Below are 72,089 nucleotides of genomic sequence, written 5' to 3' on the forward strand. Positions count from 1 at the left end.
AACAGAAACACTTCCAGACCCTTCCTGCACACACTGGCACCACCTTCGTTTTCCCCCGAGGAGCCGGGCGGGCGCAGCGGCGGCGAGCGCGCAGCACCGGCCACCTCTTACCTGGTTGTAGGAGGTCTCCCAGGAGGAGGTGTAGTTGTAAAAGAAGGAGGAGAAGCAAGCGTCTTCCGACAGCCCGCAGCCAGCCATCCTCTGGGCGCAAAACCTCTTCGGGAAGGCAGGAGCAGCCCTCGCAAACTCTTGCCTCTTGCGCGGTCGCTGCCGCCGCCGGCGCTGCCCCCGCGGAGTGGTGCCGACAGCTTCGCGCTGGCGGCGGCCGGCGGTGCGTGCGGGGGAGCGGGGCTGGCTGGCTGGCTGGATAGATGGACGGGTGGCTGGGTGGGGGTATGGAGGCGCGGGTACCGCGTGTGTCTGAGTGTGTGAGCGCGGCCGTTCGCGGCGGCACCGAGGGGCCGGGGCCGGTCACGTGCGCGCGCTCGCTCCGCCGCCGCCGCCGCCGCCGGGGACGGGCCGCGCTACAGACCCCGGCACCGGATCACCAGCGCCGGGCGCCCTCGCCATCCCCACCCGCCCGCCCGGCCCCGCTCGGCGTGCCGTGCCGCGCCGCGCAGCCCCGCGCCGCCAAAGTTGTCGCTCCGCTCGCAGCCGTGTGGGCACGGGCTCGACACCGGCGCCGCAGCCCGGCCGCTGGCGCCCGAGGAGAACGGGGCGGGAAAACCGCCAGGAAACTTCTCAAGAGCCGTCCTGACAGGTGCGATTTCCGCTGGTTGCTCCTTTTGGGGGTGTTTGCCTCAGCACCCGCCGCAGCCCCGCACAGGCGCCCGGGGCACAGGGAACCCTCCCGCCCTGAGGAAGGGTAACACTGACGGCCCGTAAGCCGTCGCTAAATCGCTCATCGGACACGGCGAGTTCGTGCAAAATATCACGATCTTAAAGTGTTTGCCAGGAAATTAGCGGAAATAGATTGGATTACGTTGACTCCGCTCCTTTAGTATGCCTTATCCTGCTTGCAGACCCAGTACTTCGAGCAAGTACCTGTGACAAGGGGACCATTGTCCTCATCAACTGATATCACAAAACTCAGCTAATTGTGAATGTAAAGCAAAAAATATAGGTGGTATTTTTTTTCAGAATAACTGTTTTGTTTCATGTAAAAATATATGGTTTTAACTTCTAAAAAATACTGTGTTTGCTTCCAAAGCTTAGCTGGGAAAGAGGGTAGTTTGTTAAGCACCACCCAGTAGTCATAACAGCACACAGACATCAGTAGAAAGACATATTTTTGTGGCACAACTGATCAAAAGTCCACTGAAAGTCCTCACTTCCCCTCACCTGACACTCCTAGGAAGAAAACACCATTTAGTAAAACCCATGGAATCTTCTGGTCATTCTATTTGTTGAGAAAACAACTATGGCATGAGTATGGAAAGTATGGAATCCTGTGAAACACACTCAAGCATAGCAGAAACTCACCTTTTTCACATGAGTTGACTTTGTCCAAAAGAAGGCTAGCCAAGAATTCATAATCCAGAGGAACATTTGTGGCAGACAGCTCTGTCCCAAATGAGGTCAAAGAGCCTTTCATCCTGCCCTAAACCAGTTAAAAATACAGCACGAAGAGTCCCAATAATAAAATGTAGAAAGCAGATCAGAAACAAGGTGTTCACTATGTTCACAATTGTATGTTTCTCAGATTGCTCCAGTATTTGCTTTCAGAGGCTTCATCCTGTTTAGGCTGCTCAGCAGTCACCCACAAAACTCACATGGCTTAAGAATTTATTTCAGCTTTTCCGAAGCAACAATTAAGGCATAAAATTCCTTGTCACTTCACCATCATTCTTGAATTTCCCTTTGTCTGAGGGGTCAGTGTTCAAAGCATCTCACTTCTAAAATTTTAAGCAATTTCACTTTGCATATTTCATCTTCATACTATTCTGACTCTATACTCTAGCATAGACTGACCTCTGAGCTATTTTTTCTATTTAGGCAAATTTTGCACTTCTTCCCCAATATCGGATGTATTTATACACCTCAGTAAGTAGCATTTTACCTTACTTCCCTCTGCTCTAGTGACAGACATACTGCTTCTGTCATGCCAAGTTCTTTAAAACTCTTAAAACAGATTATGGGTTGTTAACTGTTTGGGATTTTTTCTTATCTTTTTCCTTCAAATATTGTTCCTCACCCTGCTGTTAGCCGTTTGGTCTGGCTCAAATCTCTTCATTTGAATTTCAGAGTTCCTCTGGGGGACCATCAGTGGTACGACGTTAAGCTTAATTGCACAGTGATCAGTCACCAGTGGAGATCTGGTTGCAGTCTTTGCTGGTAGCAGTGAACTACTCCCGAGCTTTTCAAGGCCTCGAAGAGTACACTTCTGCTGTCAGCAAAACAGGACCTGAAAACTGACAGCCTTATGTGTTGCTCCTGCAGACCATCTGCAGTGTTTTCAGTCAACCAGCCATTACTGAAATGGCCAATAATCTCTTTGTCTGTTGTGTGAGTTAGCTCATTGGCATCATTGTCACCATGATGGTGGTGGTGAAGTAAAAAAACTGACTGTATGCTACTTCTATTACTAGATGTGTGTAACCAAACATGATAAAATCTACAAATAGCTCTTGTCTATCATCCCAGTGCACTAACAGCTCTATAGAAAAGATGCTAAAAGTGTATTCAGTTTTGTAGAGAAGAAGAAGTAACGTGGAGATAAATAAACTCTTGTAAAGAATTTGGGAAAATGGATTGGTGAGAGGTGGAGGCAATAGCAAAAGCCATTAAATATTTGAATAACAAAAGTAATCTCAGGATAACCATTAATACTCCATTGGTGCTGGGCAACAAAAAAAAAAAAGGCCTGGTGCAGACTGAACTGAGAAAAATCACTCAAATATCTTCAGAGATGCAAAATACTGTGCAGTTACAATGTACCAGGGTACTAGATAAAAACTGTCAAAGCACTAGAAAAGCATCTTATTAATTACAATCTAGAATTTAATTTGCTTTGCTCTTTGCTTCCATGTTTTCACCTTAAAGATTTTCAAAGTCTAATAAGATAGAAACTTTTCTTGGAGGAGTAGGAGAGGGGTGGAATTTATTCCCAAAACAGATTTTGCAGGTAAAAAAAGAGAATCAGAATGAAACTTTTGAATTAGACTGGTCTTGCCTTCTCACAGACAGCAAGAGGCTGATGCACTGTGTTGGGTTTGGCTGGGATACAGTTAATTTTCTTTGCAGTAGCTGGTGTGGGGCTGTATTTTGGATTTGTGCTGAAAACTGTTGATAAGACAGGGATGTTTTTGTTATTGCTGAGCAGGGCTGACATGGCATCAAGGTTTCTCTTCTGCTCCTCATCCCACCCCACCAGTGAGGAGGCTGAGGGTGCACAGTGAGCTGGGAGGGGACACAGCCAGCACAGCTGACCCCAATTAACCCAAGGGATATTCCATACCCTGTGGCATCATGCTCAGCACACACATCTGGGGGGAGAAAAAAGAGACGTTTTCAGTGATGGTGTTTGTCTTCCCAAGTCACCCTTCTGTGTGAGAGCCCTGCTCTCCAGGGATGGCTGGACACCTGCCTGCCCATGGAAAGGGCTGAATTAATTCCTTCTTTTGCTTTGTCTGTACACATGGCTTTTGCTTTATCTGTTAAACTGTCTTTATCTTAGCACAGGAGTTTTCTCACTTTTACAATTCTCTCCTTCATCCCATTGGAGGTGGGGAAGGAGCAAATGGCTTTGTGGGCCTTTGCTGCTGGCTGGGGTTAGACCATGAAACGCACCAAGACAAGACTGGGCCAAGGACTGTTGTTTGAGACAATAAATAGATTTTATCTAGGTATCACCAAGTGCCAGGTATTGTCAGAGACCTCACAAAGAGGAAACTAGTATCTCATTGTTACAGGCAAAAGCCAGAGCATCTTCCTTTTCTTTATGTGGAGTGATCTCTTTAGAAATTTCTTGAAGAGCAAGGAAGGCTTCTAGAGGTCTTTGGTTTGAGAAGCATATGGAGAATTTGAGATAAAAAAGCCATCCCTGTGCAACTTATGTGTTCCATGTAAGAAGACAGATTATCAGAACAATCCCAAGGAATTGAGGTTGAACTCAGCTGTAGCCACTAAATTAAGATTTTGTAACTCCATGGCTGTACATTTTGTTTAGGTAGCTTAGTGTCCAGTAGCCAGTGTGGTATCTAAGCTGAGTGCTGTGTTCCCCATATTTTTAAAGCTTGTGAACATAAACACCTCAAAATGTTTTTGAATGCTATTATTTTATTCACTGTTGTCACTTGTGTTAGCAGATGAGCAACTTTACCTGACTTCATTAGTTGAAAATCACTTCTCAGAGGGGAAGTCTATAATACCAGATATTCTGAAATAAAGTTAGAAGCTGTCCATCTATCTTATTTGCAGGTAAATGAAAAAGGGATAGAAGAAACTGCTTTCTTTGTAGCCTATTCATAAGTGCATAAAAAGTCAATTAAGACAGTCCATAAAAATTGAAGAGGAAAGGCTTTAGAAGTCCACTGGTAGGTTTTCTATTAGGCTAATACCTTAAAGCTTCCTTAGCACTTTCCAACAAATCATTTTATTTGGCTTTATGAACACCTCTGGAGCTAGGTGTTACATCTTTTTAATATTTGAGGAGAACAGCAGTGTAAGTACCAGGACCCTTGGAAAAGTCAAGCAACACTGTTAGACAATGTTTATAAAAGTGATTAGCCCCAGAGGAGTAAAAGCCTACTTAAAGCAGAAATAAGTGAAGATTTCAGAGTGTTTAGGTGTCTATTTAACTTTAAAGATAACTTGTGTCTGTAGTACAAAAATGTAATATTAGACATAACTGAGAATCAAACTACAAGTGGATGAGAACACAGCAACTGTGGTCACCTCTAAAACATCTTTTCAGTGTTCCTTTTTTCCACTGGCTTTTCACTGTATTCTAAGTAAAATCCAAATAGCTTTTTTTTTCACCTTAACATGGCTACACAGCACAGTTCCAAGATACCTGAGAGACCTGGAGTTCCCAGAACAGCTTCTGCACATTCGATTCAGCAGCCTCAGCCACAAGAGCTATAGGCGCAGTTTCCAATATTAGGATAACAGCTCAAGATTGTTCAAAATACAGCTTTTCTAAAGTATCCTAGCACACCACTCCCAAATTTCAGCTACACAATACCATTTAAAAAATACTTGTGGTTACTGCACAAAACAAGTGATACCCTTATTTCAGAAAGTTCAGTTATACCAAAGAGGTCACTGGCACTGGCTTTGGTACTCCTGGTCTCCAAGCCCAGAGCTGGGTTCAGGGCTTAACTTTTGAAGAAGAACATCAAGGCCTGGAATGCAACTCATTTTTTAAAGTTTCCTAGATGGTGAAGATTGCATAAGCTGTTGTGCTTCATCCAAAAGCTAAAAAAATAATTGAAGCTAGATGACTGCTAAGATAGGATAGCAGCTCCAAGGGAAAAAAAGGACAGTAAAAAACTACTTTTTTTTCAGTGCTGCTACATAAGACCATCAGAAATGAGTAACAAGGTTCTCTAAAGCCATCTAAATGCAAAGACCAGTTGAAAATACTCAACCGCCAAGAAAATGGTACATTTCTCAAAATGTTTTGATCTCACCATCACTCTATTATTTGCTTTGCCTGAGTTCAGATTCAGTTGCTTGCTCTTCATCCATGAGCTAATTCCATCTAAGCACTGGGTCATCATGATAATTGAAGTTACATGAAAAAGGCAACTGAATGAAGTAAAGCTGATTATTCAAAAAGAAAGGGAAAAAAAAGTGACAGGAGTTTTAAAGCTAGATTACATGAATTTTGCTCATCTCAAAAATGCAGGAAATTATTTTCCCTGAATTTTGCAAGATCAAGTGTGCCACTGATTAAAACTTTGTCTACTGAAGTGGAAGAGCAGAACACTGATGAGTTTGATTGTCCTGCAAGCAAGATATTTTCAATGAGACTGTTAACAAAATGAAGCCACTATGATAATTTAATTCCTAGTTCAGGCCTTCCAGCAGCTTTTCAACATGAGTAATCTCCATCAGTTCAATACCCCCAAAATTATAAATAACAACCAGTGAATACATGCCATTCAAATGTCAGCAGGCATGAACTTATGAGGTAGTTCATAACTTTTATAGCCTCATCACCAATTAACAATGTAAATAAATTGCTAAAGCCCTATCAGATTATAATTTCCCCAAAATAACATTCCTGTGATTATGTTTGCTTGATTATAGTTATGAAGTAACTAATCAGAGCTGGGGGGAGAACCCTAGAATAACCCAAATTAGCAGGAATCAAGATGGTTAGCTTGTCATGAGTCCCTGCCTCTAGTGTAAGTATCTTTACATCTGAGAACCACCCCCCAGCTATTCTGCCAGCTCCTGGGTACATTTGGCTCATTAGCAAAGTACTGAGTGATGAAAAAGGAGTGGACTCAGCATTATTTTATTGGTCATGGTAAAGATGTTGTCTAAGGATGGATGTACTGAAAGGTGTGAGGAGATCTCAATGCTCAGATAATGAAAAAGGCAGGAGGCTTCACCTAATTCAGCACATTGTTCAAAGTTCATTGATAGAGCAGTAGCACCTTCCCATCACAAACTGTATCACAGACTCAAGCAATATTTAGCTACTCCTTTGGCACTACATGCTGTATCACGTGGCAAGGAACATGGAGGAGGGAGGAAAACGGACTCCCAGCCACACGTAGTAGAACTTGGGGAAATTGCATTTAACTGTCTTTTGCACAAACCCAAGAAAAGCTTTGATCAATAAAGAATTCCATTTTTACACAAGAAATACCACAAAGAGGCAGCAAAGCCTCAGAAATAATTGATAAATGTTTCGAAGGGTTTTGACAGAACACTAAGTTTTGATTTCTTTAGTGATATCATATTGGAGCCAATTAAGAAAAAAAAAAAAAAAACTTGTTAGGAGAAAACCTAGGCACACATTTGTACCAGAAATGATTTGCAGCTTGTAAGCCCAAGTCCTTTTCTTTACATATTGGCCAAAATCAAGGGAAAGAATAAACTGTTCTTAAAGCAGGTTTTTTAATGTTGAAGTTTTTTAAGCAGTAAGAACAAAGATTTGCTGTTGACTTTGTTCCTCATTTAGGAAGTTCCACTCCGAGTCTAGAAAACCCAGCATTTATAGAGTTGTTTTTATGATCAAATTAGTTTGCTAAAAATAAAAGCAAATTAATTTCTGAGACTTCACTGTACCTAATGAGAGATCTAAACTTTAGTCTCATATCAAGCCATTAGACTACAAACATTTGGATGCTTAAAACTTTACTTGCAAAAATAATATCCATTAGAGACAATTATTTTGTGAAAAACAAATGTGATTGTGAATGAGATCTCAAAGTGAGATTTTCCTATTCATTTTTCCTTCCATAATCTCCTCCAGAAACAAGCAGGATTTCTGTAGGCTGCAGAAGAGTCAGAACCACCACATTACTGTTCAACCTTGTATTTGACAATGCTTGAGAATGTAGAGAACAGACATTTGAATAGTGTTTGTTTTTACATAGCAGCAAGTCCAGCAAGGAGCTTGAGAGCAAAACCACTTTAACAGTGGCTTGCTTACAAGGAGAAACTGTTCATTGTCCATAAATTTACAGAGTATTAAATGTCAGTTTTCAACAAACAGGGTACATATTGTGAACATCAAGTCTGGAATTTTAAATTCTTGCCAATTCTTGTATTTGATTTCTGCTCTAAATCAAAGTATGTGCTTAAAGTATGTAGAAATAGCTGTAATTTGAGTTTACTTCCATTATATTGTATAACCAGTAACACATTGGAAAAAAGCTATCAATGCCCTCTTGGACAGCTGCTTAGAGAAACATGTCGTTGACTCACACTGCTTCAAACTTGCTGCTGCTGCTGCACAAATTGTAAGCCTTTCTGTACAAATTGTAAGCCTTTCAGAAAGGGTTCAAAGGGCATTTATTTCTTTAAAAGAACGATACTATCCCTGTCACAGTAAAGGCTTATCAGTTACTTGTTATTCAACATGCAAAATGAAATAATCTCAGAGATATCATCCTAAGGTTTGAAAGGTCAAATTAAGTCTGTGAGTCTTTAAAGCAGTACATGAATTTTGATAACAAACACTAGCATCTTCACAAAGCTGAAAAGGTTGATATTTTTGAGGTTAAAACTGGTTACTAATATAAGAAGTGGTTTGACTGCACAGCTGAATATTTACATAGACAAAGCATTCAGGAAATACATCCACCAGTACCCTCCACTCAGTGGAGCCTGGTAAGAGCTGATGCACTAAGTGTTTATTGTTTATGCTGCTGGAAGCAATGAGGCTGGGAACATTAATGGAATAGGCTCACAAAATAAACACTGAATTCAAATGGAAGGCAAAAGGCCTACTTTAGCTAAAGGAATAACACCAACCCAAAATAACACATGTTTAAAGCCACAAGAAATATTTATTATCAGCATTAATTTGTGCTATGTTTTATTTTTCTATACAACAAAACTACTGCATAGCTTTCACAGCTGGAAGAACCACTCAGAGCTGAGATGTACACAAATGAAAATTATTTTATCATCTGTCCAACATACATTCAGTGTTCCTGAGAAACCACTATATTCGAGTTGAAACTGCAAGATCAAACACCTACAATCAGCAGAACTAGTCTTGTTATCTACAGGAATGTTATTTTACTGCCGCTACCATATTTAGTTTAATCCCTTGATAGTGGAAGCTTGGATCTCCTTGATGCCAACCACTTATCTCAAACACATCAGTTCCAATTAAGAGGCAGCCCAAGCTTGTCATTTGTGAAAGGAATAGAGAAGAGAGGGGCAAATGCTCTCATAATGGTTTCATTCTGGTTTTAAAGCTGCCTGTTTGAAGCTTAAAAATATGAGACATTTGTATTACTGGGAACCAATGCCCAATTCTAGAAACAGTTCCAGGAAGCATACATACCCCAAAACAAAGCTACCAGTGTCAGAGGTACTAGTAGAAAAACGAACTAGGCTGACCAAGTAGATCATTTTTCCCTCTGCTTCACATAAATCTAATGCCACATACATAGACATAAGGTTAAATAAATTTAGGTCAATAAACTACCAGAGTAAGTTAAATAATTTTGAAAGGTCAACAAACTACCAGAGTAAGATTATACTTCTAAGAGTAAAGTATGTTTATTATTAAAACTCTCAGCTGTTCTAAAACCAAGATAAATGTCTAATCTTCATGAAATACAGTAAGTGAATAAATTTGTGTACTTTACAGTATAACTCTGCTTTCTACTGTCATGGTGCGCTATGGCTTTTTATTGCTATACATTATCAGCAATGAACTAGAGCAATCTGATTACAAATTAATAATTGTGGCTGGACTGGATGGTAGGAAAACTCTTTGCCTTTTGACTTCTGCTACGGTACCTTTTCAAATGAAACCACGACAATAGTGAAAGCTAATGTCAGCATTTTTGCTTTAAACTGCATTTCTTATGGCAAATAATGAGCAGTTTTCAGAATGCACCATGTAGCAGTGCAGGATGCAAGTTACATGTCACAAACCAATGCTGTGTCACAAGCCCTGATCCAAAAAGGGAGGTGGTGATCAGACAAAACTGACCAAAGTGATACAGAACATACCAACCCAGGCTGGCCCACGCCAGCTGCTCTCCACCTTCCATGAATGGGTAGAGGTACAAAGAATGAAGGCATTCCCATAAACCCCAAAGGAATGTCAGCATCTGTCTTCAATACTGCAGTACATACAGATCTCCCAAAAGCAAGAGTTCAGGGGCTTTTATGACATCAGAACACGGCAAAGCATGGACTCAACATTTACTCTATTCCCTGACAAAAATTCTAAGTGCTAATCTAAACACAGTATTAACTGGTCACTTCTTTGTATCTCCATAATGAAGATATGTACCTAACCACATGTACTTAGCCATTAGTAACTACCTCTGTGTCTAACAAACCTAAATACAGTCATTATCTCACACTGATACTAGCCCTTTACTGCTCTGAGGTATTACACAGCAGCACAATTAAGACTGAAGACTTCCTCTTTTCAAAAAATATACTCCTTTCACTTAGTACTGTTTTCCTGTCATCTAATCCATATTCTGTATTTCCAAAAGTCCCCCACTATAAACAGTTTATTATATACAAACCAAATATTTTCAAAAAACACCAGAATGTCTCTGATAAAAAGATCACTCTAAGTAAACAACACATCACTTTTTCTTTTAGATTGTTTCAAAGCAGATAACCAGTTAATCCTAAAGAGCAGTTCAACTCTACTCCAAAACACATGTACACCCTTGACTAGCAGTCTGAACACTCTAAAGTGGTGTCAGTAAGGTAGGGAACACAGCAGAACAGCAAATGTTGCAGCTGCTGGGGGCAGCTCTGTAGTTTATTTGGGAACCCTCACTCCACAGACCAGCAGAAAGAGCCCCAGTGTCATGTAGTCAGTTGTGGCTTTTCACAGAATAAAACAGAAGCTGAATTTCTATTTGACACCAGCAAACTCTTGATTTCCAACTTTTCCCTTTATTTACTGACTGCATGCTGTGTAAGTATTTAAGTATAAGCAGACAGAGCTCTGACAATGGGCAGAGCTCTGAGGATTTTTAACATGTTTAAGAGGGAGGCAATAACCTCCCTACACTCATAGATAAAGCAGTCTAATTTCTATGCCTCCTTTTTGGTCTCCTTTTGTTTCTGTGGGCAACCTTTTTTGACATTTTTCCCATCAGAAAAAAGGGAACAAGGTTTTATCTTTCAACACTGAACTTTAAAAAAACCCAGAGCTACTCTCAAACCCAAGTTCCTCTGCATGCATCTGCTGTACCCCTGAGACAGCAGTAGCTAAGGAGGTGGCTCCTGATAGTTTCCCTGTAGGAGTCAGGAAACATCTTACTTCAAGAAGCCCTGCTGTCCCTGTCATTACTCCTTCAGAGATAGATAGTGACTCCTTAGACACCTGGCTCCCCTCCCACTGCTATATGGCTCTAAAATTACATCAAAAGTGAGATTTGCAGTAACTCTAAGATATCCACAGTGATTTAAGTGAGTCTGTGTTTCTGCCCTGAACTCCTGAACAGCCTCAGTTGAGATCAGTACCAGGCAGAGAACAGACTGCACAAAGCCACTCCAACCCTGGGGCCATTACTCAATTCTTAGCAAAAGGCTCCATACAAGGTGCACACAGTTCCCTGTAAGAAAATGCTTTAGTCCTAAACTCAAGTATTGCAAGTGCTTTGTGAGTTCTTTAATAAAGGGGTGTGTTTTTCAGGAACACACAAGTATCAAATGCAATAGGTTCCCCAGGTGTCAAGGCTTCCATGTCTTCCTGAAGCACTATCCCACAGATTCCATCAGCATTCCAGCAGGAAAGCTGGTTCCCGTTGCTTGCAGGAGGGGTGGGGGCACCCAGCCTGCTCTGTCCCCAGTGACAGCTGGGACACCACCAGCCTTCCAATTAAGCCCAGGTGTCACCAGCTTAATTGGGAGGTGGCAGGGTTGCACAGCTGTCAGAGGATGTGAGTTTGGCCAGTAGTATTTGCATTCCTCGTAGCAAAGGCAGAGCACAGTGAAAAGAGCCCAGGTCAGCTGTCAGAGCCCAAGCTGAGCTTGTGGGTATGACAATTTAAGGAAAAAGAAAATCACCAAAAAACAAGCCAAAGTCTTTCCTGTGTCAAGTTCCACTCACAGCCAAAGCCATCTGCTCCCTCATCCCCAAGGACCTAAGCTACAGCAGCTGATGCCAGCTGGTTCTGGGGTCCCTGAGGCATTTCAAGTGAAGAACTGTCTGTGGCCCTTGCCAGACCTAGGCAAAGTCATGCAGAAGGTGGTTCTACACCGTTCAGCTGAAGGCTGCATACAAATACTAGAGGAATTCTTACCTGGGGAGCAGCCAGTTTTCAGCATCGCACAAAGCAGCCCCCTCTGCTCACCACACAGAGGATAAGCAAATCATCAGGAAACGCCACATATCCAGCCCAAGTCATCCTACAGCAGCAACTTCCACGTTCAGAAATACTAGTTTGAAATCCAGCTGCTTAAGGAGTTCAGAATCCCTGTTTTAAATACAACCTCTTCTAACTGCACTCAGAAAACACAGTCCAGTTTGACATTTTATGCAGAGTACAGCTCTTTCCTTCCTTCTGAAAAATGGTTTGGTAGGGTAACAAAGTCCAGACTCATCTAACACTCCCTCTCACTTAGCAAACCCAAGACAGACTCCCAAGTCCCACTGCATATTATAAATCCACTCAAATCTTAATCTTCTGACATTTTGATCTTCACTATTACCATTTCAGGTCCTAACAAAGTTTTCAAAACTTCTCTACTCTCCATCATATAAATGGCAATTTTAAAAAAAATTTGAAACTAGAAGAAAATTCTCCAAGTATTCAAAGTAATTTTATAGACCACTGCTGATTTAAATAGGACAGGATACCCCAAACATCAGTGCTTAAAATTAGTCTGAGGTTAGTTATCAGCTCTGCAATGCAACCTATTTTTGCTTCAGCCTTACAGTGGCACAGCTCTCTTCCTAAGGGAACCAGTTTCAGCAAGAGCTGACCCAGCTCCTCTTTGCCAGAAGGACCAAAGCTCAGTGCATTCCAGGGGGAGGGAAAAACAGAAATCTGATCAAATACATTAAACCACAGAATGGCTTGGGTTCAACCAGACCCTAAAGATCATCTAGTTCCAACCCTCCTGCCACAGGCAAGGACACCTTCCACTAGACCAGGCTGCTCAAAGCCCCATTCCACTTGACCTGGAACACTCTAGGGACTGGGCACCCACAACTTCCCTGGACAATCTGTTGCAGTGCCTCACCACCTTCACAGTGACAAATTTCTTCCTTATGTTCAATTTCAATCTACCCTCTACCAGAGTAAAACCCTTGCCCTTGTCCTGTCACTGGCTGAAGTTTTTACCACAGGCCCTGGTAAAAATCCTCACTCTTTCTTCTAAAACCGCTGGAGGTATTTTAAGGCCAAAATAAGGTCCCCCCTTCTATTCTCCAGGCTGAACAATACCAACTTTCTCAGCCTGTCCTCCTAAGAGAGGTGCTCCAGCCCTGTGATCAAATTTTACTATAAATTCCTCATGGGATTATGCTGTCAAATCCTATTTCACAAAAAATCACTACAAAATTACAACAGTGCAGTGTGATTTGATCTACAGTGTCACTTATGCTATTGTTTGTGTTGATCCTAAACAGCACCTGAACACTGCCCAGCAGAGCAATTTTTACCTGGCCACACACACTTCACTTTATAGGACACGCTACTACAGTTCTGTCTGAGAAATATTTAGGGCTATGTTGGAAGAAAGCATTCTCCTAACACATCTGCATGCATTTTGAGTTTTCCTAAATAATTTTAACAAGTTTGCAAGGGATCAACATTGTATGCATCATATTATATCATCATTGTGCTGCTTAAACACCTGTACTTTTAGTATTAAAATATTAAACTACTGCCATGTCAATCAAAACAGCAGTTTAATGGGAGACTAAATGGGCTTCTCATATTACAATCAAAACAATAGAAATACTGACATACTGTGGCACAAAATTAGTATAAATAGACTTTATTGAAGTCAGTACCCTTGTACTGAAGCCGAAGATTGTGTCTACAGAAGCACAAGTTGTAACATTTCACAACTTCTAAAAGGAATGTCAACAATTACAACGATCATGCATACCATGGTCGATAATCACATTTTTAGAAGCATTTTCAACCATTTCTAAAGAAATGCTTATAACATTGTTATATATAGAACTACTTTCAATAAACTGCAAAACATTGATTAGCTTTTCCAGTATGAGCTACAGTGTCAACACAAAAGGGAGGCATAAATGTTTAATTTATGAAATCAGAATGGAATATTTACTGTAAAGAAAAATTAAAAAGCTTTCAAATAAAGGCCATTATTGAACCAAAGTGAAGAGCACAACTTGAACTTTGAATCCTTTCATCTCTTAAAGCTGTCCTCTGAATAACTTCAGTTCAAAGCATAAATTCAGTACTGTGAGTATTCCTTGGACTGAAGTTTGGCGATGATGCGATCCAACTGTCTCTTTGCTTCGCACTGTGGAAAATTGCTCATGTCATAATATTGAGGGGCAATTTTCACCAGCCTGTCAAAAAAGGAAAAGCTTGTTACTGATACTCAAACTTTAAAATGCTTTTTATTTTACAGAAATTCTACAACTGAAGGAAACAAAAGTTATCCATTATTTTCAGCTCATTCTGCTATTCTAAGACTAACTGAAATTTACACACATGCACACACATTTAAAATAGCAGTGCCATCCTGAGCAAGTGTCCAAGTTCAAAGCAAAAAGCATGCACATGAGTCTCATGAGACGCTCCTGGTATGGCCATGTGCCCCTCACAGATTCTTGCTGCTGCTTCAGTACCTGCCATGGCAACCCACACAGCCAGAGCCTCTGCTTAATGTCAGTCTGTCAGCCACAGAAGTCTACATAAACAACCACCTGTGTCAGAGTACAGCCTTAGCTGTTCTAAACTTAAAAGTACAACCAAGGCCGCAGGATCCTGCTTTAGGTTAGACAATGTTTGTTGAACCAAGGTTTCTAAGCAGGGATTCAAACACATTTTCCATCAAGATACTACAGACAATATAAATACATATGTTGTGTTTTCCAGCTTATGAATCTTTAAACTCTTCCTGCACAACAGTAAAATTACAGCAACTGAAGACCTTCCCATGTCCCCAGAGCTTACTACAACCTGGTAATTAAAGTACAACCTTAAAGACAGACAAGATGCTTCAGATCTCTGCTTGTCTGCAGATTTTCAGGCTTCTGATTTCCTCAATATATTTAGTTGATGAATAAGTATCATAACAGGGAAGTTGTACCACTAGTATCATCTCTTTTCTTAGAATTTTAAGAAAGCATGAAATGCTGTCCAGAGCCTTCAGAAAAAAGCAGACAGAAGAAGTCCTAGATCTTGAGAAGAGAAGCACTGCAACTCAGGTATGCAAGTGGGTGCTAGGACATAGCCCCAAACTTCAGAACTCCAAGCAGCTCCAGGCTTACTGAAGTAACTAGCTCTAAGTCAAGCTGTGCACTGCACAGAGTCCAGGCATCAGAGGTCTAAACACAAAACCCATGAAAAGGCACAAGTACCCACAAAGAAAACCCTTAGTCATCTACAAGATCTCAAGTCCATACCATTGCCATTCTTCAAACCATTTTTGTAAAATTAGCTTCAAGTGAAAATAATTACCTCAACTTAAAAAAAGGAAAAAAACCCCAACAAAACAAAACAAGAACTCTATAGTAGCTCACGACTGTTGCAATACTTTGGCTTACCATTCTGGCTTGATGTCTGTACATGTCCGGATGTAATTCTTCGTTGTAAGGACAAACTCATTATACAGCACCCATTCTGGTTTGTGATCAAGAACAGTGGAGGGATGCAACTGCACCACCTGGTTATCTTTTACTGTTAAGTAATGCCCTGTTCGCTCCAAATGTGCCACCTAAATAAAAAGACATTTTTCCATTAACACAGACAATTTTTAAATGAAGCAATTTCAAGCTGATTGTTAAGTGTTTTATAGAAAACAAACTAACCCAACTTTCAAACCTCATTTAAATTTGGCACGTCACTTGACCACTTCAAGTATTCATGGTTTTTTATGACACAATCAAGATGCCAGATGTTTTTCCTAACTACCATGGTACGTGTATATTCTAATACACAATTCAAGCAACATACAAAAATACTTATCACCCAAAGGGAATAATCATTATTGGAACAGCAGCAATGCAAACACAAAGGAAGGGAATATATACTGGACAGGTTTACAACATCACACAAAGTCAACTGTGGTCTACTACAGACATCTACTTCAAGCATTTAATTTGCAGTAGCCACTGTGGGGCCAGTAAGCCACAATGTTATCCTTTTATGAGAGAGGTCTCACTACAGCATGAGCTTCAGAGCTGGAAAATGTAGGTTCAGCGACACACTTGTGCTGTGACCTTGATGAAAATCAATTAACCTCCCTCTGACTAAGCTTCCTGCTCTATGAAAGGGAATAATGCCTGCTTTGCCAAGATGCTCTGATACCTAGCTCATTAAGATCTGGTAAAGCAGACAGTTATCCTTCAAATGATATCCTCTGTACGAACAGCTAATCTAACAGAACAAGTAACTAAAATTAACCCTTTGATACCAGCAGCTGAAAAGAACCTCCTCTCATTATATATATACACACACACAGAGTAAAAAGATTAAGTACATTGGGCAATGGCTGAAAGACATCAAAAAGACCTACTTTTAATAAGATCATTAGCTGTTTTCCTTTAATATAGACTGTATACTTCCTTGTTTTCTTGAATTCCTAGGTATATTTAACTTTTTTTTTCTGCCTAGTCAAGAGCAAATTCCACCTATTACATTTAAAGGTCCCAGGCCTTCTAAAGCAATACCTCAATTTTTAAGCCAGAGTATCTCTTCACTAAAAAATTACTTACTTTGAGTGTACTTCTCTTTAAAACGTTATGACATTAATATCCAGAACATGTTTCAGGAGTAGAACAAAGTATTTCAACAGTCTGCAAATTTTGTTCCACAAGATTTGAGAGATAACAGTTTATTTCAAGCGCAAACCAGACTAGACTAGACACTCATCTGTCACAGGCCTAGCACAAACACAGCACACCTTGCTATGGGATTATGATTTTTTCAAAGGAAGGCTTTTTTAAAAAATAAATTTCATTTCTCAGATCAAAAGTACACACGCATACAAAAGTATCTATTTTACCTGTTCTATTTCTTCTTACAAAAGGACAGAACAATGCATTATTTAGGCTTCATTCTAGAAAAGTGTGCTGTTAAATTCAATACAATTTACCTTCAGCACCTCAGTCTCACTCATATGTATTAAAACAGTATAGTCTTATACTCTACCTTTCCCAAATACAATTTTCTTTTGCATGTAATTTGTAATGGTAGAGTTATGTTTCTTACTGATTTTGCATAATTCTGAAGCACATGCAAAGAAAAATAAATGCTACAGAAATGTTTCTCTTAATTAGCTCGTAATTTCCAGGGAAGGACAAGAATTAAAAATAACCCCAATTACAAAGAAAAGGTTTCCTTACACTACTGATATCAGGGAGAAGCCACCTTTAGGTGGTTACATACTATTGTGACTGGCTTCAATCCTGAGGTAACAGTGAGTTGCAGTATTTGTCCTCTTTAGATGTTTCCATCGAGTGTGCTTGCTTGCACACACCTTAGTAGAGAATTTCAGGGTCAGTAATGGCAACTCTGTGGGGAAATACACAGTGAAGCTATGGCTCCAGAGCAAGCCACAGTGATCTGCCAGCTGCTGCATTTTCCTGCTCATTCCTGGCCTGCACTATTCCAGCACAGCTGACCGACCCCATTCCTGCTTCCACTTTTTAAGTGGCCTGCCAGGTCAGTGAGCGAAAAGAATTTAGAATGGGCTCAGGCAGGCACCAAGGTGACATAAGAGAGCAAACAAGGACAAATGGGAGGCAGCTTATATCGCTCCTCTGAAACCGTGGCTTGCAAGTAATACTGGTGCCTGTAAATACAGGGGTGGTTGGACCAGGGCCCTTTCACCTCAACCATTCTGTGATGTTTTTCAGAGTATAAAGAGCATGAGCTTCCACAGAAACCACAGGATCATACAGAGTATGATAGGAAATAGGTTCATTTTTTGGTGAGTAGTGGTAGCAAGCAAGATACTACAGAACACACATGAACCCTGAGATCAGCAAAGAATTAGGCTATTTGAAGACAACGCTAAAAGAACAGGCAAGTGCCAAGCCAGCCCATGTATCTCTGCAACAATTACTGTGCAGCCCCAGAAAGCCCACATGGCTGATGATTTAGAGACTATTGTAACATTTCTATGAATATGACAAATCCAAATGGAAACAGTGGCACATACCACAAGAGGAAAATGTTTCACTTCAAGCTCTCACCACAATTTTATTAAGAATTACACACCCTCCTCTGAAATTTTAAGTATGCTTGTGCTTATTTATTAGCTATCATGTCACTGAACCTAGAAGGCAAAGTCAGGGGTCTTCAATGAAACATTAACACTAAATCCAAATGCACTTGAAAGGTAAAAAGCAAGAACAGTATCACAAGATCCAGCCCTTTTAGATTTAAGGCTATACATTGTGACATGGTAGTCTTGACAGTTTACAGAAATTACTGGTCTTTGTTCTTTCTGACAAACCAATGCTAGTATACACCAAAGGAACCTTGGCAGTTGCCTGACTTCCAAAATTTCTGCTTGGAGCACACACAAGAGTGTTTCTGAATCCATTAAAAACTTTTACACCACTCTTCTGCATTTCTAAAGAGCAAAATGAATACTATTAAATGCATCACTGACCACCTTTGTGTTGTAAGTTTATTTTATTACCATTCTATTATTGTAGGAGCCTGATTATGTAAAGACTTCAAAATATACATAATTCCATACAAGAAATAAGCACCAAAGAATGAGTAGCATCAGGAACGAGATTTTAATTAGAAGCCAAATCATCAGACATCTAACTTCCTGTACAGTATTGGTCATTTAAGTTTATCCTCTGTAGTGACCATGATATACATGGCCTGATATATGTATGATATACATAGCCTGTGTCTGACTAAGTCACATCTCCCAGGAAAAATTCCAAGCTTGATCTGTATACCTTTCTAGCCAAGAGGGCCAATGATACCCTGGGGTGCATTAGGAACAACACTGCCTGCAGGATGAGGGAGGTGATCCTGCCCCTCTACTCAGCCCTAGTGAGGGCCATCTGGAGACTTCAGACGCAGGCTCCCCAGTATGAGGGAGACATGGAGCTCCTGGAGCAGGTCCACAGGAGGGCTATAAAGATGATGAAAGGACTGGAGCATCTCTTTCAAAAGGAAAGGCTGAGGAAGCTGGGCCTGTTCAGCCTCGAGAAGAGGGACCCCATCAGTGCCTAATCAGTATCTGAAGAGAGGGTGGCAGGAGGAAGGAGCCAGGCTGTCTTCTGTGGTGCCAAGCAACAGGACAAGAAGCAACAGACAGAAATGGATTGAAGTTCCATTTGAACATGAGGAAGAATTTCTTTACTGTGCAGTGACAGAACACTGGAAGAGACTGCCCAGAGAGTTTGTCGTTTCCCTCACAGGAGATATTCCAGAACTGTCTGAACACAATCCCGTGCCATGTTGTCTAGGATGACTCTAAGCAGGGAGGCTGGACCAGATAATCCAACTGTGGTCCCTTCCAACCTGACCCATTCTTTTATTTGAGAACAGAGGACTTGATTCCACCTTTAAATTCTGATTTAAATTTTCAACTATCACTTCTTGTTTTCAATACTAGATTGAAAATACAATGACAAAAACCTAGGCTGCTCTTGACAACTGATAAAAAACAAAATCACCAAGAGGAAGATGACCCATCCTTAAGTAATTTGCTTGCCTTTTCCGATTTGCTTCCTTAGCTCATTTTCTGCAGTGTATTTTTTGCTTAATCTTAAACACAGTTACTTCAGGTACTATTAACACTTTAAAGGTTCTAAGCTTACTTTTGAATGGGTACCAGGGATAAGCCTGATAACCATTAAGGGGTTATCTATTCTTGTGACTTACTTTGATATTCAGGCAACACTAAGCTATGGTATTTATCCTATTTAGGTTTTTCTATAAAGTATGCTTAGTTACTTAACAGAAGTAGGAGAAATAATCTATACCTAGTTCTGGAATTTATTACCAAATTACAAATATATTACAGTTGTACAATATGCCAATTCCTCTCCCTTTCAAAGACAGACTATGTTCGCAACAAAGTAAATGAGAAATCAGTATTCCCCTTTTTGCAAAGATCACCCTTGCTGTATTTTACATATCCTTTGCATATTCTGATTTGTGATACAGAAAGTTATTTTAAAAAGTTTTGCATTATAAGAACTAGAAGAAATCTGAGACATAGCACAAAAATTTTAAAAGACATTTAACTTGTCAATATCTATCTTTCCAGAAGTTTTACTATACACAGAACTGTTGACAGTTTTAAATTATTTTACTATTCACTTTGCTTGTCTATGGCAGATTTACTGGAATTCAAATTTGCATTTAAATATGAAGGGTAAAGAGATGATTCATCACCAGCAGAAATTCCACATTTATCTGTCTCTGACACACAACTGAAGGTAGGTATACAGTACTTAGTTAGTACTGATTACATAACCGGTACTTTACAGTTGTCAGTACAAGCCTACATGGCCTGACCTAAACCACAGATCTTGATTAGTACAGAAAATTCTATAGTGAAATTTTATTACTGGTTTTAGGACAGTAGGGAATTACCAATGTCTAAACAATGCAGCAAATGAGAAGTATTTCAAGACAATGGCTACCACTGCTTTTTCCACTTCACACTGCCTTTTTAAATTTAGAAAGTTTGAAGAATCAACTTCTGCCATGTGCTGTCCACACACCTCAGTACTTCACATGCAGAAGCTATCTAAAGTACATGCACACATTTCACAAGTGCCCACATTTGGAATTCCACACATGTTCTGTACTAAGAGGACAAAGGATGATGTATGCATTTCATTACTAAGGTTTTCTGAACAAGAGCCCCCAAATGCTGCAGCCTGAATATTAGCTTGGAGAGGGTATAATGTGTATACAGACTACAACCGTAAGTAATTCAGCTGCTGGTAAATAACATCTGAGTATTTAAATTTTTTCTACTGAAGGTTTCTTAAAGCAACATGGAATTCATCATAAAAGGTTCAGAGTCAAGGTCAAATACATACCACACTATCATGGAGGTTTAAAGAGTTGAAGAAACTCAAACTAGAATAGAATGAAACACTTTGAAGCAGAAGAGTAACGGCTGAAATGGCTTCCACTCCAAACAGTTTCAAAGGTCTGCTATACCTATATCCTGATACACCCCAAAAACTCTACTAGGCATTTTGAGTGAGGGAGGCAGTAAACAACCTACTGACCATGGAAGCCCAAGGAGACTTCCGGACAGGCTTTAATTTTCATCTGCATCAGCCTACTTACTACTCTATTCACAGCAAAAATACTAAGTCAGATCTCTAACTCCTACAACACAAAAATCCACTTGCACCAACACTGGTGCAGCTCCGTGCATGGGAACAGGTGTTTTCTAATAGGAGAACACCAATTACAGGGAGAGTTTTGCTCCGAGTAACATAAAATAAACTGAGAGCACACCAACTTTCAAGTACATGGCCTCCCCAGAGGTGCAATTAAGTGAAGGAAGGCATGGGGTGCAGTGCCAAACAAAAAGTGCAGCTGTGGTGCTCAGACCTGCCTGAGCCCCAAAATGGAATGCTGGGCAGAACCATTCTTTGTCTTTCAAAACATTTACAGATTAAATGTGTAGACGGGAATGTGTTCTGAAGCATTTGCCAAGCATTATGCAGACAACATGTCCCAAATTCAAGGACTGAACACAGTTACAGCCTACTTGTCTGAAAGGTTACAGCAAGTAAGGCTTTAGAACCATTTAATTATTTAAAAGCAGCCAACAGCCTTAATCTCCATTTGCATTACAGTGAAATGCAGTTGTTGACATTGATATTTCTGTATTCTGAAAACCCAGGAACATGCTTTTGCTGCAGACTGGCTGGCTGAGCCCTGGAGACAACACTGGGCAGGGGCAGTTTAAGGACAGGGTGCCCAAGTCCATGCCAGCTCAGGTGTGCAAGTGCAGTGCTTGTCAGGCCCATGGCATCTTCACCTGCACAGCACTGACCTACTGGCAAAGGTTTGTGTTTCAACACCACCAGAGTGCAGCTCAAGAGAAAAATTAGGAAATGCAATGGGCACTGGTCAGCCTCCTAAAGATAACAAGATTGTATTCTCCAGAAGTGAGGTTTTAGGCTCTAGCAGAGATGTTGCAGAGACGTGTCAAATGTTTTCTTGCTATGAAAAGCATTATCACAACAGTCCAAAATCAATGAGGATGAAGATTCACAGTTTATATCTGCAAGAGCCAGCAAAGAGACTCCAGCAGTCCTAAGGATGAATGTTGAAGAGAAAAATCACAGCAGGATGGGACTAAGGGGAAAAAATACTAAAAAACCCCAAACTCAAACCAAACAAAAAATTAGACAAAAACCCAAGCAGTCTGCATTCTAGCTTGGGGCACGCTTAACCTGAAATACAAAGCATGCAGGTGGTAGCAGTGGAGACTGGCTTCCATAGCATACTGGCTCAATTGGAAAATGCGTTTCAAACAGTATACATCTTGAGATTACAGAAGTGCTCCAGTATCTGACTCATGTAATTCAAAAGTAAAATATAAATATGGAAAAACATGCAAATGAAAATACTCTTTCTGTAAGTATCACGTACTTTTCGTATTTACATACCACTATACTTCCCCTTTTGGCATCACATTACAAATAGCTTTAGAACTACATATTCTGCAGTTACTTTGAAATGTTGTATGTAGTTATTTCATGAATGCTCATACCAGAAAGATTCTGATACACCAATAAAATTGCCTTCAACTTTTTTTCCATTTGACTAAAGAATGTCCTACTTGAGTCATCACCTAGCAACCTGACAAAGACAACACGGTAATATAGTTAGCCACATGTAATTTAAGTAACATTTATTAAGCTTTAGTAAATTGTAACAACAATACTAACACTATGAGCCACATAAACACTGAACTGATTTCCCTATGAGAATACACACATACCTGCATGAAATACCCAGTAACTAATGCCTTTCTTATGTTGATGTAATAGTCCCGACTGGTAAAATCTGTGCTTCTACGAGGCAAATTAAATCTATCCATGATTCGTGACAGCTGTTGGCGTACATTGTCTGCAGACATCAGGGACCTGTAGTTAATGAAGTTGTCATAACACCACTGAACCGACTCATGATCTGCAACATTAGAAAACATGAATCAAAATTAGAACAAGTAAATAAAATAGCAACTAACCAATTCATCAGTCAGATGAACCAGAAAGAGATATCCATAAACTTTTATAAATGGTAACAGCTCTTGCTTTATTCCGATGAATTCCTGCACTAGGTAACTTGCCAAAACTTTTCTATTCAAGAAGCACGTGGTCAGGACAGAAGAAAAGCAGGGGCTTTTCCCCCTCACCAATATAACACCACAATCACTGCTGTTTTATTGAAATACCATGCCACTAAATTTTGGACACTTCAAAAATCCCATCCTGCAACTAGAAAAACCATCTTCCAAACTTGAAGTGTAAAACATGATGTCAGGAACACTGCACAGCCTTTAATTGCAGCATGCAATGAACATACAAGATAACTGTACATAACTACGCTGTATTTAAGAAATGAAACCCTACTTAAATCAAGGATTCAAGTAAAAGCTAAGAGCTATACAGTCTGTTCTCAACGTGTGACACACCTCACACCAGTTTAAGTAAATGTGACTGGTAAAACACAGCCACTGTAACAGAACTCCGTACTCCAACACTTCCTACTGCTGGTAGCGCTGAGAAATCTGATCAAACAGCAAGTCTCAGCCATTCTGTCAGTATAAATACATGCATGTTTCACATCAAGAAACCCAGTTCTCTCTAACAATTCTCTGACTTTTCAAGTAATGCTCTTCTAATCTTTGTCAGTTTAATAATCCAACAAAGCCAGACTTAAGAATGAAAACTTAAGGTAACTCTAGGAAAGAAGAGACTCTTCTTAATTTGCACTGAAAAGAATGAAGGTTATGGCAGTCGAGGTAAGTCCTAGTTCTTTCTTGCACTTTTACCTTACAGAATATATTTTAAATGAAGTATGAATGAAGCTGTTGTACAGTTATGATTCTACTGTACAGTACCATAGCATACTACTTTTTGAGCCAACTGAACTGTGCATCATGGATAACCCATAAATGTTTTATATTGTTCTATATACAAACAGTAGTAGCATTTTGTCTTCTGATTCCAGAAGACAATTCACAATTTCACAAGATTATTCCTGAAATAGCTCCATCCCTCAGCAACCTGAGTATTAAAGCAATGGTTTCCAGAAAAATACACAAATTGTCTGCCAGATATTCTGGATCCCATTAACAAAAAAGCTAACAGGAAAAAAAAAGCAAAGCATGTTTTTATTTACAGATGTTTAATAAAGTTTCTCAGCTACTGTTTGTATTGTAAATTGAATGTATTTATTGAGTTTTGCACTTATTTTCGACTGTCATATAATGACAGTCTTAGAAGGTTTCAATACAGAATTTCCAAATCAAACCTGTAACAGAAAGGGGCATTAAGCTGCATTTCTTTTTACTTGGGGTAAAAAGACTGCTTGCTTTTTGTTCGCTAACAGGAAAGTATAACTGGAGCACCTGAGTTCACATAGCTGGCAGTTTATAGCAATCTTTTTATTTGCCACCAATGTAAGTCAGTTTAAAAAAGTGGGTCACTTTCTCATTGTTGAAGAGAACTCCTAGCTTCACCTCTTCATTCTTAGCTTCTTTAAGCTGCTAAAATACACCTCGGCTATGTTGAAGAGGATCATACATTTTTCTCTAAATTCCATCCACAGAAATGACATAATTGAAACATATGTATCATACAGTTCTATGTTACTTCTTGTCGATGCATCATCCTTTCACCTCTCAATCTATTTCCAAAGCTTTATTGCAAAATTCCTAACTACATTAAGAAATTAGAATGAAAAAGGTTTTTGTTCTAAGACCATATCCTTCTTCAAATTCACAGTTTTTTTCTGCACTGCTCTTCCTGAAAAATCACTAAGCAATTATGCCTATTTTTTATAATTAATGTTAGATAACTTCCAATATTTCTTAATTACAAGAACACTTGCTTCCTTCTGTCCAAGGTTACCGAGCATTGATTTAAAAGCCTGGCTTATTTGCATGCTCATCAGTTTACTACAAGATTGCTTGGGTAGTTTTTTGGTTTTGCTTGACCCCCCAAAGGAAAGTAGCACTTAAATAACAAAACCCAAGCCCTTCAAGTGTCCTTGGAACTCAGAAATGGAAGGTGGCAGCACAAAGCATAAATAATTTTACTAAAACAGACACAGACTTACTTTGCTTGAAAGCATGGTAGACATTCAGCAACGTCAAATGATCTCCATCTATGTGGGCAAACCTCATCTTGGCTTCATCTGCTGCTTTCTTTGCTTCCGTGGGGCGAACAAAACACTGTGGGACTAAACAAGGTTGGTATGGGCCCAACACAAACGCCCATATCGATGAGTCACGCATTCACAGATAGAGGAACAAGGCCTAGCTAGGTCAGTTCACAGAGCATAGGGCAGGGCAGGATGGCCTCCAACTGCATCTTGGACTGTTTACTACCTTGATTTGGTACATCAACACCTAACCACATCTGTAAGACAAGAGGGTTTCAAAGCTACAGAGTACCTGATTATTTAAATAGAATTATATGTACGCATCAAAATCTCTCGTCTGAAGGCCATCAAGGTTACCTACACAGACTGGAAGGCTAAACAAATCTTAGTTCAAATCCAGTGCTGATAGCTCTACCAGGAGCTAGTACCCCATGGAATTAAACACTTGAATTGCAAATTTGCTTTTTCAGAAAGCCCCTACAGACAAAGTAAGTATTTCTGAAACTGTAGTGTACTAGCACAGTCTAAACCAACTTGAGATTTGATTATCACAAGTCTGTTACTAGACAGAACACACCAGTCAAGCCTCTTCCCACACGGTATTGCTATCAGCACTGGCATGCAGAAACATGTGAATGAAGGTATTAATAAGTCTAAAGGCTGTGATGGTAGCGGTAGTGGTGGAAGGTTAAACCGTCCTTTGGCACTACTTCAAATAAAAAATATAGATCAAAAAATACAACATGATGAGCTTTCTCTATCCTTATATTCTCTTACATACATCTGATTCATTTAATCTCCATCCAAAAAAATCCTATTTTACCATCTCTTTTCCAGACAAAAATTAGCAAAGACCATAAGCAGTATTGCAGCCAACTTAATTCATGGTCTGTGAACATTTTAGTATGTTGTAAGATTGATCTCAATCCACAAGATCTTGAAAGTAGTTATAAGAGATCTGCTGGAGAAGGGAGGTTGCACCAGCTCACCCACTGTGATTCCTTCCATTTTGTCCTTACCCATTTTGTGATTTACTTCATGTAGATCTACACCACAAAATAACCAGTTTGGTTTTAAGTAAGTGTAATTCTTAAGATGTTAAATTTCAATAAAATTAATTATTAAATACTAAAAATCCTTTATATTTTTTCAGCTGCTTGGGACTACATTAGTTTTCTCATTAACTGAAGCCTTGCAATCACAAGAGAACACCTCTTTGCATATGATGCATGCCTAGCAAATGAAGGCTTTTTTGTGCAGTGTTATATAGTTTTTCTTTAGTTTTAAATTTGCATAGAAGCCCCAAAGCACTAGATATTGTGAGCTGAATACCAGATGCAACTTGAGGGGAAAAAAAAAAAAAAAAAATCACACCGTAACAGTGAATCAAAGACCAATGCATTAAAGAAAACGGAAATGCAGGTGTGAAATAAACACCCTGTATAATGGGTCTTGCATTTGAAAAAAGAGATAACATCAAGTATATTTAAATTTCTAACTCAAAGGCAAAATCCAGATTATTTTATCACTGCCTTAACTCAGTGTTTCAAAAAGTAATAGCACTTTCCATATCACAGCATGGCTCTTATAAAATGTAGCACCATCATTTAATCTGCTCATTTATTTAATGCTATTTTTGCTCTTTTCCGTCACCTAGTTTCCCATTCAGTCCAAACTAAATACATGGATTGCTATCAACAACCTGACAATCTTTATGTGCACTTAATGCACCAAAACATACTATTATGCTGCTGGTTTAAAGTGCTTACTTTGGGAAACAGCCTTAACAAAGACCACAACTATGGGTTTTTTAAGAGTAGTGTTTTAGTTATGACCCATACATTAACCAGCTTCAATCCATTTTTTATTTTTCCCCCAAAACTTATTTATCATTATATTAATTGTGGTTTAAAACCAAGAAGGTATCATGGCCTGGGGGAAGGTAAACTGGAAAAGGAGTAAGGCAAATTAGTTGAAGGCCATGGACAAAAAAAACTAAATAGACTTGTTCTATAGTAGATACTGGGGGGAGAAGGGGGAAGAGAAGAAAAAGACAGGCACCAACCTACCACCACCGCCTACCATTTAATTAAAGAAAAATATTATGATTCTGCCCTGCCCATCTGCTCTGAGTCTGAACAATCATAACTCTGAAACAAACATTTTAACTTGTTCATAAAAACTTTCATATAAATACACTGTAAAACTAAACTGAAGCAACAGATTGTAAACTTAGTCAAAACTTTTTTTTTGTCTATCCAACCAAGTCAAGCATGTCAGCAATACACCTGCACTGTGGAGAGCCTGGTAAATTATCACATCCTTAAGAGAGTTCTTATGAGTATGAGCACCCCCATTTTCATAACAGATTAAAACCTGCTGCTTGTCCTATGACCTCTAGTTATAAAAAAACAAAGTCACTTATACACAATGGGGAACATTAAATACAAGGTTTTCTTGGTAACATTTTCCTCTCATTAAGCTCTCTCAGCAAGCAGCTCTGCACTGACACAGAGCTATTCATGTAACAGTGGCAAAGTACAACTGTACACCTCAGTTAATTCTTATGAAGATACAGCTTCCTTCCAAGCTTTTTTCCCTTTGGAAGCACTGAGTGCTCTCCAGTTTTGCCATTTTGTAACTGAAAAGTGTATCATGTACCATCTTACGATTTAATACAAATTATACACTAATTCCTTTGGGAAGACTGCGATTCTTCAAAGTGCAGAAGAACGCACAATACAAAATAGATTTTGCTGCCTTAAAAATTAGTGGTCAAGATGATATTCTAGGCCTGACTATGAACCTAAATGTAAATTTCTGTTCCACTAGCTTGATTCCCCATCCCCAACAATTCAAGTATTTATACTTTTAACTGATGTTAGTAGCAAGCTCTTAGATCATTTTATGCACTAGTTTTCAACATTACTACTCACTAGCTTCAAGGTCTCCACATAAATCCATAATAACTGAACCCATATATGAAGTTTTAAAAAGCAAATCTAATTTTATTAAAAATATGTTATTTTCCTGATGTGGGAATATTAAATTTTCCCCAAACTGAAGATCTGCAATTTGTTTAGTTTCTCTTTTCCTGCTATTACCTGACAACATGGCAGTAATAGATAGGACCTCATTAGAACAGTTGTAGTCACAGCTTGCAATAACCATTTTAGCCAGCTGTGGATCTAATGGAAATTCAGCCATCATGGATCCCAACTCAGTCAAGTCTCCATCATCATTTAAAGCAGCCAGATAATTTAAAAGCTCTAAGGCTCTCATCAGAGTTTCAGGAGCTGAAAGAAAAAAAATATGTAAATTTGCACATTACCCAAACTGCTCTGAATCAGGAAAAACCAAGGAAGCACAGACTGTTACTAGGTTTTTTGGTTTTTTTTTTTTGGTTCTCCATTCACTAGCATCCAAATGCAAAACTGTTGCCAAATCCAGCATTACACACCCAAGCTTGAATGAATGGGGGTGGCAGGGAGGGAACACTTACTTAGAAAAGCTTTAAAATTAATCACAAGCTTTTAATATTTGAAGATTACTGCTTTTCAAAATTCAGACAGCAGTGGCAGTGTGAAATATTAAATACCAGTAATATCACTCTTCCCTCCAGATACTTCTTCCCTTGTTCCACACTAAATAAATCAATAGTCCTAAAATTTCAGCCATGTCAACTCTAGATACCTACAGTCTTTCAGAAAGCCAGTAAGAATGTTCTCTTTATCGTGGATTCCTCAGTCAGTATTAACTCACCAAAAAAAAAAAATTAAATTAATTGAAAGCTTAGCTTTCTGCTAAGCTATCATACATATTACACAGAACAAAGAATTTAACAGTTCTGTAGAACTATTTAAAAACTTACAGATTTTTATTTTAGGGGAAAAAAACAACCAATTCACCTATTTATATATGACTGATTTACATTTCTGATTAGCAATATCACCCACTTATTTCTGAAGCATATACAAACATTTAACACTTAGATACATAAAAACTACAGTTAGAACCAAACCATGCATTCAGCTTTAGAAAACGCTGGCCCATTTTATTTACAAACAGTTGTTAACTGATTGCACAATTAGAATGTGCAATCAAGGTGATAAATAAAAAACATCAAATAACAAGCTTTGTAACGCCAAGAATTTTCTCTTATTCTCTGAAGACAAGGGACTTTGAGTAGCTTCCCTGGTTCCACTAAAAGCTCTTACACAGAAAGAAAAAGCTTGCTTGGATATGACACAGAGCACTGAATTTAAGGATAAACAAAAGACAATTCCTTACAGATTACAATAAAAAAAAAAAAAAAAAAAAAAAAACAGAAAAAAAACAATGAGAGACTTTATTCCATGTTGTCATTATATAAAGTAGTCATAAGAATAAAGATTGTAAAGACGGAAAGAGATACCTGGAGGATCCATAAAATCAAAGTGCACCAAATCATCTATACCAAGCTTCTTGAGCTGTAATACTACAGATCCTAAGTTAGACCTCAAAATTTCAGGGTATGTGTTGTCCTGGGGGGATGAGGGGAAAAAAAAAAAAAAGAAAATTTGTAACACTTCTTCAGACAATTTATACTACAGAAGTATTCAATTTCTTGTTTTGTTTAATACCACAGCACTCAACAACCTGAATCAGACATTCTTACAAACACAATATAAAAACCACCATCTTACCTGCATTTCAGTTTTGTAGGCTTTCTCTGTATAAAGCCTGAAGCACTTGCCTGGTCGAGTACGACCAGCACGGCCAGCCCGCTGCTGGGCAGACGCTTTACTGATGGCAGTCACCAGCAGAGACTCCACTCTGATACGAGGATTGTACACCTATTTCAAAGTGGAGGCAGAGTAGGACAGAAGGAAAAAGAATAAACAATGTTCATGGATAGGACAACTACCCAAACTGCTTAAAATTCATTTTTAAACACAGCTTCTGCACAAGTTTTATGTATCTGAAAAAAAAAAAACTGGCTACGAAAGACTGGAGAGCTTCAAATACAACTGCCTAGAGAACAGCATTTTTTACTCATCTGTTAACAGCAACCCCTGCCAGGTTCCCTGTTCTTAAATGTATTTTTAGATAAGATTTTCATGGGAAATGGAATGTGTCCAATTTGTTCTACAGAGTGCTAAACATTCATGGTGCTTAAAAAACCCCATAAATATGTTGTCTTGATGTAACTACTGATGTCTTCACTTTTAGCTTTCATATTTTCCAGTTTCTGTACTGCTTTAGAGTGTAACTCTGAACTTCACATAAAGTGTTAGCAAGTTCTCATCACAGTTTAGTTAGACAAAACAATCCTTTTCCAGCCTGAGAACCAAGGACACCATTTTGGACCAAGAAAATGTAAACAATGGCGAATTGAAGAAAGCAATTTGAGAGGATGGGACTTCATAACCCGAAGCTATAATTGGACAATTAACCCCAATATGTAAATGGACCAAAATCTATGAAAGTGTCAAAACTCAGACCAGACATCCACCTGAGTTAGAGCCACAGCCAGGCTCCTGTACTGCCCAAGGTGTATCGTTTGAAGGCCTTTTAACAAATACCTAGTTTATTCCTTTAACACTCTCTAGCCTCTGTTCCAGGTAGCTTCTCTAGGCATCACTACAAGGTTGAATAATCATATTCAAGATCAGAAAACTCAAACATTAATGTTTCATGCAACTGCAATGATCAGGCTGACAAAAAAACTGTATTTCAAGGGTACATGCAGACTATCACAGTCCAAAATATCTGCTGGTATTTAGTGTAAAACTTCCACTGCAGCTGTATCTAAACAGCAGCCCTGCCAACTCAACAGGGCTCATGGAAAGGAATACACTGAAAACAAAGGCAGTAGTCAAACAGTAGTTTCAGCTGAAGACATTTTCAGTCCAAGTTTTAAGACCTTTCTGGAATGATTCAGTATAAAATATGTACAGAAACCTTAGTTTTCATACTGGAAGAAAACCTTCTGTAGAAAGAACTATTTGTGAAAAAAGTTCACCCTTAATGGTGATTGAAATTTGTGCATAAAAATACACTGCCTGTACTCACATTCTGCTGTATGTCTGTCTCATTTTGCAAAAGTTAAAAAGGCTGAAAATGTGTACCACTACTAAAGGAAAAGACTAAGAAACCAAGTTATAAAGTTAGTGAAAAAAACAAATGAAGCCAGTGACATTCGTATTTTATTTTATGTAGTTACTGGGTTGACTGCAGGAAAGCTACCTCAGTTCCTCTGAACACCCTACGATGTTCCAAGAACCACAATACAAGCTTGATTACAATCTTCAGGGCTGCAACAGTACATGATAAATACTGACATGAAACAGCAGGGATCATTTATTCTCATTTTAGTGCTGGAGTTTTCTACAGTGACTTAAAAGAAGAGAAGGCTTCTAGAACTTTTATTTACTTTCATACAATTCATTTTACTTGAGCATCCTCAAGCATAGACTAACAGTACAAAACCACCCTTCCTAAAATATCTAGAAAAAACTATATTCCAAGTCAAACACCAAATCCTCACTTTTTTTTTTAATTATTATATCTAAAATTTGCGGACTAAGAGCAACCTGTAAAAATCATAAACTAAAAACAAAACAAATCCAAACTAACCAAGTTCAAGACTTCAACTGTAAAAAAACCTGTCAGTGTTTGCAAAGGGAAGAGAAGCCTGAGCAAACCAGATTCCATCACCTTTCCTACTATAAAGAGAAAAAAATAGTACCTACCTTCTGTTTTGCAAAGCCAGGATCAATCACAAACACTACGCCATCTATTGTCAATGACGTCTCAGCAATGTTAGTGGACACCACAACCTGTCAAAAAAAAACCAACAAAAACCCAAACAACTAAATGAAACTACTTCATCCTAAAGATGAAGGGCTCCAAATCTGTCTCTGCACAAACAACTTTCAGTAAACTTTCCATCACTTAATCAATCACTACCAGAGCTGCTCTCCAACAATTTCACAGGATGATCTGAAATCAACAAGAGGAACTTCTAGTGAAAAGAAAGCAGTTTTCATCCACTGTTTTTTGCTCCCCTATGGGTCTACTAACAACATAACAAATGTTAGTTGAAAAAAAGAAGAGCAAAAATTTAACTTATGAAACCACTACTCAATTTTTTTTCTCACATCTCTCGTACAAAATGACAAGTTATACTGGAACCCTTTAACATAAAGTATTAATTCTAGCTTTTTACCTTTTTCTGAAAACCAGAACATGGTAAACTGGTTAAATTATATTAAATTGAAAGTTGCATATATTACCAGCACAGTATTTTTTTAAATCTGGTTTGAAATAAAGCTGTTACCAACACATTCCAGCTACAATTGTGAACAATATTATCTAATTTCTACTGTCTTTTTTTATCATCAGATATTCAAACACCTTTACATATCTTTACTGTTACACTCTTAGCCTTTCAGAAGGTTAAGTCACATGCAACAATTAAAGCAAAGGTAACTATCAGAGTTCCAAGGCTTGATTTACCACCATTTAGATTTTTATGTCCGGAGATGCAGTGTAACAAGCTATGGATACCATTAGCTCTCATCCTAACACTGACCACACTGAATCAGGTTATTACATATTATCTCAGAAAAGATCCAAAACCTGTTCAGCACTTCATTGAAAGTGCTTACCCTTCACTTCCTAATTTCAGAGCATTCTGTCGTTACTGCTTTCAGTTCATCAATTAGAACTGCAGAGACCCTTAATATTTAGTTCAGAATTACACAGAGGCCAGTGACTGCTGATTTCCCTTCCTGCTGTAATCTTAAGCCTTCTCACAATAACAGCTGCTTTCTTAGCTCACAGAGGACAAAGAAGTGCAAAGCTGTCAAGGTGCATGACTACCAGCTGTTACCATCATTACTACAGCAAAATGCACCACTATTCCAGCATCTCTCATTCCATGAGGTTAAAGCTCAGGAGATATGTGGTCAGCTATTGCAAGCACTTCACTTACACTTGTATGACCATTACAGCCTTGAAAGGATTCAGATCACCTACTAGCTCCCTCCTCAGCAGTGCTAAAATCTAGGTTCAACTCCCACAAAGGACTGGATGAAAACAGGTATTTTCTTAAATAGACAGGCACAGCACCACAGTTTTACTTTACATACCTTGATCACTAAGACTAACTAAAACTAAACCAACATTTAAAAAAATTACAACACAGATGCACTTTCACTCATAGTTAGATTTGTTATGGAGATAAAAAGTAAAGCCAGAATATTTCAGCCAAAGAGAAAAAGTAACTTCATAGGTCTAAGTCTGTTGCCTACATGCTGTGCCTGCTTTTCCCAATAGCAAGCATCTTTTGGGCATAACTTCTGTAGTAAAACAGCTGCTACACCAAGAGTGTCTTCCTCTCAGAGACTGGTACTGGCTCCGCCACTTCAACATAACAAAAACTACATTCTACACTTGTTATCCCTCTTATGCAGAAAACCAAAACCTGCCTATTCTGAAAGGCATAGTTTTAAACACGACTGAAAATTTAATTAAATACGTAGCTATCACTTATTACTTAAAAGCAATTTCATTCATTTAAGTCATTTGCAAATACAATTTTGTTGCAGCATTAGTTTCATGATTTGAGACTTGAATGCTTTCTGCAATCAACTTCTGCAGGAAGAGGAAGATAATTTCACTAAATTTAATAAGTGATTTATTCTTCCAGAACACTAGAAAGTTGTCACTAGTATTATACATGCATTGTACTGCACAAAACCAAAAATAATCAAGGAACAAACCTGCCTAGAGCACACAGTATGATTCAGCTTTGACCTTCAAAATCTTAGCTTTGTGACTGCCAGCTCTGCAGAGCAGAATTTTAGTCTTAGGAAGCTTCAATATGACTCTCTTCTAAAAAACCACACAGCTTCTACTGTGGATTATTGGAGCATTGATATAATAATTTTATGAAGAACATTCACTGTGCCATTTCAAGTTTTTCAGTTTCTCAATCGATTTTGCCTAATGAAAGAACCTCAATTCCTCATTTATTACTACAAAAATACAAACCTTGAACTTCAACATACTTGTTTTAACTTGCACCTTCTCATAAACCTTAAGAAACAGATAAAACCTGCCTGACAATCTACCCCTAAGAGACAGCCCAAACTGTCTCAAAAAAGAAAACAAAAAAAAAAAAAAAAAAAAAAAAAAAAAAAAAAGGGGGAAAAAAGCACATCTCACAATAATTACTTATGGAAAAAATCCCATCCTCCACATAAATATATTTAATGTAAGAAACTTAAATGAATGTCATTTTGATTCAAATCAAACTGTTACAACATCCTGGCCCTGTATAGACAGATGACAGAACTTTGATTTGTACTGAGAGACAAATTTCAAGTTATCTAAAAATTCTAATGTGAAATACTGCATTTTTAAGGCTTCATAAAAACACCCCCTTGTACTTGTTGCTGTAGAAATATATTTAATGGAGCTGAAAGTCATATTTCATGGCCCAAGCACATATGAGTAGCTACCTACAGAACAGAATACTAACGTAGCTTAGTATTTACCTTTCGTCCTATTGCTCCATTTTGTTTTTTCGGTGGGGGAGGTTCAAATATTCTTTGCTGTTGCTGTGGAGGAAGGGTGGAATACAATGGAATGATTTTTATGTCACCAACTTCAGGACCTAAGTCATCAATTTCACGTTTTATCCTCTTGCAGGCTTCATCAATCTCCTGAAAAACAAAAATACTGGTTACAAGAGAATGCCATGAAAAAGGAAGCATATTTAGAGTGCTTATGACAATTAGATTAAGTATACACCCTGAAGAACAATCACAATAACTTCTACTTTAAAAAATAAATAAAATCAATCAAGGTGCTTACTGAATCTGCAATCAAATTTCCACAATACTTCAAGATGTTTCAGCTTCTATACTCTAATGAACAGCATAATTTGCATTCAACATCCTTTTTCTTTTAGTCATGTTTCCTAATTAAATCTCTACAAATTGTACTAAAATTGAAATCTCTCACCCTGGAATATTAAACTGCACTCATGACCTTTTCAATTTTCACAATCTGAAGGAAATTGATGTGCAAGATATTTAAAATAAGCCAATTAAGCTTTAATGTCACGTATCACTAATGCAATTATATGGAAGATTTGCTTCATTGTACCTAATGAGAACAAACACCTTTACAGTACAAACATGGATACTCAAAACCAAACCTCTCAATCCTGGGTTTCAGATCTTACTTTAAAATAAACTGAAATCCCATTTAAGCTTAAGAAAAAAGTCAGTGAAATACTCTGAAGATGAAAGATGTTTTATGCTTTTTTCTACCACAGTATTTTCTAGCTCATTTTCTGCTTACCATACAGAACAGTTCACCACAGCCCAACTGTTCTAAGTTAATTTCATTTTCAAACTACTACATTCAAGCCAGCTAGGTGACCAATAGTTATGACAAGATCTAAGGAAAACTGGATCGCACATAAATTTAGGTTAATGAGTAACACCATTCATTATCTGTAACTTAAAAATCACAACAGAGCCTTTGCTAGTGTAACTAAGAGACACACTGACCAACTATTGATCTTCCATCTGAACCACTGAGGGGAGAATAAAGTCCTGACAAAAAGCAAGAGTAGGCAAAAGCAAAAAAAATTTACTACAACAGTCTCTGAGAAAAGAGGGGAGACCTCCCTTACCACATTCACTAGCCTGAAGCTGAAGTGATACTTTAGACCCTAAAGCAAATATATGGAACTCGTCATCTAAAGGCTCTGTAAAATGACTGCTTTCAACTGTGATCTGAAAGGCAAAAGCAGTCTCCCTCTTAGAAATCATAAATTCAGGTAGATCTACACCAAATCTGGGTCATTCACTTGTTTTTAGAGACATTTAAATTCTCAGCACAAATGCATTGAGTATGCTTTAAAGAAGCACAGACAATACTTCTGTATTGATCAGTGTTTACAATTAACGTAAGCATGGCAAAAGCCAATTCAGCATTGGATAAGCATTGGCATATCCAATTCAGGATATTCTATGATTCTAACTGTATGTAGAACCACACACAGATAGATGATGACCAAAACTGGTATCCCCAAGTACACAAGTAGAAGGATTACGTGCGGCAATAATAGTTTCAAAGTGTTAAGGATATCTTTGAGTGTTCAACATTTGTTTGCATCACATGAAGAGATCTCAATCCAGAAATACAACACATATAGTAGAAGGCACAATCCTATCTTTAATTCTTTAAAGATTCAGGAAGCCTAATTCAATCGTCTCACTTGATTCAAGTATGAAGGGCTTCTTAAAAACAAACAAACCATACACCTTTAAATATTTGCACACCATCTACTCCAAACAAATTCATTATAAAATCCCTTCCTGGAATGAAGATTATTGCAACAATCTGCACAGAAGACGACACTTCTTCTCAGGCAGAACAAGAAGGTAGAGTGAACTTGGATTGTATTTGGATTATGCCTGAAAAACTCCTCAAAGCCCTGAACTACCATGCTGAGTATCTGAGACAGTGGGTAAGGGGGTACAGGAAGTAGGGACAGACACAGTATGAAAGGACCCACATAGACCTATGATGCCCAGTGCATCAGCAAAAGGACCTGCTTCAGAATTAAAGAACAGAACAGGCCTAACATACAAAAAGTATGAGACTTTTGGCAATGCTGAAGTTAGTAGACTGATCCTAGTTCTTCACAAACAAGACTTCTTAGGACTAGTACTTGAGAAACACTTCTCAGTAAAATAATATTCAATGAACTTGCCCATTGATGCACTCATGCTAAGAAAAAGGTGACTACCAAAAGGTACATAACAAGCAGGCCACAAAAAGAGGAAAGATTACACTAGCATTCGCCCATTTTTCTCAAGCTGCAAGGGTCACAACACACCTGTACTGCACAAAACCCAGTAATCAGATTTCTCCCAGACAGCCATCTTAAGAACTTTAAACCTTCCAGAAACTTCCTCTTGATCCCATCAAAATAAATTTACAATACACAGGCAATAGCTACAGTTAACCCGCAACACTGGAAATTAGAATCAAGCAGCAGTTAAGAACTTCTGAGTACTACACTCTGAACATTAACATGGAGTCCTCAACATTCTTCCACACCATCAGCCCCTTAAGTGATTTTCCTTGGAAAAGCTTCCAAAACAAATACAATCAGTAAAGAGAATTTATTTATTTTTATAGGTACTAGTGATCAATGAGGTAATGGGGTGGTGAATATTTTTCAACCAGGAAAAACAGTCACCTCAACACGCAAGTGACAGTAAACAATTTTTATTTTGAACCTACAGCTAAGTAAAAATAGCTTAAAAAAGAAAAAAAAAAGCTGCAATCTGGAAAATAATTTCATCAAGATTATTATTATTAAATCAAATTTAAGCTACTTGAAATGGTGTTCCTTCCAACAAATCGGTGTGATTAAGACTGATTCTAGACAAAAACCTGAGCAGGCTGCTTTGTTTTCAAATAGCTGGTGGGCAACAGGCAATCTTTACAATATCTGTCAAATTAGGTGAATTTAATTCAGGAGTTTAAGTATCAGTAAGCAATTCTAAGACCCCTAAAAAGCTTCAGGATTTTAATGTCAACTTCCATTTGTGCAAGACCTAAGTTTATATGGGAATCAATACTTAGCACTGTATTGTTTAGAAAACAAAGCAAGACCAGGGTGCACAGTTTCCCTTCAATTTATTAGTAACAGTAGTGCAGCCATCAATATTTTTACAGAACAGTAAGTTACTTTACGCCTCCTGAATCTAACAGGAATTTCACTCCATCTTGAATCACTTTTCCAAAGCAAAGGCAGGCTAATGGCTAGTCCCTAAAAAAACACTCAAAGCCACCTGGAATCACCAACTTGTACTCCTCTCACTGAAGCTGTGTTTTTTCTGAGCAGCTAGAAAAGGTCCACCATAAAGGCCAAGGTCCACCAGCACAGAAGCAAACTTTTCCACATGAAGCCTGTTAACAAAACAAATGAGTCCTGAACTCCCAGAATGCCAGGACTGAAACCATGAGGACTGTAAGTTTTCCCGTGGCTTAACTTCAAGAGTACCACTTAAATCTTCATCCCACCACCACCCTTGATGCATACCAGTAAATACTTCCCAGACTGAAAGCATGAACAGGACTTTGTTCATGTCCTGAGCAAAGTATTACTAAGCAATACTCAGCAATACTCACTATTTTTTTCCTAAAGAAAATATAACTTACAAAAGCCTTATTACTAAAAATCTTCCAGGTAAGACTTTTAAAGACAGCCTGTGCCAGTTCCTGGTTCCTCAGGCTCTGTGTCAAAACACATAGCAAAAAGAAACTTGGAAGTAATTGAACCAACAAGCCAACACCTTATCAGCTGCCTCCAATAACACATTTCCACCGCCCTGTATCATCTCATTAGTTCAATACCTAACATACCCTAGCTCTGCATCAAAAACTAAGGATTTGAATGTATTATTAGCAGTTCATCTAAAAGGAGCTGTATAAAATTAATCACACAAGAGACTGATTTTGCCTATTATGCACATTACTTTTTTCTGCTGTTGAAAATGAAGTCTTTATTACATGTTCAAGCTGAATGCTCAGTAGAAATTCCCTTCCATTACTTTTCTTGATGGTATTTTTGTAGTCAAAAGTAAGGTGTTCATACCGAAGACCATGAACAACAGGAAAGTATTACAGGAGCAGTTGCAAATCTTATTGAGTTAGTGCACCATGTCTTTAAGAAGTAAGTTTTGCTGAAAAAAAATACATGATTCTTACTAGCTCCATTACAAGCTCCATTCAGTGGTGAGAAAAAAAAACCCCAAAACCCACAAACATCAAAAGAAACTCAGAATGACAAGCAGTGCAGTTCACAGAATCACAGAACAAGAGGTTGGAATCATCTAATCCAACCTGTCTTGTCAAAAACACAGTCTAGGAAAGATGGCCCAACACCCTGTCCAGCTGAATCCCACATGCCCAATGTTGTGGAACCCACCACTTCCCCTGATAGTTTATTATATGGTTGATTATTCCCATTGTGAAAAGTTTTCCTCTTTTGTCTAACCACAATCTCATCAGGATTAATTTTTATCCATTACCCCCTCATCTTCTCATTTGGGTCCTTGTAAAAAGGGAGCCTCTATGTTATGTTGTAGCCACACTTTAAATACTGGCTCATTAGGATGAGATCTACCCTGTGCCTTCTTCTCCCAAGGCTGAACAAACCCAGTTCCCTTAGCATTTCCCACTCCTTTGAAAGTATTTGCAGCCTCAAGTTACTGAGTTACACTGCTGTTGCAAATCTAGCCATCCTTGCCTTCTGTTTGTGTGCTAGACTCATCCCTACTGCCATGGAGAAGGTACAGTGAAATTACACTCTTACTAAACAGCAGTTACTGAATGATGGACCGTGAGCTACCCTAAGCCAAAGTGATCCCACTGCCCGCATGCAGGCAACTCACAGGCCAGAGTGGTCTATGCAAACAGCCAGTGAACTTGCTGGCCAGGCTCCACTGAATTATAAGGTCAAAACTGCATCCCATCTTTACAAAAACCCTTTCTACAAACAGATGGTGACTAGTGATCTCACTCAAGCACATTCAATGGGACAATATGAGCACTTGGCATGCAAAATAGAGTTCAATGATTTTGTAAACTTGGTCCTTGGGAACATTACTGCAAAACCCTTTTCTTCAGCTGACCCTGTATTTGGTACACCCGAAAAATCTCACAGGATGAGCAAAACTTCCCAGACGGCTCCAGTTAAAACATACTTTAAACAGGAGATGACAGATCTATCTACAGAAGATCAGCTGCTACACTATACAGTTAGATTTAGCTTCATCTTGGATACAGGGGTCAGATACGTGTAACTCTTAAACCCCAAAGGAAACTAACATTGAAAAATGAATACCTTGTGAAAATGAATATGGGGCAAAGGAAACAAATGCATAAATAAAAATTACTTTGCAAACTAGAAATATGTGGCAGACACCTTAACCTGTCCCCTTCTGAGTTCCATCACATGCAGGGCACAGCTAGTCACATCTGGCTTTGATGTCATTAACCTTTCTAGAAATACAGTCTTGGTCCTCAAAGCCTGCACAGAACTTCCCCAATTCCACTTTCTTCTTCTAGAAATGAAAACAAACTGCTACAAGCTAAAATTACAAAACTGCAGTAAAAAGAACCAGCTCCAAGAGCTGCACCACTTCAGGCCTCTGAACACAAACTGAGTGAAACAAAACTTTGCAAAATTATGTACACAGACAACAAAAGTAATACATGGAGAAAATCAACAACTGGACCATAACTAAAATTGCTCTGTCAAGTCAAAACTGAATTTGCCTTGGCATAATTCCCATATTCAGGATCTCTTTGATCTGATTAATTTGTACTATTAAATACTGACATCTTTTTGAATGAAGAGCAAAAAACCTTCCTCCTTTTAGCATTTGAACAAAATTAGTATTACAGCTCTTCTTTCAGTTCATGCTGCCCAACTCCCCAAATACTTCCTATCTGAATCCAAACAGGACAACTTGTGTTCACTCTTAGTACAGACTTACTCTTAACCTTACCCAAACACTACCACTGAAACCAAAAGAGTTATCAATTTCTACTTCTATTAGCACATAACAAAGTCCCTGTTTTCTTTCAATTCCATAGTTCAACTAGTCTCACAGTGATGAAAATATTGTGCCTTTAAAATAAATCCTCATTTTTCAAACTTGCTATCAAAACATCAAAAACGTTTTGTAACGCTTTTCTAAACCACCAGTTTTACCAATATCATTTTAAGCTTTTCGGGAATACTGAACATCACAGCAACAATTTTAAGTATATTTATCAACAATCAAGAATGCTCTTGATCTGTACTTCACATCTCCAGATGCAGCTTAGATACGTCTCATGAATGTGTAACAATGCATTTGGCTTTATAAATAAAAGGGTGACAGAGAATACAACGGGCATTTGTAAATGCCCATGTTACCAGAACATGTAAGACAGATCTATACAGTTGCTGTGTCATTATTTCTGTCTTTCCCACCCCACAAGTTTCACCTTTAAGTACGTTACACCTACTCTCAGATTACTGATCTTAATGGAGTGTAAAATCTAATACTGTTTTAGAAGAACTCCAGTAGAAAATAAACCAGTTGCCTCTCAGATCTGCAAGCTTAACAAATGTGTATCTACACAACTAGACTACCAACCTTGTAATCCCAAAGACTGAGAACAAGTTTGACAACACCTATTGTCTAAGAAAGACATGTTGAATGAAATGCAATTATGCTTTTCCCTTGTGAAACAAAATCCCTCTGAGTTTCCAATTTTGCCTATGACTGATGACAGGCAACCTAGCTATCCAGGTGTAGTGGATTTGCTGGCTGGATGCCAGACACCCACCCAAGCCTCTCTATCACTCCCCTCTGCAGCTGGACAGGGGAGAGAAAATATAAGGGTTCATGAACTGAGATAAAGTCAGACAGAGGTCACTTATCAAATACCACCATGGGCAGAACAGGCTCAGATTAGAAATATTAACTGAATTTATTACGAACAAAATCAGAGCATGATAATGAGAAGTAAAATTAAACCCTCAAAACACCTTCCCCCCTCCCCCACCCCTCCCTCCTACCCAGCAGCACAGGGATATGGAATTGGGGTTATGGTCAGTTCACAAGATCACAAGATATTTCTCTTGCTTCTCAGGAAGAGGAGCCCTACTCCTGCTCCAGCATGAGACTCTCCCCCACGGGAGACAGGTCTCCATGAACGTCTCTGACATGAGTCCATCTCGTGAGTAACAGATCTCTGCAAGCTGCTGCAGCATGGGTCACTCTGCCACAGGGTGAGTGACCAAAGACAGTGGTTCCAGAGGGGGCTCCGCTCTCCACAGGCCCTCAACATGGTCACAGCCTCCTGTCAGAAATCCACCTGCTCCAGCATGGTTGTCTTCCATGAGCCACAGGTGGCTTCTGCATCCTCAAAGATCTCCAAAGAGCTGCAGGGGCACAGCTGCTTCACCATGGGCTGCACCAAAAGCTCCAGGAGAATCCCAGCTCTGGTGCCCAGAGCACCTCCTCCCCCTCCTTCTGCACTGACCTTGGTGTCTGCAGACTTGTTACTTTCACATGTTCTCAACCTGCTATTCTCTGGCTGCAATTACAACTGCTCAATACAGGTTGGGTTGTTTCTTTTTCCTTCTTAAACATGTTATCACAGAGACATTACCACCATTGGCTTAGTCTTGACCAGTGGCACATTTATCTTTGGAGCTGCCAGGGATTCACTCTGCTGGGCATGGATGAAGCTTCTAGAAGCTCCTTAAAGAAGCCACCCTGCTACCAAAGCTTGGCCATGGAAACCCAATGTACCAGGTTATATCTTTTTTGAACGCTGGCATTAAACATGAACACTATGTTTGAAATTTTCTTGATATACCGGAGGGTTGCTTGTTTTAAAAATCAACAAATGAGCTTTCCTCCTTACAAAGCTTGTTGTTACAAGTCCTGTTTCAAAATGTTCATTCCTAGTAAATTTTGCTTTTAAACATCCTTTTTTGTTATTAATGGACTTAAAAGCAGTTCATACAATGTAATGTATTTTTGCTCCTTTCATGATTCAGGAAGGAAATTTTTACTGAACACATATTTGTACACCATTAACAACAATTTTATCATCATCCAGTAGCAGGCTAATACAATTAAGATTCCTTCACTTTCCAAACACATTAAAGCTTCTTTTAATTTTCTGGGCATCACAACACTGGATCTTCCTTGCTATCTCCAAGTTTCATAACCTTCTCTATGTCTTAACTAATCTGTACTAATTAACTGCTATCCATCTTAATTCCCATACGAAATTACTTCAAAATCATTTGGATGAGAAGACAGTAGCCAATAAGGAACCCTATTCTACCACAGGCCACTGCAATTACACCTCATTTTCAGCCTCTTAAACTCTCAACAAGTCACATTTGCACCATTTCAGCTAAAGCATGTTCCTTTTCCATAATTTAATTTAGCTGTGTATATGCACAGTTCTGGCAAGAAAAATAATCTTGCACTCTGTTCACACTGTTTTGAAGAATCTAAAAGAACTACAACACATTTCTGCCCTGCTTACATCAATTTTAGCCTAGCTACTAAGCCTAATGAACCTGAAGCACATAGTGGTAATGGTACCTAGAGCACACTTCCCTATTCTTGAGAGTACAGCAGGTCACACCACTTTAGATTCAGTGATACACACAGAGACTCATTATGATGCTCAACAGAGGCCCCACAATGTCATCAATCAAAAAGGGTTAAAGTATTTCTAGGCTTCACTACAGAAGCTAAACCAGAATTGAATTTCATGCTGACCACCCAAACTAAGACTAGGTTCAGGCAGAGTCTACTCCAGCGCCCCTGGGTAGTACCATCCAGTGACAAACGGACCAGACAACTCCAGACTCCAGAGCAGAGGATGCTAGCTTACCAACACATGTTTTAAAGTGATTTGGTAATACAGTGTCAGATGCTGTTATGCTTAATTATATAGATTTACTTATGAGCAAGTATGTGCATGTGTGCAGCATTTTATTCAGAATTTAGTTATAATACATTATGTCCTGCAAATCAACCCAGTGAAAATCAAATAACCTGTTCATACAAAAGAACATAGTACATCTGTAGCACTGGCAGGTCTGGAGTGTAGAGCCATCTGCCAAAGGAAGACACTCATCCCATGCCCTGCAGTGATTGTTTTAACAGGTTATTTAGAGTAATACATAGCACCTGATGTAGTAGCAAGTACATAATTCATAAACCAGAAGGCCATGTATTTGTGCTTTGTGAAAGGTTGATAGAAAAATAAAATCTGCTGAAACAGCAGGACAGCAGTGTTCCTTTCTCTTGCCACCAATTTTCACCCTTCTGCAACAGCTGTTTCACTAATTCACACATTTAAGTACCCAGCTAGTCTGAACTACAACTTCAAACTAAAACCAACCAGGTGGATTTCAAAGCCACTATCACTGAAAGTATTTTTTTCTACCTGAACTTTAACTTACAGCAATATTCCAATCCAAGAAGGACAAAAGTAAAAGTCAGTATTTGCTTTTATACTGACAGTCATTGCTTTGGTTTTTTAAGAGAGATGACCTGCCAGAAGACACTTCAGTCAAATGTCTTACAACTCATGCAAGAGGCAACACATCTTTATGGCTGGAAAGTCTACTCAAGAAACCAAGGTCCCTTTAGCATCACAAGTTACTTGTACCACTATCCCCCCTTGTCATAGTTAAGGTTGTGTTTGCTTAGAAGACAGACACCGAATTGTTCCACATCCCTTGGAAGGTATTTCTTTAAGAGTACTAACTGAAAGAAGAATGAGTTGAAAAATGGTTTTGCTAGCTGTACTTCTTCCCCTACTAAAAACACATTTAGGTTGACTGAGTCCAGCAAACTTCCAAAACACCTACAGGTTTTTAACCTCTTCTCCATCTCAGTTTACAAATATGAAGCTCAAAAGAGCTTCAAAGAAAGACCAGGACTAAAAAAACACCCCAGGTTATTTAAAGTAAAATATATTTCAAGTAAAATAAAATTTCCAGAAAATCTCATTTCCTTATGTAGTTTAGTTTAAGTGCTCGTATACAACCCTCTTTTGCAGGGCATGGAGTCTATTTCTGAGACCTAATTCCCTGAACTTATGGTACATAAAGTCTACAGCCTAACAATCCAAAGTTACTGATAAAAAACCAAAACCTGAACATTCTTATTAAAGCTACTACTGATAGCTAAGTAGCAGAACAAAATGGTTATTCTTCAGGTAAGTTGTACAATACATGTACAGATGTGAACAGAATTATCTTTTCAATAAAAACCAAGGACGCTCTAAGGTACTCAGATCTTTGGCGTTCTCATCAGTACAAACCTAGGGTTCATTCTCTGGGTTTCTGTTTTTGAAGTACTTAAGTTGATGTGAATTTTCATTTTAGAAAGGCCTTGCATACCATTTACAATACAGATATGTACAATGTCGAAGGACCTAAAGTGTATACCAGGAAAACCTCAGGTCATCCAAATAATAAACTAGAAAAGGAAACTGTTTTAGTCTACACAAGTCACTTGAAGCAGTTTCTGTATGGAACAATGAACAGTAAACAGAAGTACGTACCTCTTGTCCAGTAAGAAAGAGTAAGAGATCTCCTTCTTCTTCTTCACACATGTGAATCTGTATCACTGTTCGAATGGCAGCCTCAAGGTAGTCCCTTTCAGGTTCTGGAGTATAGAATATCTCCACAGGATGGGTGCGACCCGGGATAGTTAGAAGAGGACAGTTATCAAAATAGATCTGAAACTTGCCAGCATCTAAAGTAGCACTCATAACGATAACCTGTAGGTTTGGAGGACAAAAAGTTACTCAACGTTTAGAACTTGTGACATCTTATGCATGCAACATGTAATTTTAAGAAATTGTTAACTGTGATATAAGAACACTTTTATTACCTGAATACAGCACCCTTGTTACAAAGGTTCAAAAAAATTCCAAGTCAAATACATAAGGTTAAGCTACAATTGTATTGTTTCTAGGAGCTTCCTCAATACATAACACAATCAGGATTTCCTAGGGTTAGCCTTCCAATATACATTATCACAGATGAAAAAACAATTATAAAAATCAGCCAATGGTAAGCACACAGATACTTTATCCAGCATGACTGCAACTAGAACAGAGATGCTTTTGGACTTCATCATTACTGACCTTCAGATCAGATCTTTGTCTCACAACTTCCTTCAAAACTCCCATCAAGATATCCGTAGCCAGTGTTCTCTCGTGGGCCTCATCAAGAATTATAACACCATAGCGCTCCAGCAAAGGATCATTCATTGCTTCACGAAGCAACATACCATCAGTCATATACCTGAACAAACAGAAACAATTCCAACTCACACTGTTTATTAGGTTTGATGCAGAGTCCTCTTCCTTATTCACTACATTGCTTGAATTAAGCTTTTAATCAACTTTTAAAATGAACTAACACCAGCAAACTACTTCCAACACTGTAACATGCCCATTTTACGTTTTCAAATATAAACAGTGTAAGTGGAATCTGGAATTATGGGGGGAAAGCTTAAAAAGAAAAAAAAAGGGGGGAGGGCGGGGGCAAACAAGGTTTAGTAACATTTACAATAGTTTATTGAGTATTACTGGCAAACTTCCAGTAACCTGAGCTCAAGAGATGGGAAAAGAAAGGGGAAAACACCCCCTGAAGTCCAAGATATACTGTTTCTGCAATTGTTCTTCTCTTCTGTCTGCAGATCTTCTGTTCACTTCTTGCTTTTCTGCTACTGTTACATTTCTTTTTCCATAATAACTTTATGCCCAGCCCTTCAAATACTTGTAGCACCAAAGAGAAGCCATCTTTGGATAGAAAAGCATTGATCCTTGAACCACACTGCGGTGTTTTTAATGGAGCATTTGGAATGTAATCTGCAAATGATGTATTAAATGCACCTGTTTCCTGGCAGCACAGCAATCTATAGCAGCTGACAAGTAAAACACTCCTGACTATGTGTTCCAGACCCAGGTATAGGCCAGTTTTGAATCTTTGCGAAGTTTTCTTTACTGAAATAAGCTACTGAACTTCACCAGAAGTACCCTGAGTAGAAGACCCCACACATAAAACATCAGCTGAATGTACAACAAAGAGAAACTGCATGTTGAAGTGCTTCATTATGAACAGCACCTTAATAATAAAATACTTATTCAGATTACCTCCTTCTTTATGGATCATTTAAAATTTATTTCTATAGGGTCCAGTGTCTTCTTTAGGAGGAATGAATAATTTCCAACTCTATTCATGCCTCATACCTCACATTTGTCTCACCTCATGCTACAGCTCCCCTGTCTCTTCCCCACTCAGAAACAAAGCACCAATCCACAGAGTCACTCCCTTATTACTCCTTTCGTAACTTTGCCCTCACCCTTCATTACCCTGTGGTTCCCCCACCTCCAAGTATGCTGCTATACCTTTATCTTACAGCTGTCACTTACTTCAGAATGGTTTTTGCACTACTGCAATCTTCAAACCGAATGGAGTACCCAACCTCCTGGCCCAGCATGACATCCATCTCATCAGCAACGCGCTGTGCCACGCTCATTGCAGCCACTCGCCGGGGCTGGGTGCATGCCACTCCCCTCTTCGGGCCAGGTAACGAGCGCATGTAGTCAACACACCATTGAGGGATCTGTCAAGAACAAAATTCAGTGATAAACACTCTTCAAATGGCCACACAGAACCTGTAACCTTTGTATTGAATCCAAAGTCAGTTAGAATTCCACATAGATGTCAACTGCACACACAAAAATAGCCAAAGCAGGAGAGACTAGACTAGGGATAGATGAGTTAGTTGGATCCAGTGCCACTAAGTAAAGCACACTCTTGTTAAGCGTGTACATTACTAGCTTTGAAGTTATCAAAGAAATACGTAGGTTCATGGTACATTTTACCTGCGTTAGATCAATACCTTTCACAGGTAGGTAGGGAGCCAACGTGCTCCTGAGCAACCAAAATTAGAGCAAACACACTCAAAATCTGAGATCAGCAGCACAGTTAAAGTTTTACAGTAAGCAAAATGTATTTTGTGTCTTGAAAAAGTAATGCTTAATAATATATTTAAGCAAAAAGAATGACTTTAGTAATAAAGAACTGTCTTAGCCAAGAAGTGCAACAAATAAAATGAACAGATAATTGTGTTCTTTAGGTTTATTACTGTTCTTCAGAAGTTTCATCAATAAGATATAAATCCCCTATGCTTTCTTTTCTGTGTTAGCACTCATTTTATTTGCCAGTCAGTAATTTTCTGCCCCTATTAGGACTCTGGAAACAGTAAGAATCATCCAAAATAAGTTTTATTCAGAATTCCTATGATCAGTAACAGCTTGATAGAGATAGACTATTGTCAACATGTTCTCAGTGTGACACTTTATGAGGAGACATCTCCAGGCTGAACTAGTTCCAAGCCTACAGACCAAAAAAACCCACTCATTCTTGGTAATTACTTTCCAAGTATTCTTAAAAGCACGAAGAGGAAAAGAAAACATACCCTTTATACATGGCATTCCAATGAGGAATAATAGAGAAAGTAGTATAATTTAAACAAGGAAAATGTCAGTTCTTCATTATCATGTTTTCATAGCAAAATGGACGTAAGTAAACAGTAAGACATAACCAGATCAGTGTAGTCTAAAGCATTTTTAATGAAAACTATACTTCCACTATAAATACATGAACAATAAAGCAAACAAAAGCAATATATGACAGGAGCTACTAGACTGCTGCGAAGAACTCAAATTTCTGCAAATCCTATTCAAAACTAGAATAGCAGTTCTTGAACACTAACAGCAGCAACATGAAACCCTAGCCTGTAACATACGCATGCATCCCCTGCTTCCCAAGTCACTAGTGATAGTTCAACTAAGTACATTAGTATATGTAAGTATATTAGGTGAAGCTTTCTGACTTAAAACAGAGCAAGTCCTGAAATAAATTTTGAACCAGCAGATCTGCCAGGCCACTGCAGCATGAAATAAAACCAATTTAAAAGTAATTTTCCAGTAAACAACAAAACCTTCAGCATCAGTGTCAAATGAAAGAAAAGTGCTCTACAGACTTCCCTGTGCTAAGCTGATATAGACAACCACCCGAAGACTTTTCCTGTCCAGCTTTCAAAGACATACAAATACTGGGAAAAAGGGCTGTGCCATACTGCATTTTTTACTTCAGTCATGTCTGGGAATATACTTTCATTTGGTTATTATGAAACCTAGCCTAAAGTTAATCCTACTGACAGAAAAACCCTATACCATCATCAAAATCCCTGACTTTCCTTATAAAAAATTGTCATTTTATCAGTATCAAAAGCAGAAGGAATGGCTTTAATCAGCACCATTTAATCTCAAGGACTTCCTTAAGTAAGAGAGATTTTCAAATATGACTTCCATAAACACAAGGAGATAGTGACTACACATACAGTGGCCTCTAAGATCAAGGATAAAGGACTAAGGATTAAAGACTAATTCAAAGTCAAAGGAACTTCATCATTCTAAGGAATGCATAGCAAGAGACAGAAGAGCACCACCCTTTCTGGCTTTTTTGAGCCCCTCTAACTTCCTGAAAACTTCCTCAGTTACAAGTTACATAGTAGAATTCTCTTAATTTTCATTATTTGAGAACCTGTATCAGTTCTCCTGCCCACTAAAGGACAAGGATTAAGCTATACTTCATATCACCTTGCTCTGGACTTTGCCAAGAAGCCCTGCTAAAGAAGGGCATCACTTATGTTACATCAATACACAAAGGAGATGCCACTCTACCATTCTCTTTACCAAACAAAGTGAAATTATACCAGAACCACATGATCCCAGATTTAAAAGAGAGTGAACGCCTGCAATTACAATAAGTAATTACCCCTTCCTAAAAGAAATCTGGCACACCCATTCCACCACTGAGCCTGTTTCCAGTGCATTTAGAAAAACCAGTTAACTTCAAAGGTTAAGTTTAAATTACAAATCAAAGCACTGCAAACACTAAAGAACTGAAAATTAATGTCTTGGCTTCCAGTATACTTCTTCAGTACTCTGGGGTTTAAGTCTATGTGCAACAAGAGAGAAAAGTTTAATCTTCTGTTTTTTCCATTGTCTCAGCCAAGCATTTCCAATCCTGGGTGCTCTAGAAGACTAATGGGAAAACATGCACATAATCATAGAATCACAAAATGGTTTCAGGTGGAAGGGATCTTAAAGATCATCTGGTTTCAACCATCCTGCAACGGGCAGGGATGCCACCCACCAGACCAGACTGCTACAAGCCCCACCCAACCTGGCCATAAACACTTGCAGGGATGAGGCACTCCCAGCTTCTCCAGGAACTTGTTCTAACATTTTACCACTCGGACAGCGAAAAAAATTTCCTAACACCTAATCTAAATTTCCCCTCTTTCAGTTTAAAAGTAATTTCTCCTTGACCTATCACTATCTGCCCATGCAAAAAGTCACTCTCCATGTTTTTCCAAGTCCTCTTTAGATACTGCAAGGCCACAATGAGCGCCCTCCCCCCCCCCCCCCCCCCCCCCCGCCGATTCTGTCTAAACGAGAGAGGTGTGGATACATAATCAGGGAAGGGACTTGAGAGGCAGCAGCTCACTATCAAAAACACATCTACTACTGTATAGCCTTCTACTATCACAATCAAAGAAGATTAATTTTGGAAATAATACTTTTCAAATATTGCTTGCTTTTATTTGTATAAAGTTGACATTAATAGCTTATGTACACCTGCAGTTTGAGCATTAAAGGATTTCTTAGCTGCAGAAAAGTATTAATCTTGCCCTGATCAGTGAATTTAAGAAGAAAAACAATCATCCCCAAACAGGTTTTAAGACAGCAACTGACCACAAAAATGATGTGACACTACCATATGCAAAACGAAGTTTTCATTAGGTGGCAGCAGGACAATTTTTAGTGGTATGTCCCTACACAGACACTGTCAGTTGTTTAAAAATGTATCTGCAACTTCACAGAGCAAATTCAGAGGAAGCAGGGAAGCTTCCAAGACAGCTTACATGCTTCTGGTAGCTTAAATCTGATTTTTAGCAAAGATGTGTTACATTACTTAAACCCTTTCAGAAACCAAGGGTTAAAGTAGGAAGATAATTCAGGAAAAGCTTCATGTCTGAGGAATAACATTGATACAACCTTTAGATCTTCAAATTTTCAGATCACACAACAAGTAATCTTGTTTGTATATATTTAAGTACCATTTTTTAACACAATATTCAGGCTACTGCATCTTCCAAATAACTACATAATCAAACCTTTCTGAAGAATTCTATACAGCCCTGGTCTTGGCTTATACAGTTAAAAGAAAAATAAAAATAATGTCATAACACTACCTGCTAACATAACATTGGTTCCTACAATGTGCAGCAAGGTCCTGTAACTTTAGATATTTCAGGCACAGCTATAAAAGATATTAAATATATGACTATGTCCTTCACATTTTCTCAACATCCAAAATTGTATGACCAAAAATGTACTGGCTGTAAGACTTAAAGTTAGCTACAATCCATTTAAAAGAAAAACTAAAATATTCTTCTGCTTTTATTTTCTGCCTAGATAAAAAGATTTTATCAGGTTACAGAACAAAAAACTGTTTTACATTAGTTTTCAACACAGACTTTAAACATCAAACTAGAGAATAAAGTTTTGAACAAGTCTGTCCTGCTACAAACACCCAGGTGTTCTTGTATATTAGATATTCCCTGTTCACTGGTCCTCAAATTTTTTGTTAAGGCTTAAGGAGGCTCTGCTTATCTGTTATCACTGCTTTTGGTGCTGAGGAAGACTTTTAAAGCCATCAGTCTACCAAAAAAAAGTCATTTTTAACTGCAGCACTAAAAAGCTCTACAACCTCTGAGAAGTTTCAGCACCAAAGAAACACAAGACTCTACCTTTCAAGTTCAAGTATCACAAAAAGCTAATCAGATGTCAGAACTGTATCTGACATTTCAATTCCTTTTATTTGTAGCAGTAAGTTTCATAAAACATGAACAAGTTCATACTTTGTAGCTGCCATCTACAAAGACAGGTAAACAAATTATTTGGAACCACCACTTCAGTTTGTGGATTAGTAACACTTCTGTGCCACCATTAAAGCTCTATCTTTCTCTAACAGAAACCTACCAATTATAAAGCTCAATGGAAGCAGGGGCCTAGCAGTAGTAATGGATTTTTGAAATGGAAGAAGCTGTAAAATTCTCCTCACCTTTTGCACTCATTAAGCAAATCTAACATAATATAAATTAGTTTTGCTCACAGCTTGTGAAGTATTCTTACACAATTTATTTCTCACACACAACCACAACCTTTTAAAAAATGCAGTATTGTACAGATATGAACTCACCTGTGTTGTTTTACCAGACCCAGTCTCTCCAACCAGCACAAATGACTGATGCCTAATCAAAATATCTGTAAATCTCTCCTTATATTCCCAGACAGGAAGCTGTAGCCTTTTTTTCAGGATATCATAATATCGTGGGGTATGTGGTAGATTTGTGAAAGGGTTAATACTGTGTGGAATCATTGCTGGTTTTATAGCTGGTAGCCCAGCAGATGCATAATAAGTAGAGTTGGACGTAGGTCGCAGATCTTTTTCCTTGTCCCTCTCTCTGTCACGATCTCTATCTCTGTCACGATCCCTGTCCCGATCTTTGGAACGGTCATCTCGGTCCCTGTCCCGGTCCCGATCTTTCCTAAAATGGGTTAAGAGACACAGGAGAAAATGAGACACTTGAATATTTAAATGCAGAGGAGGAATTTTAATACAATGCAACCCTAAAGGTGCCCAAACCAAATCTTTCAAGTCTTGTAGGCAGCTACTTGGAAGAATAAGCTCCAAGGAGTAACAGGATATATGATGCATACTCAACATTAGATAGACATAGCTACACTTATTGTACCTAAACACAACAACAGTTCCTCTCATTACAGGCAAGATTGAATAAAGCAATCACGTGGAGAGATGAAGGTTTTGACTCCCTTCATCTAATGATTATAAATAATCAGCTATGCAGTGTAGACGACTCAGCTCTCCCCATCCCCACTTGCTGCTGCAGAAAAATAAGAGAACGCTAAATAGTGTTTTTGCCTACCTACCAAAGGAATTATACCCATCCAAGAAAACTAACTCAAGAGAGTAAGCAAGCCATGGAAGGAAAGTCTGATTTCATTATTCCACAATTACTCTGCAGCTTTATTTTTGTTTCAAGTCTTACACACAATTCTGACTCCAACTTTGATACTCAGGTTGAGTCTGGAACTTAAGACCTAAAAGCTCTATAGACACTATAGCTCACAGAATCAGAATAGTATATATAGGCTGGAAATGACCCTTAAAATCATGGACTTCAACTGTTAACCCAACACTACCAAGCTGCACAGTATCTTCTCCGGTATCACCTTGTACCACACACTTGAACAGCATTTATGTATTTACATTTGTTCCAAATATTAAGTAGAAAACTTCACTGCATGTGCAAAAGAAAAATAGTATTCTAAAACTCTGACCTCAGTCTTTTTGAGTTTCTGATTCTGCAAGTCCATGTGCTTGCTCCTGCACATAATCCCACTCTTCCTACAAACACACTTCGAAAAGAATCCTTACTTTCACACATATAGTGGCATGTTTTAATAAAAATTCCCAATTGAGAACTTTGAAACAAGCCCTGCTTTACAAAAACAATCCATTTCATTTTAAACTAGATCAAGTTAAAAAGATTAGGGGCATCTTCGCCTGCAAAACTGAGCATATGCAAAGCTTTGTCCCTTTTTGTACATTAACTGAAATCCCATCAAAAAGGCAAAACAAACTATGTCAACACCAGCTTTACAGCAAGTGAACACAAAAACATTTCTAGGATATATTAAGCAAAAAACAAAACCTTGCCTCCTTCACCAATACTCTGGCATGTCTAGAGACCATGTCCAAAGAAAACTCTTGCCAACACTCGTCTCCAAAGGTTTTTTGTTTTAAACATGCACTTGGCATTCAAATGTAACTACTCAAATAATACCAAATTCTGACCTATAGAGAAGATGCAGTAACGAAGATTATATTAGCACTGATTCCATAAATTTTAATTCAAAACATGCTGTGCTTTGGAAACAACCACCACTACTCTTCTTGTACAAATGAATGTAATGTGTGCAGCCTTTTTTTTTCTCCTCTGTACTGTAGCTTTAACATTACTTCTAACACAGTTAAATATTGTACAAGCTAGAAATCTCTTCCTACTGTAAAATGCCAGGCAAATACTGCAGAACCCAATAGGTTCACACTCTCCATATGGAAGTTATCCCTAGGAACGAGACTCCATTATGCTGCTTAGAAAGGTCTAATAGCATTTATCAGCCAGCAACAAAGCTTTGGGCTTGGCTGATGGGCTATTCACCTTCTAAACAGCTACATGTACCAGGACATACAAGTGCATGGTCAAACAGTAACATCACTGGCAGGAAAAAGAAATAAAGGTATAAAAGCAATTCAAGGAAGCCAGGGTAAAATGCAACAACACACTTCACTAAAGGTAGAATAAGCCACATTACTAATATGAAGGTTTGGTTTTTTACAGTATTCTTTTGTATATGTATGTTTCTGAAGGATTTGTATCCTTCACTGGTATCCAGTTAAAGTGCAAATAAACCACACCAACAAAATCTATTCCACAACCATTTACTTAAAGAGTATCATGTCAGCAGCTTCTGCATTACAGACCATCAAGTGTTCCTATCCATACGCTTCAGCCCCCATGAAGCAGCCCTAGTGCTAAAATGAACAGATCCCCACTGCTGCCTACCCTTCCCAGGTGTCAGCACAAGCATTTCACCAGCCTTGTGAAGAACCAACCTTCCCACCTGCGTTAATTTTAACTTGGATCAGTATCTCTGATCTGGCCTCCTAAACATTCCCTTGTAGCACTTATTTTCCATGTCGGTAGTTACCTCTGTGGGCTTAAAGCAAACAAAAATACAACCTCATGAACAAAAAGCTAATTAAATGGACTACAAACACAATCCATCATGGAAAGTGCCATTAATCCTCCATTTCTTAGTTTCTTCACTGAACTCTTACAGCTTTTATATTGCACAAACAGAAAGGATACCTACCAAGCTCTATAAACATTTCAGAAGTAAAAACTATTTATGTGTTAATAAAAAGAGTTGAGTCTATTTCTTTTTTCAAAAAGTAGAAGAGAAGTGGGGCAACCAGATCCTACCACAGAAACAACACCACATACAACATGCCTTCAAACTTACTCTCTAACACTTATACAGCAGCACTTTCTTTCCCTGAAGCTGTTTACCAGTCTTCCATTATTACTGAAGCTTAGCAGACACACACTCCCTTGGTCAACAAGCAAAAAGAAGAATGAGAGTTATGCTGCCATATAAATTTCCTTAACTTTCTAAATATGTGGCCTGGCAGTTCTTTACTTATAAACTGTCACATTTTAGCTGCTTTTTCATTATTGCACAGAAAAAACAGAACTCAAACAAAAATTTACACTAAAGTAATAACTTAATCACATTTGTCTTGCCCCTGATACCTGTAACAGCCTTCATGATCAGAAGGGGGCTGGGATTTTTTGCTCTGCTTCTAAGTGAAAAAGTCTGGTCTGCTATTTGCTTTCACTTCCTTACATTTGCACACATATAACGTATATGAACATACACAGATAACAAAACAGAACACAGAACATACACACAAAAAAAGTACTCTAGCAATCAATAAATAAGCATGCTTTTTTGATTGGAAATCATATTAAAAGGGAAACAAAGGACTCAAGGTAAACCACTGATCATCACAGTGAAAGTGTAAGCCCATCTAAGAGATCATTAGTATTCTTCCCCATTATTAAACACAGCAATATTTGATGCAAAAAAAGGGAATATGCTAAAGGAATTTCTGTTCTATACAGAAATCAACCAAATACACTTAGTCTGAATGATACATCCCACTCGATCACTAACTCCGATGTTACACAACTCAAATATATTAGAAAAGAATTTAACATATTTTAAAATAGTGTGTATGGAATTCACAGAAACACTGTAAACCTTCCATACAATTTCTATTTTTCCAAAATGTTTTTTACTTCACAGACAATACTTCAAGTCTGGAAGAAAACAGATGCCATGCAGATGTTTAAGGTCACACCAACAATTACAAACATGTCGGCCAAGTAGAGCTCATGTGGCACTGCTGCCATGTAGAGCTACTAACAGAGGCCTCCATTAAAGAGGAACTAAAAAATACATGTTCGCTTGAAGTAGCTTTCATATTTTGTCAGGTAGTGCAGCTTGGATGCAAGACACATTACTGCTGTGAATGTGAAGTGGTAACCCTGGAGGAGCTCATCCAGCTTAATCCAGCTCCACAGCCACCTAAACCACAGAAAGGCACTCTCAGCACAGAGGAAGGCAGGTACACACACGCTTTTAACAAGACTCCACACATCCTCCTTACGGCCTTGCACAAGCTGCAAAACCAAATTACCAACCATGTAACGTTAGTATGACTCGTGCTACATGAATCAAGACTGGAGGTCATCTAAGAAAAAATCATGCTCAGTAATTACTCTTACAGTGAGTTTTTCTCAGTCCTATACCATTTAATGCTTTTACCAGTAGAGGAAAGAACAAAGAAGGGGCACAAGGCTTCTACAGTTTTTAGGTGCCATAAAGGTCAATGTCTTCTGGTTTAACACCGGTGGGAACTCAATGCAGTACGTACAAAATGGCAGGACTAAGAGTGGAGAATAGCATTAATGGTAAGTAAAAACAATAAATAAAGCTGCACCAAAACTATAAAACATACAAACAAGGACATACTGACCAGTGATTATCTTTACAACCAGCTGGAACAGTTGTACCACATTTAAATAACGCCCCGTTTTGACATAACCACTTGATAATTTTACAAAAGCCTCTATGTACAGAAAAACTGTATATGTACAACATTTCTGTACACGCAGAGGAACTATTTCAATCTCTGGGAAAGCCTACAAAAATGCATTAACTAAAGCAAATAGCTTATTATATTTTAAAAAACGTGATTACAATGATCCTACAGACAGGAAGCAAGCTGAATAATAAACGCTTATTTTGTTTAGCTGAGAAAAATTAATCAAACTCTAGGGGCTAAAACCTAAAGCTGTACAAGCTTACCCTAAAAATGGCAAGTTTTGCAAAGACTGTTAGTCAGTGAATATTAACTGCTACATTAGAGTTATTGTAACCTTTGAGAACGGAAGGATTTTTCTCAGATAAATAGTCCAAAACAAAGCTGATGGACTTAAGCAACTGTTTAATTCACGGAAGCCTCCTGTGCTCCATAAAGGCCAGACGAGATAAACACTGCATTTCTTTGTACTCCTTGAAACTTCAGAAATTTACTTTCAAGAGCTGCCTGCCTTTCCTCCCTCTCCTGCCCAACTAGAGAGGAAAAATTATGTGTAAAGAAAGCTCTAAAGCAACGCTGAATTTAAGGACAGCACCAGTGCATTGTCTGTGTTCCTGCAATTACATTAACCTCAACAAAAAATATGCTGAAGCGTGTCAACCTTCGCAACACTAATAAACACTCCCCTGCCCTCTACCTCAAAACCCACCTCACCATCAATTCTTACTTCAAACCAAGCACATCACCGAGGGTGACTGGGTGAAAGACGTTAACAAAGGAACAACGCTCCCACCAGCGCAGGCACTAACAACACGGGCTGCACAAACCTCGTGTTCACCTCTAGGCCCACGTTTGCCAGACCTTCCAAGGCAGAGAATAAGTAAACAAGTACAAAGGAAGGGGGGAGAAGGAGTAGGGAGGGTCAACATAAACACGAAGGCGAAGAACCGCAAACAAAGCGCGGCGCGGGCCCAGCAGCGCGCCAGCCCCGCCACGAGCGCCCAGCCCGGCCCCCTTGCCCAGGCGGCCGGGCCGGCGCCTTCCTCCCTTCCCCCTCCCGGCGCCGCCGCACGAGGCCCTCCCGCCCGCTCCAGCCGCCATCCGCCCCCCCGAGGGGCCCGCCGGCAGAGCGCCCGACTCCGAGCCAGGCCCAGCGCTCCGGGGAGCCGCGACACTTTGGGGCCTGCTCGGCCGAACAGGCGTCGCTGCAGCCTCTCCCTGCCTCGCACGGCGGACGCACCGCGCCCCGGGGAGCTCCAGCCCCGGAGGAGCGGCCGCAGCCGGGGATGGGGCGCGGATGGCGCGGGAGCAGCCGCGATCCCCCCCCACCCACCCCGCCGCGGGCCGCGCCGCCCGCGCCACCCCTCACCCGTCGGTGGTGCGTTTCTTGCTGGAGCTGTAATCGTCGCCGAGATCGAGGCGGTGGCGCTTGGACATGGCGATGGCGGGCGGGCGGTCGGTCGGTCGGTCGGTCTGGCTGAGAGTCGGTCCGTCCGGGTGCGGCGGGCGGGCGCGCTGCGCTCCCTCCCCGAGCGGCGGCACGGCGAGGCACGGCCGACAAAATGGCGGCCGGAAGGAAGCGCCGGGACCGCGCAAGGCGCTGGCGCGCGGGCCCGTTGGCCAAAGCCTCCCCTGGGCGCGCGGCCGACGGCCCCGCCCCGCCGGGCGCGCTCCCGCGGCGGCGCGAGGGGAGCGGGCTGAGGCCGAACCGGGATCAGCCCCGTGACAGGATCAAGGGCTCGCAGGGTCACCGCGTGGAAAAGACCCCTAAGATCATCCAGTGCGAGCGTCCACCCAGCACTACCACTGTAACCACTAGGTCACATCACCCAGCGCCACATCCAAACACCTCCTGAACGCCTCGGGGGATGGTGGCTCCACCACCTCCCTGGGCAGCTTATTCCAGTGCCTGAGCACCCTCACACTGGGAGATTTCTTCTAATATCTAACCGGAACCTCCCTCGTCGCAGCTTGAGTCGATTTCCTCTGGCCGTCTCGCTGCAGGCACAGCAGAAGAGACCGGATCCCACCTGGCTACAGCCTCCTGTAGGGAGCCATGGGTTCCCCCTGAGCCTCCTCCTCTCCAGGCAGAACAGCCCCAGCCCCCTGGGCCGTTCCTCATAAGACACGGTTTCTAGACCTTCCACAGGCTTTCTGCCCTTCTCTGATCACACTCCAGCGCCTCACACAGTGCTGGAAGCGCAGCCTCGCCGATGCTCGCTCCCTGTCCCTCTCCAGTCCTTCTGCTCGAGGTTGCACCCTTTGCTCAGCTGCTCGAATGAGCGCTCGCTCCCGCTGTGACTGCCGGACAAGGGGGCATGCACATAAACGACCTGCTAACAAACATGAAAATAGTCAGGAGACATCACCTAGCAGCAGTGACCTGTTCCACGAGTACAGCCAGCTTAGCAAGTGGGGATTTGTCCATAGATTCAAGTTCCAAAGATCTGTTGGAATTACTTTAATATATTTATTAAAGTATTTAGTGTAGACAAATCCATAGGTTATTTTCTTTAATAGAAGAACATTTCTCTTCCTAGGTTTAGATAACATAACAAAATGGCACACACAACTCTACTGGAGTTCTAGATGTTAGTGTAATAAAAATAAGATTTGTGGTATTCACATGCCCTCTGAACAGAGGAAGCTGTGAGACAAGCAGAGAAGAAGGAAAAACAATTCTTTTCTCTTGCTGTGCCTGTGTTGTGCCAAAGCAGAATGCAACATGCAGATTGTTTACCCAGAGTGAGGATGTTCTGTTCCCTTGGCCTTTCAGGGCCAAGTGTGTGTGTGAGTCCGGGCTGTCACGAGACAGTCAGGGGAGAATCGATGATGAGCGCAGTGCTGTGCAGTTGGGAACAAAGGTGAGTGCAAGGCAGATTCACTTTAGATGCAATGTATATAGTATAGAATAATAAAGTAATTATTTACCCTTCTGATAATGGAGTCAAATGCGTCATTTTCTCTCCCTCACCAACGTCGGAGTCGCCTTTGATTTGTAATACAGATTTTTCTGCTTAGAGTTATCAACCAAAATAAATAGTCCTGGAAACTGGAGTTTGAACTTTTCCTTCAAAGCTGGAAATAATTTTAAAAGTTATACTACAAAAAAACCACTAGAATACCTGTGTCAGTGCTTTCCAGAGGATAAACACTGCAGAGTAATTCTCTCTACACCAAATATCAAGCTTACTTGTTATGCTGTGGTAGTCTACATTCCCTTGGCTGATTGCAGCTAAGGGAAGACTTCCTACACATCTTTCCAAGTGTATCTTAAACAAAAGCAAGTGTACATTGAAACAGAGTACTTGAATAGGACACATTTAAGAGGGGGAAAAAATAGTGGCTAGGTCTCCCTGGAAAGTGGGAAGAATGGTAAGAATATAAAAGCATTACATGGATTAGTTGGGATGAGCAGCTAGTGCTGGGAGGTTCTGAGAAGGCTGCAAGGGTGCAACGATGGGAGCATGGAGAGCTCTGCAGCTCTGTATCAGATCTTTATTTCTCCTCCCTGTGCACACCAGCATAAATCTACTTGCCGTCTTGCTCTAAAGTACCCTATGGCCAATATCAGGAAATTTTCTGCTTTAGGAGGTAAGAAAAAAAAGCAGGTGTCTCAGCTGATGTGAAATCTGAGGCTACAGCTCAGCAAGGAATGCAGAAAAGAGGGGAAGAAGATTGGAGGTGAACAACTACTTGTGTGCTATGCCCCAGGCATATCCCACAAACCAGTTCACTCTGTTAACAATTGTTAACTTCACAAGCTCCTGAACTCATCCTCTATGCAACCGTGCTTTGAGCTATCTGACTGCACAATAACCGATCTGGTCCCACCCCAAAGGGTTTACAACAAAAGAACTTCCTCCTGAAAGCACACACATGCCTTATTTTGCTAATGCAAATAATCCTTTTAACTTCAAAGGGATTAACAAGGAAGGAGTAGCAAAACTAAGCATGTAGGTAAGTGTTTGCAGGATCACTGCCTAAATATAGGATGAGACGAGAGTAAAAAAGACTGGTAAGCACAAATTGACATAATGGCAAAGTGATAAGCATTACGTCAAAAGCCTAAAGGATGAAAGGAATATGTAAAATAGGGCACATTTAAGCATATTTTCTGCCTTTTCAAAGACATTTGTTAAGAAAGAGGTTTTTTATTTCCCCCCCAAGGCCTTTTATATCCATCCATAGAAGTAAAAATCTTGGGTTACTGAAACAGAACACATTTGTATGAGCTTCCATTTGACTATCCAGTCTTCTACTCTGTTTCTTACTGCAGCATGATGGGAGTACGGGTTGGAGACAGAGGACACGCACTCTAATGGTCCTTGTGACAAACAGCCTTGAGTTTGTTCCTACAGCTTCTTTACAGGAGCTCCAATTTCCCTAGCTTACGCATGTGATTCGATGAGTTCTTAGCACCATCCAGCTCTCTGGCCAGTGATACATGTGCATTTAGGGCTGAATGACATTGGCTGAGAGTCCCTGTGGAGATTTGAATCCAACCTATCCTTGCCCACCCAGGGACTGTAATGCTACATCTTACTCTAGTTTTAAAATCACTGCTATCAAAATCCTCTTATCCAACTTTCAGTGAATATTTCTTTACATTTGCCATGGGTGCATTATTATGCTATTGGGGTTGAAAGGAGCATTAACACTTAAAACTGAAACAATGGCTTAGGGAAATAACATCACATCTATTTTTTTTCCTGATTGTGCATTGCCTTCTTTCTTAAAGAACAGGCATGAATCTCAGACCAACTCTAATTCAGAGACCCTGGAACCCTCACCTGGGTGGTATGAGGCTCCTGACAGAGCAGTCTAGTGTCACAGTGTTACAGTTTAGGTTATTGTTGCCTGAGGCTAATTGCTTCACCCCTTTCTAGAGATTACCAAGTCTGTAAAGCACACGAGATCTATCCACTCTAGCTTCTTAGTCAAAACTCACCTTTTTCACTGGCTTAAGCTATAACAGCGGATGGTGAAGAGAAACCACAAACCCCTGTTGCAATGGAAGCCATAATACTGAGCAGAGTGTTAAGATAGACAGCTAAGAAAGGTTACATCTTCTAAAAGTTGTGTGTCAGAGCTCTAAAACCTGTGTAGAATGTGTTTGTTTTATGATATGGCAAGCAGAGGACCCTAAGTTACAATCTATGTATGCTCCCAATACCATGGACACACTTATGCTACCACTTTTTTTTTTTTTTTTAATAATTTCCTTTCAAAAACACATGTAACTCCTATTTTTTAATAGATATACAAAACATTATATTAAAAAATCCTGCAAATGAATTAAAATATTAAAATTAAATTCTTATATTTATAATTGCAATCGCTGTTTAGAAATTTTATGTATGTATATAAAAATTGGTAATACCCTTAGAAAATTATCCAAGAGTCTTAAATGCAAATGTGACGAGCTCTCATTCTATCCTCTCCCACCAAGCCCATGTGAATAAATGAATATTATCCTCATGTTCTGTCATATCATCAGGGAAAGGATCCTTGAGACAAGAACCCACAATCAGAGCATGTTTAAAAAGTCAGACTTCCACATCGTTCAAATTAAAAATATGAAGATGAATACATCAACTGATCTCAATTTCTGCAGTGAAGAAAAGAGGCAGCTTCTCTGTAATTACAGAAGCTAAACTTTGCAACACTTCAAGTATATATAAATCAGGACTTTAAATTGCTCTGGGAAGTATGCTGCAGGAAGGCAGCATGGCAACAGCACTATTGCCGTGACAGCAAACTTTATCAGCCATACAGACACACTTCTGAATTTTGTGAATGGTTAATAAACGTTATCCCATATAGAACACACCACTGTGACTGAAGCTGCAGGTCAGAAAGGTCTGAATAACTTCAGTAAATTTTCATAAAGAAGAAGAAAAAGAGAGAGAGGAAGAGAGAGATTGCAGCTTTTGTATCTACTAGAACATTAACTAGAGTAAAAAATCACTTTTTAAAACAAGTCCCATTCTGTAGAAGGAAACATATTGTAGACAAGCAGCTGCTATTCTGAGACCCTCAGTCACCTGTTAAGGCCTTATGATCACCTTTAATCCCCTCAGAGAAACCCTGCAAGAGCAGGTATTCATTATGTGCTTTGAATAGAAATCAAAGAAATTGTGTAAAAGCAAACCATCACCCCCAAGAAAATTACATTATATATCTAATTTATATGAGTTACACAGAATTCACACATTGTTCTCATAACTTCTAGGTCTTCATGGTTAAAGTGGCATTGTTTAATACCTTCTGCATTTGGAAACATCTGAAACTAAAGGCTAATATGTTGCATGTGAAGGCAGTTTATCTTTTAAATTCCTTAAAATTTGTGCCAAGTCTGAAATCTTGTGAGAAGATCTCTAAATAGAAGGTGTTTTTAGGAAGTAGTAGCTGTTTCACAAAGAACTGTTTAAAGCCACAGAAGATCACAATTTCAAGCATGTTGTTTAATCTTGTGCTAGAATATTAAAAGAAAAACCAATGCAAATTTTTCATTTCGCACTTCTTTTGCAAAAGTCTGATTCGTTATTGAATTTATTGAATTTTCTTTACAAAGTTTTCACATCAGCAGAAGGGAAAATGTCTACATTAGTATACATTTTTCATTCCATTTTTCTTGAGGACAATAATCTCTTTCTTATTCACTGTTGCATTAGCTCCTTAAGACTATTTTTAAAAAAGTTCCGTCTTTAATACAATATGTAAAACATTCATATTCATGCCTAAGATTAGCCATGCTGGAACTACCGGTGGTACCTGTTTGCTCTGAGTATGTGCTATATTATTAAGAAATTGATATGCTTAGTTCCTGCTATCTATATAGAGCATTCACAGTTTCAACAAGGTAAGATTGTAGAAAAGCTAATGAGCAGTGAGACAGGTGATCTAACAACCTGTACCTCATGGGCTACTAACATCTAAAGTGGTAAATACTAATCCTTATTTTCAAAATTAGTTCCATACTAAATTGCAAAATAATAGCCAGAAAAATTAAGCACACTAAAATCTATCATATCCTGGAATCGGTCTATAACAAACCCTAAACATTAGCAGTTGTACCTTAACCCAGCTGGGTGCAATTTTTAACAAATGGCCTTACTGATTCTTTCCCCATATGATGAATTCTTTTTCTTCCAACTGTATTAAAAGTCCACTTGCAGAAGAATCCTCAGCAGCGGATGAAAACACTAAAAGTGCACTTAAACTTCTGCAGCTGTGTAACCTTCCTCTTTATAGCTTCTTATCATAAACCCCCAGAATTGCAGAAGCAAGGTTATTTTATTAGTGTGCATCATTTTTCTACTGCCAGCTCCCATCTGGGAGTAACAGCTTTAGTATCATCTGAAAAGCAATGTAAGTCTCCTATAGAAGCTGAAAGAAGACATTGAGATTTTGGGGGGAACATGGGGATTAATAAACTATTGCCTTGTGAATGTAATGATGTCTCTAAAGAGCAAGACTGTTCCCAAAGGTAAAGGAGAAGGTGCTGCTAGAGCTGCTCCTTGTAAAAGTGAAAGAACCAACACAATTCCCTGGTGAGTGATCTTTGTAGACAGAGCAGCTTGGTCTCTCAGCTGCAAAACCAGAGAATGCTACACCTGCAGCATTTATTAAATTATAACAGTCATATCTAGGTTGAAACAAGAACTGCCTTATGTGCCCTTAGGCTTATTTTTGTAATTAGAGTAGTGGTGACCTTGTCTTCTACATATTCTGCCTTTGCAAAGGTGAGCTATGTATCTGGCCTCTTTCTTGTCTTGTAACTGGGCCTGCTGAAGGCACACAGGACAGCTGATCTGTACATATGAGGGTTGGGTTTATTATGTGAGTGCTGCTTCCTGCCCAGATCTGGAAAGTACTGGGAAAGAGGATGGTGGGGAACTTGCTGTTGCCAAAGTCTTGCTCAGACTCTTTGGGCCTGGACTGCAAAGCAGATAATTTGTTCTGAATGCAGCACCTTGCTTCTAGACTTCATTTTCTTGGGTCCCATCTTGAGCATCAATGAACATTTCCATATTGGAGGAGATTCCTCCCAAAAAGAGAATGGCTGGGACTCATCTGTGCTTCGTGGATGTTATTCAGACTAGATGGCCAAAATAAAGCAATGCTGACTCAAACTTGGTTTTGCATTTCATGAATGTGCAATATCACTCTGTTGTGTATAGTCTCATATGGCATCATGGGTAGTATTTTCACATACTATGTGAATTTCCACTATGATAGCAGTAATTCCACTATGATACAATAATTTACTGTTACTGTAATCCTACTGTAATCAGAGAAGAGGTAGAATTAAGGGTATCACAGGTAAAGAAGTGATTTCTTCTGCAACTTAAACATTTTCTTTAAAGTACCTTTTGTCTGTGCAACTGTTCATGCAATATCTAACACACAGACCGTTCTTGTGTTATATTTAACATGCAGCAGGTAGCTCCCTGAGTAAATGAGGCTTTTCAAGATTGTGCTGTAGCATGACCTAAGCAGTCCTTGACCTTCCTGATGCTGACTGCTCTGCAGTACCCTCTTGCTCACTATGGCATAGTTGTTTGGATAATCATGCAGTGCATCAGGCTGTGAAACCTGATATGGCTAAAAAAACAGCCTAGCAACAACAACATAAGTTTCTTAGCCTCTTTGAATTCCCAACAAGGACAACAGATGGAGTAGTATGGGGACACAGACAAGCAACTGGAGACAGGACACTGTCAACTGCCAGAACACCAAAAAAAGTCCATGACATAGCAGTCTGACAGTGCTCATAGTGAATAAAGTTCACTTGAATATGTCTTTGGAGAATCAGGACCAAAGAATTGTATTTACAGTGGTTTTTTTGTAAAAGCAATTTTTTAATATGCATTTTTACATACCTGATGACTGCTCCTACATTAAAGTGACATCTTGACTGATTTGGATGCATTTACATGAATCAGATTAGCTCCTTCATTCAGCATTTTTTGCAGAAATATTCATATATTTGGCATCAGCTTAATTTTTCATAGATTCCAATGGAAACTAATTCATAAATGGAAGCAAGTTTATGCTGGAGAATCCTAGAGAATTTACTTTCCTTTAAAAGAAGGCAGTGCTGCTTAGCACCTTGTGTGGGAGAGTGATGGGGTAAGGACTGAATCTTCAGTACAAATGCCCTCTGAAAATTGTTCATATTCTATGAAAAGCATACAGTGAAACATGTTGATCTGGGAACAGCAAAGTAGAAAAAACATTTCAAGTCCTCCAAGACATAGTAAAAACACTGTAGACCTTATAGAGGATTTTATAACAAATGAGACTATATGTACTCATCTTTTTAACAGTGTATCTATTTGGACACTCAAAAAACCCCCTAAAATAAACGGAACAAGAACAAAACTGTCCATTGATAGATATTCATATGGAAGAAAGCTGTAATATCCCTCCCACACATCCTTTATCTCTAAAGTTCTCCCATAGGTGTAGTTTTTATAAGCTTTTTGATCTACTTTTGTCAAATAAACTGCATTAACAAAGAGCTGCTTTTTGCATTGGTTTAAGTTAACCTTTCTAATCCGGACAGAAATGACTTAGGGAATACTTACATAAATTGCTTTCTTGGAAGATTATGGTAGCAGGAAAGTATTAACAGTCCAGCAGAGGGACATTTCTAGGAAGCTGATGGTAATAATGTCTTCTAATCCCCAGGATGGATCTAGGAAAGGTTTGCTGCTTTGTGATTTATGAATACCACTGCACAACAACCAGGATGGATTCTGCAGGTGGTCTGCTGTAGCTTTTTTTGTAACCACAGCATCTACTGTCTCTATTGTGATTGAGAGTAAATGTCACCCTGGTTTAATGCCATGGTGATTAATACCTTTGAATTAAAATGTTCTCAGTAGCTGATACAAAGAAATAACTAAGAGACATGTCCATAATCTGCTTTGTCATGTCTTAAAAACAAATCACATTCCTGTGCCAATTCCACAATAATTAAGACTGAGATTGGTGTCACTGCTTTCAAAAACTTTTGTTGACTTGATCCAAAAATTGTGCTATTTCATAGGGTCAGTATGCAAAATCCTAATTTATTTCAGCAGGAAGTTGTAGTTTGTCCTATGCACACTTGCATTCACAAAGTCATCCAGTTCTGCTCATGACTATCATCTCGATGCTCCCTGGAGGAACACTACTTCTCTAGGTCTATCTCAGTTCCAACATTGTGTTCCCCCATGGGGAAGGAAAAAGAGCAGAGTGTATCAAAAAGGAGCATGCCAAGGGAAAAACAGTAGTGGCAAAGAGAGAGAAGAACATAAGAGCTGACAGGGAAAAGAGAAAGAGAAGCAGAAACAGGAGAAAGAAGAAGAAAAATGCTGCCTTCTCTGCCTTTTCTCAGACTTTCTAAAGGGATAAAGATTTAAAGTGAAGACAAAGAGTCACAGGAAGTAATACTGAAAGACAAACGACTTAAGGAAAAGGAAAGCTATCACCTTTTTTTGGCTTAAAGACCCTATCAAGCATTTAATGTGGAAGCACACTGGTATGAAATTACAAACCTCAGACCCATTTCCTTTCCATTGTTCCTCTGTTATCCTAGTGTTCTAAAATGCATCTAGCCGGTGGCTCTGCCTGTCCTTAGCACTCCTCCTCTCTGCTGCATGCATAGGCTTGCACAGGTACACCCACAAACCAACATTCACTTTCAATTACAAGTAATTTGCAAGCTACCAACTGTAAATGACAAAGGAGGAAGGAGCAGAGTTAATATTTCATTGGAGGGAAAAGAAGAATATAGAACAAATTTAGAAAGAAGGTTGCAGATGAAACTTTGGTCAGGGAAAGAGCAAAGTGGCCATATGTTCTAGGTACAACACCACAGATCTCCCAGGAGATGAGCCCAGATGTTAGGTGGAATGCAGCTCTGACTTTGTCATTGAGGCAAGTGAGAATATGGAAGAAAGAAGAAACAGGAAATGAAAGATTCCTAGTCTTAAATGCCACCTAAATCTAATTACCCTAAACTGAGGCAAGACCAGAGAGTGTTAGCCTAAGCTCTGACCTTGCTGTTGTTCAGTGAATGCAGCTTTCTGAATTCCATCATATTTTCTTTTGAGATGCCTGTGATTCAATAGATCCCAGGCTGCAGTAATGCTGCTCTTGGTGCTTCTTCCTTCCTGCCCATTTCTCAGTGCAGTGTGTCACACTGAGCTGCTGCACTGTATTTTTATTTCTTCCATCAGCTTTCATCTCAATTCAAACAGATCTGCTGCTGTTGTCAGCAGCTCTGTAAACCAGGTCTGTGCTGGAATATTACAAGCACTTCTAATTATGAAGAGGAGATAAGTAGGGGTTTCTTTATCATTTATTACACTGGTTTTGTACCTTTGAGATTAAGGCTTCCTCCCAGCATGCATTCTGTATTTCTGGATATGTCTTCAGTGAGAGAAATACATTAAAAAAATTGCCACATAATTAAATTTAGGTCTTGCAACCAACATTACAAATGCCCTACTTACAAAAAAAAAACCCAAAAAACCCCAAACCAAACCAAACCAAACCAAACCAAACCAAACCAAACCAAACCAAACCAAACCAAACCAAACCAAACCAAACCAAACCAAACCAAACCAAAAAAAAAAAAAAAAACAAAAAGCACCAAACCTTCAGCTCTTTCCCATCCCCATCAAAGAAGTTATTAAGGAAAACCAGACTTTATATTTGCTCAATAGTTATTTTAAATATTCTCAACTGGTAGTGCCTTGCAAATTGACTTTGTTACCTTATTTCTTAGCTTGGAGGAGAACTGTGGACAATATATTCATTCTACCAAATAAACTTCCTACAGGAATGATCTTCCTGAAAGTGTAAGCAGCCCAAGTACAGACAAGAAGCAAAACCAACGCAGTACTAAAAGTTATGTATTCCACAATAGTTCTCTAAGAAATAAAGGTTTTTATGTTTCAAAGTCCTAATACAGGAAAACTACTCTAGGAACTCATTAGCTAACAGTATTAAATAGTGCCAGTTTTCCGCTGTGAAAAGTGAAAAGTGTGATTCATTCAGACACTGTCAGTGAGGAACACTGGCCAGGGCATATCTGCAGTCTGTGTCCAACTCTGAAGGGCAAGTGGACAGAGTAGAGAGAGGATCCATCTGAGGGTCACCAAGACAGCTGTGGCATCAAGAAGGAGCGGTCAGCCGTCGGGAATGAGGGAGGTGGGCTTGTTCACTCTGCCAAGGAAGAGCTAAGCAGTAATCTATTAGCAGCCTACAGCACTTGAAGGGGAGTCACAAAGGTGATGAAGCAAAACTCTCCTCTATATTAACAGACAGTGTAACAAGGATCTCAGCTAGGCAGGTTTGGACTTGGCTAGGACACTACAGCACTGGAGCAGGTGCATACCATTATTTCCCCAGGGAGACAGTGAAATCCATCCTCAGGGCTTTTCAAGACTTACAGGGATAAAGCCACAGCTAACCTAATCTAGCACTGGCAAGAGTCCCAAGTCACACAGGAGGTTAGACCAGATGATCTCCAAAGGTCCCTTCTGACCAATATTTTTATGACTCTGTGAACTAAAAATAAAACAAAAAGTCAGGAGTGCTTCAAGATCAGTTCAGTCATGGCAAAGTAAATTAAGCAACATCATCGAATTATTCCTTGGCTGGTGTCACTGACATTTGTGGTGAAATAACTATATTTGAATTGCATAATTCAGAATCTTCAATGGCAGTTTCAGTAAGAGTTTTAGTAATGTAAAGTACATGGATTTTAAATCACATTACCCTTTCAACTCTAGAGATGTAAATTGCTGAGGAGTACTAGTGGATAACTTACATCAGAGATGTCCAGGCCAAGTTTCACTTTTACAGGAACTGCATTCTTGATCAGTTTTATCCTGCCAGCACTGTTCCTTAGAGCGAAATTTATTTTTAAACAAAAGCACTGAGCAGACTGAAAAATTTATGTCCTTCCAAAAACAAGGTTTTCCAAAGAAATTCTCCATAAGTGAACAGAAAGGAAAAAGCAGCCAAGGGAAAAAAAAAAAAAAAAAAGGGAAACACTGATTAATGAGATTTGCTTGTTCTAGGGTATGATCAAACAGGCCAGCACTAGTCAGTGATAAAAGAAGGCAAAGTGCTGCACAGACTGCTATATTCATCTGCTTAAAATTCACATGGTCTGAGTTCTAGAATAATTTGCTCCACACCATCTGGCAGACATAAGAAATGTGAATATATAGTGAGAGAATTTTCTGCATTTCAGTAGCATGTAGAAATACTGTATTGAGATTTGCAACTTATGTTCAATACATTAAATGCACAGGTAAACTGTAGACAATCCAACAAATCCTAATTTTTAAAACACTTAGAAACAAACTTACTAAAATATTATAGTCCCATTCTTTGTTGCTATTTAGACTCAGAATATAACACAAATCATGAAATGCAATGAAGAAGTCAGTACAAGTATTACTCAGTGGTCAGTATGAATTGTACAATGTCATCTATGCCCAAACCAGAGAGTATGACTGTTGTAGGTCTCAGCTAAACCTCTTAGCTTCACTTTTAAGCTCAGATTTTAAAAACTTCTGCTTGCAACAGCGAAAACCTTCTGTGTGAGTCAAGGAGACACCACAGAAGAAAATATTACTGGTAGATTGAAGCTGCTGTGGGATAGAGATATGCAGAATGAACATGCAGGAAGGAAATATGAAAGCTACTTTCCTAAATGTGTTTCTACATTGTCACTCCAGAGAGCATGCTATTCTCATACATTTTACTTTCATAGTTTGCTGTTGCAGGCTGGGTAGTTTTTTCCTAGTTTTGCTTAAGGATCAAACTGCTTTCAGCCAAAATGATGGCTGTTTGACAAAGGTATACAATTTATCCATCAGCTGTTTTTTTTACACTGTAGAAACCATGCTATTGCTATATTTTTAATTATAAGGATTTTGTGACTGTGTGCCAGTTGATTCCCATAGAATAGAATGTCAGTTATCATAGTGAGCAGTTCCCAAAGTCTGTCCTGTCCTTTAGTCACCAAGGAATCCTTAGTGAGCACAGAAGCTATACTGCATATGGATATGTACCTGTTGTTCTCAGATTTGTGCCTAAAAACCTGTAGCTCATAAGACAGAGAGGAGCAGCTGAGTAGCAGATTTCTCTAACATGAAGTGTCTGCAATGGTGAGATCCTGACAGATGGGCTCAAGAGGATTCATTTGGGACAATTTTGGGTGTTCCTGGTCTGCCAACTTTTCCATCCTGTCTAGGAGGCTGCTTAAGTCCCATGGGAACCCTCTGTGTGCCTCTGCCACCCATGTGCCCCAGGTGTATTGTAGCTGCTGTTTTGACTATGGCACCTCCCACCCTCCTGTCTCTGCCCTTGGGGTGTAGCTGCAGCAGTGTAAGGAGGGGACCTGTCTCAACTGACTAAAGCTAGATATCCTGCATCCCTCAGCAGACAGCTTTAAGAATTCCATCCTCCATCAATCAAAAAATTTGGACCAATAAAATGTATAAATTCAGCCGTTATATCGATACAAGCTTATTGGCTGAGCCGTATGTGTGGGAGCTGATGCTGTCACATTACAAAAAGCAAGAGTTAACCCTTATAAACATTTCTGTCCCAAGGGTGCTGCTCAGCTCCACATCTCGGGTGACCAGAGTGTTTCTGCTTCCCCAGGCTGCTGCAAAGGGTATTTAATTACAGCAATACTGCTGTCCCAGTGCTATTACAGCAGTGCAAGGCAGTCATAAAGGCTGAGAAAGCATTCTCCTTCCAAGCTTCTGATGTTAAGTGGCTTATAAAGTTTCCAAAACGTGACCTTTAGAGCTGAAATTTATTATGCTTGCATTATACCCAAGACAAATTTAATTAGGCAGTTTAGAAGAAAACCTGTTTACCAAATGTTAAGTCATGTACGTGGTAAAGAAGTATTTTTTAATTGCTAAAATAATTCTTCAAATGCAGGGGGAAATCATACAAAAATAATGGTTTTTTTTTCACTTTAGGCATGCCACATGCTGAAGAGTAATCTCATTTCATGCAACCCTTTTTCAGATTTCCCTGTGTCGCTTGCAGTCAGTTTTCTCTCAGAACAGTCTCTGATGGTAATTTCCACATGTTTGCTCTTACTGTCTCAGGTTAGTGTCTGCAGCCTACTCTTGCTGGAGCTATGACAACAGCAAGTTGTGGCCAAATAACATTCTTCCAGTGAATAGCATTCACTTCAGCTTAGAGTCTGGAAGAATGTCAATATCTTTGCAGGGTCAGCCTGTTTGCTCTTATTAGAAAGCTGGCCTAAGTTTTTTGTGTAGGGAAAGATGACATTTCAGTGCTTCATAAACTCCCCTTTAAAACCTAGATAAAGACAGCCATGCAGG

General features: G+C 39.2%; 1 protein-coding gene across 1 annotated transcript; it reads right to left on the reverse strand.

Moving 5' to 3' along the window:
- Window positions 1-13,607: 13,607 nt before the first annotated feature.
- DHX15 (DEAH-box helicase 15) lies at window positions 13,608-58,268 on the reverse strand. The gene is made up of 14 exons (XM_041459341.1): window positions 58,076-58,268; window positions 52,150-52,498; window positions 47,241-47,434; window positions 45,948-46,107; window positions 45,360-45,578; window positions 34,724-34,891; window positions 31,913-31,999; window positions 29,864-30,013; window positions 29,593-29,701; window positions 28,283-28,474; window positions 25,134-25,256; window positions 22,789-22,979; window positions 15,377-15,546; window positions 13,608-14,173 (listed from the first exon to the last, which is right to left on the reverse strand). The coding sequence occupies exons 1-14, from the start codon at window positions 58,141-58,143 to the stop codon at window positions 14,056-14,058; spliced, it is 2,298 nt and encodes a 765-aa protein (XP_041315275.1). The 5' UTR covers window positions 58,144-58,268; the 3' UTR covers window positions 13,608-14,055.
- Window positions 58,269-72,089: the final 13,821 nt, after the last annotated feature.

Source organism: Pyrgilauda ruficollis, unplaced genomic scaffold (assembly GCF_017590135.1).
Source record: "Pyrgilauda ruficollis isolate IOZ18807 unplaced genomic scaffold, ASM1759013v1 scaffold1, whole genome shotgun sequence".
Lineage (NCBI taxonomy): Eukaryota > Metazoa > Chordata > Aves > Passeriformes > Passeridae > Pyrgilauda > Pyrgilauda ruficollis.

Excerpts from the sequence above, each read along its gene's own strand:
- DHX15 (XM_041459341.1), bottom strand. The coding sequence starts at position 58,143 with ATGTCCAAGCGCCACCGCCTCGATCTCGGCGACGATTACAGCTCCAGC. Across the intron at positions 32,000-34,723 it reads ATGGAGCAATAGGACGAAAG|GTTGTGGTGTCCACTAACAT; the intron begins GTAAATACTAAG and ends TTTTTTTGACAG. Across the intron at positions 25,257-28,282 it reads TATTACTGCCATGTTGTCAG|TCCCACAGTGTTTTGTTCGC; the intron begins GTAATAGCAGGA and ends AACCTTGTTTAG.